The following is a 70550-nucleotide window of genomic DNA, read 5'->3' as shown; positions in this document are numbered from 1 at the left end:
GCTCTGCAGAGGCACACCTCGCTGCCTGTGGCCACCTCAGCAGGTGCTAGGTGACTTGGAGTGACTTCTACTCTCTCACTTGCAGTAGCTCAGACAGCTTTGAATGAATCACAGGATTTCAAGAATTAGCAACAAACCTCATCACATGGGCAACCCACAGCACAGGAGCTGTCAGAACAATGTGGTGACTAAAGAAGCTGATGTGATCCCTGGATGTAGAATACCTTCCGTAGGAGTAGAGAGATGATGTTACAGCAACATTAAGGGAATAGTGTGTCTTGTCCTGGTGCCCACGCTTGAGAAAAATTATGTTGACAATTTAGGCTTCACAAAAGAGTAATAAGAGTTACATGATATCTAAGCAAAGCTGATTTATGGCAAAAGACTTACAATCAGTCTCTTTATTTTATTGAAAAGGAGACGAAGAGGAAACCTGGTGATGAACAGCAGGTTGTGCAGGTTCTTACCTACAAGGGGCTCTGTCATCCTACAGACAAAAAATATAGCCACATCCTATGGCAGGTGAAAGCTAGAAATAACGTAGAGAGAGTAGTTCAGGGTAAAGATCAATTAACTTCATCACAGTATTGTGCTTGGATCGTATTCTGGCTTAACAGCCCCAGGAGCCCTTTTAATTATGATGGCAAAGGTGTCAGGAAATGTGTGCATGAATAATTGAGATGATATGCTGTGTAAATAGGGCCAAATGAAACTTACCTCACAGAACTTGAAAGTGCTGACTGGGACATCTGCACTTGAATAGCTCTTCAGGGAGGATTGTGCAAATCAAGGACTCTTTTGCTGCTATGGGCAGTTCAAGAGACACTGCTTATGGCCTTCTGAAAAGCATGACTGTCTTCTATTCCTTCCTGTGCCATCTCTGCCATGTTAGCCCGTAAAGCAGTAAGGCATTCATGCTAAAATTCCTCCTCAGTGGATTCAGGGGTCATTCGTGTATTCAGGGAAAAATACTCTTGTGCTTCTCTCCCATCAAAATAAATGAGTTTTCAGGCTGTCAAAAGAAATACAGAGTTCAGGCTTTTTGAATGCAGTAAGTAGCCTACAGATTGTGTCTAGGTGAAAAGCCAGTGGGGATCTTTCTTTCATTTCTTTGACTTCACACCAGTTTATTTCATGTTGTCTATTTAGATGCTAAGTGCTGTAAAGTGCAAATTTGTCATTTCTATGGATGTAGTGTTTAGCACAGCTGAAGCCTGTCTTGATTGGGAGTTCTAGATGCAACCTGAATGCAGATAATAGAACTTTATAACAAGACTTGAATTAATGCTTAGTCTCCCATGCTGTATAGTTTGACATCAGTGCTGCTTTATTACTGTGAACATTTACGGAAGTTACAGTCTTTCCAAGAGGACTCATCAAATGGCATGGTAGAAGGATTTTTTGCTTTGTCTCATAGAAGATATTTCCCGAAGTGGACTGTTTCTTTTCCATGATTATGTGCTCAAAGAAGAGCAGAAGAAATCAGCATTTGCTAATCAACAACTAATCTGAATGTAGGTAAGGACTGAAATGAAAATTTAAAACAAAAACAACTTTTAGCTTATATGGGCACTCACCAGGTCCTTGAGTGCCTGTCCCCAGCTCTCTGTACATAGCTCTAGTTGCTATCAGGTCCTGGTTGAAATTCAAATCAGTTTCAGCACTGTCACTGTTTCTTCTAATTGACTGTGTCCATCCACTTACCTGGTGGGAGGGACAGAGGAGTAAAGCAGGCAGGAAAGACCAAATGTTTTCCAACACATGCTAGGCTATTCAGAAAAATGTTAGGGATGCAGGGGCCTGAAATTGGACAAGCATTGGGATGCCCAGTGTCCTGCCATGGAGCTCTCTGTCAGGAGACAGAGACCTCTTCTTTTGTTAGTGTTAAAAGCATCAGGACCAGAGAGCAGTTGAAAACCACAGTTCAGCTGGCCATCAGTGCTGTGCAGCAGCAGAAGCACGTGGAAAAATTCTGGCTGACTCATCCCTAATTCATCTGGCATCCCAAGGAACGTGCACACTTGGGCAGGATCCCTGGCACTCCTGCAAGGGAGAGGCCTGGTACGTTGGCATGACATGGGCAGCCACCAACCCTCTTTCAGCCAGGTAACCCCACAGTCCCCATGAGAGGGGCTGGTCTCCCTCCTGCAGCACAGGGCTGGGAGTGGAGCCCTGGGAGACCTGTGCTTCATGAGGATGCTACTGTGGGGAAAGGTCAGTGAGGGAGCTGGCCCCACACCCTGGGATAAACGTGCAATGATTTGAGGAATCCATCCCAGCCAGTTCACTACTCGGACCTGCACAGCTGTGTGTGTGTGTGTGTGTGTGATGTAAACCCTGCTTTGAGAGACTCTGCTCTTGGCATACAACCTCCTGCCAGGCTGGGTTTCCAAGTGCTTCTGGCAAAGGGCTGGCCAGGTGTTATTAAACCTTAATGATCTGTTCACACAGAACCCAAAAGGTAGGCAGCTGCAACCCAGGGCAAAGTAGTTTTTAAACCTGACCTTCAGCTTGGTAGTGTCTAAGCAACATATTCCATATTGAGGGATTTCAGTCACATGATGAGGTTATTTTGAAAGTATGACTGGCCTGAAGAGACAAGTAGAAAGTCTTGAGGGCTGTTTGAAAGAAAAACAGAAGAAACAAGGTGAATATCAGAGACTGTGATTTGCAGTTGTGTGCAAACTCAGAGAAGTTTGCAAGACAACCTTATAGAAAAGAATGATGATAAGTATGAGGAAAAACTGAAAGACATGAGAGACAAATGAAAGTAGTTGTTAATTACTTTAGCTCCATCCATGCATTCCTTCTACTGCCAGGGGCTGAAGAAGGTAACTCCTCCAGGAGTGACTGCTTCCACTAATTTTCTGAAGGGATGAATGAAGTTGAGAGTACTCAAAATACCAGAGCTACAAAATAAGTTTGTGAGAAATCTTTCAAACATTAGTCCTGGGATCGTGTGGTCATCCACACAGCCTGGGGAGAGCAAAGAGCTGAAGTGCATGTGTACACAGCAGTTCCCAGTACAAGGGCCTCGGGATGTCAGCTGGGTTGTGATGCCCCAAGGCACCCATAGATCAAGAGGACTGCATGCCATAATTCTTGCCACAGTGCTTAACTTCCAGCTGAATGCTCTATCGGCGAGAGCATGGAAAAACTTCCTGAAACAGGATTCAGAAGTCACCAGCTAGTACACACACACATCAGTTACATTCAGAGTCTGAAAATGTATATCGATTTTACTTCCAGAAACTGCATAATTTCAGGCAATTATCTTTCCAGGGCTTTAGCCATTTTTGCCACTCTTGATAATAAAAAAAAAAAATTAAAAAAAAAAAAAAAAAAGACATGAATAGAGACATAATTTAGAAAATGTGGCATGTTCTAATAATAAAAACTTGGCCTGGCCAAAGCAAAGTTCCTTTACTACATGATGCTTAATCTCACACATGCTTCCATGGTTATTTTCTTGTCTTGAATCTAGTTACTTCACAGTATTTCAGTTTGTTATATATATTTTCATCTTGTGTTCTGCCACTGTTCCTGAGAGCGCTCTTCGTTGCACAATTGTCTGTATTATTTATTTTGAGGCAGCTTCTAGGATAAAGAATTCATCCTGGGATTTATTCACAGTTTTGACATTGGCCAGCTGGGTGACTTCTGGCCAAGTCACTGCACCTCTTCACCACTGTTTTTCCCAGCAGGAAGTGTAGGGTAATAACCCTTTCTGAAATCACATGGAGTTCTACAGATGAAGTGCTGTATAGTTTACAGTCCCTGTTTACAATGATTTCACTGATGTAGCAGACTTATGTACAGAATTTCCCTTTGTTTTGTTTTGGTTTTAGCAGATAAAAACTTGAAAACCAGCACCTGTCAAAGTGCTTATGAACCTATGACAGAACTGGCAGAAACAGACGATCGCTGAATGTTTCTTTTCCTCAGCCTGTTTAAAAAAAGGCACGACAGTAATAGAGACAAGCTTTTAAATTAGATGTTTGTGACCTATTTGGAACATGTACAATTAATGCAGACTTTGCTCATTGTTTTGAATGTTTTTCTTAAGGTTTCCTCTGCAGGAACAAATACAACATTTCTTATACTTGTAACTATGTGAACCCTTGGCCTAGCCAGGCAGGGATGCTGCTGGAATTGCAGCAGCCCCAGGACACGGCAGGGAAGAGCTGCCTGAATTTGAAAGCCTCACTGTGACACTTACTTTCTGGTCCAGCCTGAGAGTTCTCTTAACTCTGTGTGGAGTTAAGGAGAGAAGATCTGTCAAATTAGGAAAGTTTCCTGTAGTGTTTCTGCCTCTTCAAAAAAGTGCCCAACAGCCAGATTAAATTTGTCTTCCAGTGACTTTCACAGCCTCAGATAGAGGAGTCTCTAAAGAGATGCAAGTGCAACAGCCAAGTAATTTGGCTAGAGATGCATCAGTTAATTTAAAAAGATGTTTCCTCTTTCACTCTTTTGCATAATCTCTTTAAAAAAAAGTAAATTAGTACTAAATACATTTTCTTACAGAGCATCAACTACCTTTATAACATACACAGTCATGATCCCGTAATAGCCTTGCACAGTAATCAGAGTATCTTATCTCTGGAGTTCACTTTTGGAGTTCAACTATGTATCAAAAAAATCCCCCCAAAGGGGGATATTAGTCAGATTACTACTGGCCTGCCTTTTCTTGGTTATCTCATCTTTATTTCCTCATTTACACACGGCATAGTTCAAACACTGTGCGCCCCTTCATAGCAAAGCTCTCCATTCCTGCTTGGAGACAGAGCCCTGGCTTTGATACCTGATATGTTACACACCAATGTGAAGCTTGATTTACCAGTGAGAATCCAAGGGAGTTCAAAATCCTATTAGTACAAGTGAGACTGGATGATCAGGGACTAGGACTGCTGTTTTGGAGCTGCTGGTCGGAGATTTTTACAGTATTAGAGTCGATTATTTGTCTATCATCTGAGCCCTAGTAAACAAAGGCAAAACTGTGCAGTACTATTTTGATGTTTATTTTAAGTGTATCATCTTGCAGTGCCAAAGTAAAGTCAGGCATCTGTTGATTCTGTAACTAAAGTACTGTTGGTTAAATTGTCCTCCTTACTACTTCATAATTGTGGGAGGAAAACATGTTAGTGGAAGAGAATTGTGCACCACAACAATGAATGTAAGTGTCATCTAAGACACAGGACATGAGAGAGAAGAATCAAACTGGAGTCAGCTGAGGACACCTCTTCTACCAGGCACTCGAGTTCCTCTAGGAGGATGTTATCCAACCCTTGAAACCTGCTTGGGATAATTCTTTCAGTAGAGCTACACCTACAGTGTATGCGGGGTGCAGACATTTTACCACAGTCAAACTGTATCCAGAGTGGTTACACTTTGTTGTGTTCTTGGCAGCACTGAAGGAGAATGATTTAGTGAATTTCTTTCATGTATGTGTTTGTAAGAGGCACAGTACTGGATGTTCGACATCACTAAGGAGCCAAAATAAATATACTGTGGTAATGACATTCAGGATGTGGAAGAGAATGTTCTATCACTTAATGACAAGTAAATAAATAGAATAGCAATTCTGGCCTTGTTAACTTGACAATGCTGTTAACTTCAACACAGTAGTAGACACCTGGCTCCTTCTTACCATGCTTTTAAAGTTCTATGCTAAGCACTGGACCTGTACAGTCCTTTCTTCTCAGTTAAAAATTAAAGTTTGTTCTTATAGGCTCAGAAACTATACAGAATTTTGATAAAATACATGGCTAATTCTAGTGGTACAAAGCCCTTACTACTCTTCCCACCTTCCCCTGATTTTAGGGCCCATATTAAAAGGAAGGAGTTATCTTCCAGGTAGTGTTGATGCCCATCTTCAGGACAGTCCTTTAAAAGATGTTGCTGGATATGTAATCATCAGCATTCATTTCTTCGGAAATGCAGAGAACCCTCGGTTTCCAGAGCCAGAAAGCACAAGCTCAGATAACCATCACTTGGCACTTCTCCCTGGCCAATTTTTCACTGCTGCTTTCACACACATTTGTCACTGGTGGTTCATTAACAAGGAATGGCCAGTTTCTTGTTACAGCAGGGGGGTGCCCTAAACTTTTCCTGCCCTGCTCCAACAATGTTTGCTGGGTTTGTTTTCCAGTTCACATTAATCCCACCTGAGCCAATACCAATCTGTCAGCACACACCTGACCAAGGAACATTTAAAAGATTTGTGTGGCTGCATTTACATTCTCTGTAAGTAGACATGGTTATAATACTTCCTTTTCCTGCATTTTTCACTGTGATTCAACATTCCTGTACACAAGACTGTGCCACTTTATGGATTCTGCTTCCATTCAAGTTGACAGAGAACTTGTATTAAAAGTTTGATAGAGAAGTTTCTGCCTTCTCTGCTACTAATAGTGTTGCTGCTTTATATAACTTCATGATTCCCATACAGTGGATAAATTATAACAGACAAATAAGCATCTCTGCCCACAAGGAACTTTTACTTCTGCATAAAAAGAGCTTAAAAGATAGGCAGAAGGAAAGCTCAATGCAGAAAACAGACTGAGGTTTGGAGGGCAGAGAGAAAATGCTGCAAAGAAGCAGCAAGTCTACAAAAGGTCAAATCTTATTCTAGAGATGAGGCACAATCAACAGAACTAGGGCCAGCATTAATGTCTCATAATACATACAGAAATTCCTGGATGAGCAGTGAAAATGGAGATGTCAGGAACAGAGAAGAAAAGGCTATTTTTTTAATAAAGTGTTTAATTTTCCAAGTGTATTTCCTCTTGCCCAAGCTTTGCCTCACCTCTTCCTGTGAGCCAATGATGACATGTCACTGAGTCACATCTCACTTCAGCTGCATTGCATCTTCAGCAGCTTTTGTCCCCACCTCTTCAGCATTTTTGCCAGTGCTACCTCCTGTTCTCCTTGCCCAGACACAAAGTTCAGGCAGGGTGGAGGGAGAGCAAGCTTGCCCGTACCCACTGCCACTCTTTCTGCTGGGCCACCTGTGTGCCAGGCTGGGCAACACACACAGCTTGGCTTTGTGGTGATCAGGGTGGCACCGAACAGCTCCTATGGGACCCACAGGGGCCAGGTAAGGACCCTTGTGCTGAATTGCATCAAATAAAGGGTTTCATGCTGCAGGCAGAGGATTTGGAGAGTAAAAGCATGGTTTAAATAACATGCTGTCTCTAGAAGCCAAATATGTACTACAAGAAATCACTAAGAACAAACACCTCCCCCTCTCCCCCAAGTTATACTATTTAAAAGGGCATAGATTAAAATTTACCATACAGTGAGTTTAACGTAAATATCTCACGCCTGTAAAAATATTGTAAGACATTATAAAGGTTTCAAAGTCAAGCATCCATAATAATTAGAAACATGATTATTGGATGAAGCTTTGCAGCTTTAATTCTTTCTGAGTGCACTTGCATCCTGATAGTCTTAATTTGTATGATCACATATAACTTCTTTAAGAACACAGAATGCTTGATTAAGCTGGAACTGGTTCATATGTTTTTGTCACATGTGCTGGAATGGGAGGGATGTCCCTAGGCACCTTTCTTTCTCCATTAAATGCTGACACAGCTGAAGTGAGAAGTTAGGTGAGAAGCTCAACGTACCGGTCAGTGAAGTGATTCATGCTTCTGGTACAGACACAGAGCACTCTTACTGGGAGTACTACATTTGTTCCCAGTAAATTTCACCACCAGATGGTCCATGACTGGTGCAAGCCTTGCACAGAGAAAAACTGCAGTGCTTGAAGGTTCCTGGTATACTCCCACAGTGTGTCACTCACTGGCTAAGAGGTCTGGGTGGCCCAGAAACCTTATGTCAATCAAAAACTGAAACACATCTCTTTATGCACTAGTTTGTACCTTTCTGCAGTATGGCAACAACTTTTGAAAATGTATTTTCAGGTTCTTCATTTTAGCATGGACCCTAAGGTTGTTGCAAACAAGAGAAATCTAACTTAATTAACCAAAGAGTATGATTTTCATATGGGATTTGCCTTGCTCTCACTGATGAGCTGGTTCTCCAATACAGCTTCATGCTATTGGTTAGTGTTGGAGGGGCTGGCTTCCACAGCATCGGGCCTCCTTCAGATTGCACCTTTGGAAGGGTGAGCTCAGAGCAGGGCATGAATGCTATAGGTCATATGAATTTAAAATGGCACTCCAGTAAGCTCTCAAGTTGCCACAACTGTGCTGTCATCGAGCCCAGCAGCTGAGTGCAAGGCACTATACAAAAGGAGGTCTTTGCATTCACAGAGTTTGCTCAAAGTTGCTTGGCACATCAACAAGGTAACATATTCACTAGAAGAAGTAAGGACTCTCTAACACAAGGGCACAATATATTCACTAGAAGAAATAAGGAGTCCCTAACAAGCAAGTTTATCCTAGAACAGACCATTAAAATTAAGTAAGGCACTTGTTTATCAAAAAGTTCCTTTAATTACCAAGAAGAAGCCAAATGTGACAAATCCATGACAACACTGAATTGTTATTTTACTGCAAACTTTATGTTTTAGAATAAATTCCTCTACCATGAGACCTGGGAGTACAGAGAGTATTTGCCTATTAGCAAGCATTATTATGCATTAATTACCTTAAGAAACAGAACAGTGAAACTGAAGTTAGCAATACACCATGGAGAGCTTTCTGAGATGGAAAGGATTCACACTCCATGCTTTTCCTCAGCCTTTCTCAAAATATACCAAATATATTAAATGTGAGGGGACCTATATATACAGATTACTGTTTGTTTCTCTACAAAGCTGGAACAGCAAGAACACTGTCAGGTCAAATTAAGGGTTGCTGATTTTTATTATTTAATTGCAAATCCTTCAGCACTTTTTTTTTGGGGGGGGTCAAAGTCAAGAGACTGCAGTAAGAATCCTATCTTTTATATTTTTTAAGGAAGTTTTAAATTTTTTTGTACCACAAAGCTTGTAAATATGAAAATAAAGTATCCTAAAAACTCATAAAACAGATGGCAAATAACCAACCACCTACCTATCTTCTCTAAATGTCTTATTTTTAAGAAAATGGGCTTTTAAGCCAACTTCATTTGTGGGTGGGCATTGACTCATGAGTTTTGAACCCTCACTGTGGCAATGTAAATCTGGATCAAAACTTAAAGTCTATGTTTCAAAAAATAACAGTTGAAAAAAATTTTAAAGCAACAGAAGTGCTTGTATTCCATTTAATTTTCATACAATCCAAATTAAATATGTATTTTCAAATTCCTCAAGCATTGCTGCTAGTCAAAACACAAAAGAAACCTGTTAGTGTCTCAGTCACAGGAGATTTAATGAAGAGTTTAAGCAAGTGCCTGTCAGGAATGCTCATGGCATAGCAGGTCTGGCCATGGAGGGGAGGGGAGGTCAGATCATCCCTCAGTTTTTCTCAGCTTTCTGATTCCTAGAAAGGAATTATTAGTGAGACACTTCAAAGGGCATGCAGCTGTGACAAATCAGTGACAATACTGTGGTTTTTATATACTGAAGATCTTTATGTCATATTCTATAATATTCTCACAAAGATAAGTTCATAAGGTAAGATAAAAGAAGCTGTCAAGTAGATAAGATTCAGTCATTTTCAAGCTGATTAAACAATACTGTTGATGACAGAGGTTAGCATAGGTCTGGCTTGGCAAACAACAATAATTGCTGATCATCATAATAATAATAATATGTACAAGAACAGGAAGCTACTCTTCCTCCAAGCTTCTGAGCATACACACTGCAATCATGACAGCATACATAATGGCAAGTTAATCTTAAAAACAATCACCTGCAAAATCATGACCTTGTTTGAAATATTTTAATTGCTCTGTCATCCAAGTATTCTCCAAGGTTACTGTGACTGAACAAAGTCAGAAGAATACTTTGCATTTTGTCAGACAGTGTGCTTCATAGACATGTTTTTATACTTCTGAAATAAAAGGATCCTACAGGCTTCTTGTATATTTAACGTATTCCATAAATCATAACATAGTGATTGGACACATACAATAAAATGCTACAATCTAAAAAGGGCAGCAGGTTTTCAGTATTTCAGATTTCAGCAGATATTCAGGATTCAATGCTAACTTGTTTCCCTGGAGCAGATGTGAAAGAAACAAACCACGGATTGGTAGGAGTGGGAGCAGCTACAGTAGCTGAAGATTATTAGAACACTGTGCTTTCACCTGACAATTTCACATCACTAAAGTCCATTTAAAATCTACTTTTGCCACTGAATTAACATGTGGAGCATTTGAATTTGTGTGTGTGACGGATGTAGAGAGGAAGAAGATAGTTTCTCATATGTAAGCATCTCTTTTACTGAAGAGCCAAGTGAGCTAAAGAAAAAAGCAAGACAAAACTCTATCTGTGTGCAATTCCTGAAGCCTTACTCATCTCGCTTCCTGATTCTTCTTTTTGGCCTCCTTTCCCTTAGGGCCCTCCCACCTCTATAAACACCATAACAATAATTATCACGTCAGTGGAGACTTAAACATTCTTGACATCCTAACATCTAACAAGAACAGGACATTTCACAAAGGCCTAGCCTGGCTTTCAAGAAGTGGGTCAGCTTGACACATCCCATGTGTTTCTGAAAGCCTGCAGTCTTTGAGCTTGCTCATCTATGGTAATGGGCACCCTACCAATGCACGGGCTGGAAACAAAACACTGCCTGGTTTGCCATGGGAGCTTTAAATTGTTTACCGAAAGCACATAACTCTTAAATTTCCATCCTAAACATCACAGAGAGGATGTCTTATGGTGCCTGGTCTCACAGCAGTTTCCAAACTCGGCAGTTTTGGGACGCACCTGCCCCGCATTAGCTAAAAGGGTGCTGGAATTCCTCCAGCTGCACGCAGGAGTCAGGCTGCTGATGTGCCCAGCCAGGGTAAGACAAAAGGGAGCGCAGTGTTTCCATCCATTAGTCCAAGAAGGCTGCGTGGTGAGCTCTTCTCTTCTTTCATTTCATCTCCTCCTGTCCTTCAGCCTCACTTCACTTGGTTACATACCACAACAGGATTTTCTAGTCCTGGCTGATCTGGCCAAACAAACTCTTCTCGCATAGAAATTCTGGCCACTGTGGGGTTTTTTTCAGTCACCCTTCAAGAGTTTTTTTTTATCCTTCAACATTTAAATCATGCCAACTTGCTTCCACCCTCAGCAGAAATTCATGATGACTCAGAAATGGATCTTGTCCTGCTAGCTGAGAATCACTTCTCTAATAGTGCTATGGTTTGATATCTGTTTTCACAAAGGGAATAAACCAATGTGTCTCATCATATTTTCTGTCCTGCCCCCACATAAATTTGTGTTGTGAATAAAACACATTCTATTCAGCTTGGAGGGCATTTTATTTTTGTGCACATTTTGACATTTTAGTTAGAATACGATGCTTGTACAGCAGCCCAGGCAGAGGAGACTATAAAATCTTCTATTTATGATCTATTCCAATGAACAGATTTTCAGTTCTCCTTAAACTGACTTTTAATATTAAGTAAAAACCCCACAACTCTATGCACCAGAAAACGATCCAAAGTAATTGTTCTACAGCGTGGAAAGACGATATGGTAAAGATCTGTGAGTAGTTACTTTGGAAGAAAAGCATGAAGTTAGCTATGAATAAACTCTCTAAACTCATCAACAAAATGAAAAGAAAAAAAAAATTGGACTGCAGAGATTAAATTTGGTGAGATTTTGTATAAAGAGTGAATCATACTACTATAAAACTTGGTGTGCCTGTAGATCACAGTGTTCATGTACAGACCAGAAAAGTAAGAACAGAATAAAGAGAACAAGCCTGATCCCGTTATGTATACATGCTGATGTTCGAGTACCAAAACTAAATGAATATAGATATATATTTGTATCTCTCCCCATATATTGTGTATATATATATAAATACTACAACTGGAGCACTGGCAAACAAGTGAGATTTCTAATTGCTCTTGCTCTAAGATAGCACAGGCATGGTTGAGTCATACAATAAAATTATTTCTATTAGAGGATTGCTCAGCTTTATCAAAGCAGGAGCACCGTGTCATGGGTGGGCAGCAATATAGTAATACTGCAAATTGCAACTGGATTACCATTTGATTCAACGAAGTTAATAGGTGATGATGGCCTATAATTCATATGTGATTCATTTTGGCAAGTTTTCCATTTGTCGGTTCATCAAGCCTATTCTATGCATAAGCAATTAAATCAGCAGGGGAAAAAACAGTCCAAAGAGAAAAGGTCTCAGCAAAAAAATCCTCCAGGTGATTTGAAGAAATCTATCCTTTATACAGTTGAAATATCATTGCCTACTTCTTAGTGGTTTTCTTTTCTTGCTAGGACCAGTAATTCAGCTCAGTAGGCACAATAACAAATAACACACTGTTGATTTCCAAGCAGCTTCTAGAAGCAGGGAAAATTAATTCCAAAACAGTTACAAAGAAACTACGCACTGGAAAAACTTAACTGGGAGGAATACTAAACAAAGAACAGCAAACAGTTACCATCACTACAAACGAGAGATATTAAATTTCGGAGAAGTGGCTGGAAATGTGTCAGGCTGGCAGCCGCAGCACACGCACTGAATTCATGTGCAACTAGGAGGCTTGGTCCTACAGCAGGGACAAAGGACACATACAGAAATAGACTCCCAAGGAGAATCCTGCCTCTGTTTTTTGATGACAGCCAGAATGCTATCAGCATCACTGGCACAGATGGCCATAGCCCACTTACTCATTCTTAATGAAAACACAGAGAGCAGCCAACACAGGATCCAGGAGCTAAATTAACCTCTGCAACATCGAGGCTGTGCACAAAGCTCTGCTGTGAGAAGAAGATGCACTTGTGCCATCGGGACAACTTTATCCTTACTGGTGCTGCCTGAAGGGTGTTAGTCAGGGGTTACTCTCCCCTCTCCTCTGGCTCTGGATTCCCTAAGGAGAGCGACTGGTGTACTGATAGTGAACTGATGCCCACGCAGCATGCCTGCCTGGAGGATATGGCTCCTGGACTGCTGGAGTGATCACCTGCACCCACTTTAAAACCCATGTTCAACACACTGACTCACTGTTGATAGGCTCAACAAGAGGCCAAACAAATACCCTCAGTGCCTGGAATGCTTGGATTGCATTTTCTTTGGTTGAAATGGTCACTTAAAGTAAACATAAATGAAAACCAAGCATACAGAAGAGAATGTTTGCATTTAAATGTCGAAATTAGGCCTAAAAAGGGGGGGGCATTGCTTTCCACAAAGCTAAATAATCTCTAGTTGATCCATCTACTGAAATAGTTTGAAAGTGTCAAAAAAAACCCCACCCCAAAAAAACCAAAGAGATTTTGGCGGACTAGTTAATGTTTTACAGTGTTTCAAAAGGCCTTTGATCAAATCTCTAAGCCAGAGAGGACTCAAGCAGCTCAACTCAACTCAACTCAAGTAATCACTGGGCAAAAAGAAAAGTACAATCATGGCTCAAAAACTGGAGATGGAAAACAAAGAGCAGAATTGAGCTGTGAGTTTCTGCGATGGCGGAAGGTTAATGCCAGCCAGCTTCAGCGCTCTGCAGCAAGTCTCATATTGCTGCTGTATTTACCACTGATCTAGAAAGAGGGCTGTATTGTGAGATTGCAACATTTGCAGCTGTCATAATTATTTCAGCTAAGCAAGACAAGAGGAGACTGTGATGATGAGGAAGTGCTAACGAAACAGAATGCACCATGTAATGGTGAATTAAGTTCAATACTGAAAACACAAAACAACACACATTGGGGAGGAACATGAGTACTGCTTCTAAATCTGACAAATTCCCATTCATTTATACTAAACCGGAAAGTCGAAACTGGGCATTTATATAAATATCTATGTGTTATCTCTAATCCTCAGAAAACTGTAGTCAGAAAACAAGTTAGTAGAACACAGGAGGAATAAATAACATACTGGTTAACACCAAGTATTAGGATACCTCTACAAAACCTCTATCTTTAGTCTATCCTTACTCAGAAAAAAAATTATGTGAATATGTTTGTCTAGGGGCATATTTTGGAGAAAAGACTTTTATAAAAAGGAGTTTTGTTACACTTGGATTATTTTTCCTTGGAAGGTGGCAAAAGATGTGATAAAAGCAACCAGAGTAGCGAAGTAGGGAATAATGTCAAGAAGTAAATGCAGAAACACCTGCTTTCCTGTCTTACTGTTCAAGAAACAGGAACTTGATGGTGGCAGTCTCAAATGGGTGACATGAAGCATTTTGGCACAAATGCTAAAGTGAGACATTACTGAGGAAGTAGATATGGCAGAAAATTTATTGACAATCACAAAAGAGTTAAGACACATCTACACTTACGAACATGACAAATGTATCTCCTAATGTCGTATTTTTTTTAAAAATGTAAACAACTAAGCTTCATGGTTTACAACAACCTCTAGATATCAGAGAGCAAACTTATATATAGCGGGAAATAGCCTACCAGTGCCAGGGTAATAGACCCTCAGGCATGGTTCAGCATGTGTTTCAACATCCATCCTAGGCACTTCTACTCTGGTACAGTTTGCAGCTCCTCCTGATAGGGTATTTTTAGATAACTGCATTTTATCCAGCCATAAACGCTATTAGACATCACGAAACAGCCACATGTGACAGGATATTTTGGTAACTATAGGTGAGAAATGTTTAGCTTCATACAAGCCTTTGTGAGTGTCACACCTGCATTACCTCACACGCCATTTCACACAGATGAAGCATAATTAACCTCCTCTATTTCCTGCTTCTGTGCCTATACTCCAATATGCTGGCAGCTGGAAATGGCGTTGCGAAGTGATCCAACATTTCAGGTTCATAGAATCACAGAATTGTTAGGGTTGGAAGAGATCATCCAGTCCAACTTTCTTGCCAAGGCAGGGCCACCTAGAGCAGATGACACAGGAGCATGTGTGTTTGGAATGCCTCCAGAGAGGGAGACTCCCAAATTTCCCCAGGCAGCCTGTTCCAGTGCTCTGACACCCTCAGTGTAAAGTTCTTCCTCATGTTCAGATGAAACTTCTGTTTTAGTTTATAGCCATTGCTCCTCGTCTTGTTGCTGGGCACCACTGAAAAGAATCTGGCACCATGCTCTTGACACCCACCTTTGAGATATTTACATGCATTAATGAGATCCCCTCTCACTCTTCTCCAGACTAAACAGGCCCAGCTCCCTCAGCTTCTTCTCATAAGAGAGATGCTCCAGACCCCTCATCATCTTTGTGACCTCTGCTGAACCTTATCCAGAAGCTTCTTGTTTTTCTTGTACTGAGGAGCCCACAACTGGACACAGGTTTTAGACTTGCCAGTGACATTCTCTCCTTTTTCTGATGTTTTCCAAGGCAAGCCTGCCAATCTGTAAACCATTTCTCTTCCACTGCTGCCATGTGAATATATTAGTGTGGGCAACCACTGAATAACCAATGGCATTAAGCACAAATAAAACCACCCTGCCACACACAAACCAAAGAAGGAAAACAGGCTCCGAAGAAAACCCCCTCAGAAAAACTGCACTGCTCCTCCTGTCCTCCTGAGCTGAGGCATTCCCAAGCTTTCCGACCTCTGGGAAATGCTCTCAGTGGCATTTCCCTTTACTAACCGTCGTGCTGGACACAAGGTATGGGCAGCAGACCTGCATCGTGCCTGTCAGGAGCACAGCCTCCCTGGCACCACACACCAGCCTGTCTCCATCTACTTTCCCCATCCACCATCCCCAATCGTCCCCAATGGCGGCAGAACCCACTGTGATGCCTCCTTCTCCTTCAACTTAATGTTATGACCTACACCTGAAGGCAGGGTGACTGAGGTTCTTGTTAATAGATCACTCGGGGTCATCTGTGAGTGAAATGACACTGAATAACTGGTGTTTACATATATATATTTGTACGTACATACATATATGTGTGTAGTTTACATTCTTTTACAAGAATGGTAATTTGATCTGCCACTGCTCGTGGGTCATGCCAACTGTTATGAGCCCAGGTCATACTGGGAGGAAAGGGGTCAGCATTATGGCTGTTTAATCTCCTCAGGAGAGGACAATCCCTGTTGGACTCTGGATAGTCACCCCATTTGGTCATTAACCCACTGAGGGTTAATGTCTTTCTCCCCATTACCCCTCTGAGGGTCAGCTTGACTTTGTCCCAGAGAACACCTTTCAAGAGGTCCAGGTTACAAGAAAACTTTTCAGCAGGTCTGATGTGCCCAGGTCAACACCGAGAGGAGAATTATCATTACAGTCTCATGACTGAAATGTCAGTGACAGGAGTCGAGGAAACGGCATGAAGCTGAGTCAGAGGAGTTTTAAGGTAGAGATGAGGAAAAGGTTCTTCCCCCAGAGGGTGGCCGGGCACTTGAACAGGCTCCCCAGGAAAGTGGTCACAGCACCAAGCCCGACAGAGTTCAAGAAACATTTGGACAAAACTCTCCAGCAGCATAATCTGATGCCATGATGCATAATCTGATGCCATTTCATAGTGAGGTGGCAGTCACCATGTGACTGGCCCTCGCCGACAACACCCTTCAGTAACCCACTGAGGGTCAGTGTCCCTTTCCCCACTACCCTCGGGGGGTCGGTCAGACTTCCTGCTGGAGAAAAGCTTGCGACAGTTCGGGTCACGCAGAGCGCCCTGCAACAGCTTTAGACTGTACCGATCACTCCAGCACCAGATCCAAGGGAACTTGCCGGCGTCGCCAGTTTAATTCCCCTGCAATCCCCCCTCTCCCACCTCGCGCCCCTCCCTCCGCGCCTCGCGCCCGCCGAGGGGCGGAGGCCCCGCCCCGTCGCGCGCGCGGGGAGGAGGCGGGGCCGGGCCGCGGGCTCAGCTGACTCGGGGGCGCGCGGCGGCGGGGGCGCGCCGGGGGCCGGACGGACCGTGCGCGCGCCGGGCGCGCCCCCGACCGGAGGAGGGGCTGGGGGCCGAGCCAGCCCCGCCGCCGCGGCGCCCGCTCCCCGCCCGCCTCCCGCTTCCGCCCGGCGCCGCCGCCGCCGTTCTCCCCGCCTCGCCCCCGGCCCCGCCGCGCCCCGCGACGCCCCTCGCTCCCATCGGGCACCTCCACCGGCCGCCGTCATCGCCAGCCCTCCCCCACCCCGCCCCCCGTTTTCTTCCGAGACGCTCCGGTTGTGGGGGTGACCCGCGCTCCGCACGGCCCCGGGCCTGCCCGCCGCTCCGCTCCCGGGCCCGTCCGGTGACAGTCGCGACCGCCGCGGGAGGTGGCGGCGGAGGAGCAGGAGGAGGCCGGAGCCGGGATGTCCGGGCAACAGCAGCAGCAACAACAGCCGCCGCCGCCGCAGCTCCCCTTGGCGGCCGCCGTTCCCCCGCCGGTGCCGGGGATCCCCGCCGCCGCCGCCAGCCCCGGCCCCGCTCCGGCCGCCGCGCTCCTGCTCCACCCGCCGCCGCCGCCTCCGGCCACCGCGGCGCCGCCGCCACCCGCCACCGCCACGGCCGGCAGCAGCGGGCCCGCGGCCGCGGGGGGCGGCGGTGCGGGCGCCGCGCTGGGCCTGCCGGCGGGGAGCGGCACCAGCGCCCCGGCGCCGTTCCCGCTCGGAGACCCGGCCCTGAACGAGCAGGAGAAGGAGCTGAAGCGGCGGCTGAAGAGGCTCTACCCAGCCGTGGACGAGCAGGAGACGCCGCTGCCTCGCTCCTGGAGCCCGAAGGACAAATTCAGTTACATCGGCCTCTCGCAGAACAACCTGCGGGTGCACTACAAAGGTGAGGAGGGGCGGCCCGGACCGCCGCGACACCCCTTGTCCCCCCCCGGGGCCGGGGGCTGCCCGACCCCTCCGTCGGGAGTGGGCACAGGAGTAACAATAACAGGAAATAACACACGCTCCTCTCCCTCCTTCTTCCCTGTTTTCCGATCCCCTAAATTCCCCCCGCAGCGTGGAGATAAGGGGCTTGTTTTTCCTTATTTCAGGTTTATTTTTCTCTCCTTTCCCCTCCCCCCCGTTTCTGTCGCTGTGCGGGGAAGGGGGGGGGACACAAGGGGCCGCCCCCGCCTCCTTATGCTTCTGGAGTGGGCATTATGTAAACTCTGAGACTTCCTCCGTGGATTCAGGTATCGCCAGAACGTTTGGGTTGGAGGCAGGAGAATAAAGGACGCCTGGCGTGACGTGTCCTGTTTATGGTAATGAGCGAGAAAAAGAAGTGGCTGTTGGTTTTTTTCCCCCTCTCGAGAAGAGCAAGGGTTAAATGGAGTTAAGAGCAGCAAGCGTTAAGCCATTGAACACGGAAATGACGGGAGGGGAAAGCACTGAGAAAAACACGGTTTATTTTTAAACTGTGAACAAAATGACTTTAAAGTCACTGGTAATAGTCTTGCCTAACTATTGCACAGTGATTTGAGGGAAGGAACGACAATAGAACTTATATTAATAAAGGTCACTATAACTTTCTGCCTAGACGTTTCACAGTTAAAGTTACAGATTTTCAAAAAAAAGGTAAAAAACAGAGTATGCTTTTGTATTAAAAAACCCCATCAGTGAGAGGCATTAGCAGAAAAACTTGTGTTGATTGTTAAGAAATGTCACAAAACCTGGAAACATAAGCGTACACTCTGACCTGAAAAAACACAGACACATCTGGTGTTCTAGGCCCAAAGTCCTAAAGTAGAAGTGTTGTGGATTCAAAGCCACTTCTGAGTTGGCTGTGAAGAACTGGATCTTTTGTCAGTCTGTAGTCAAATGAACGTAGTGGGAGGGGAGAAAAACAACCGTGCAATTACCCTTTCTCAGAGTTTGCAGTGGAGAAATTCAAGGGAAATCTTGACAAACATGTTACTGTTTAATCGGAGGAGGAAAACGGCAACACAAACACATGGCAGGATTTGGCTGCCACGAAAGGATTAAATGTACTCTAGAAGACTTTTTTTTTAATAGAGAGGTTTTACTATTATACACAAAATACTCTGTTAAAAATGCTAAGTTTAATGCACTGTATAAAAATGATAAAGGAGCTTTATGACTATAGAGGGGGTTTCTGGGAGGCACCAAGTGATTTAAGGATGTGTAATTTAATACTGAACTCTGAATTTCCTGGCTTTTGTTCAGTGTTTTGTGACCTTGTATTTTTAGAAACATTCTGTATTTTCTGGTGCTTAGTGGCAGTGGGTTGTTTGGTTTTGGTTTTGTTTTTTTTCCTTCTAGGATGATCATAGCTTAGTGGCTATCACGTCCTTCTGCTGGTTTGTTTTGCTTTGGCCAGCTTCTTTTCCTCATGAGCTAGAATTTAGAGGTCGAACCGCTCTGATCTCTCAGTGTTATTGCAGAAGTATATTTTCAAGCTTTCCTTGTGCTTTTTTCCTCACTTAACTCCTTTGCCATGGTGTTAAAAAAAAAGAAAATCATTACCTCAAAGAAATTACAGAAGTCATAAAGCACAGTTAGTAGGTTATAACCTTTACTCTAGCTCTTAAATAATGGTAAGTGCTGAAGGTTGGAGAGTTCCTAGGTTAGCCCAGAGGACTCTGGAAAGGAGAGGTGCCAATATAACATGTCTGTGCTTTTCTTTTTCCTAAGTGCAGATGGGAATAAATGGCTTCTTAAGTGTCCCCTCTTTTCTTCTGGGTAATTTAATGAAGGTGGCTGTTAGGGCAACTCCATGTTTATGTTACCAGCCTGGCACCTGGAGTTGCTAACTTGGCTAAGCAGTGAATGGTATCAGCATTTCTCCAGGAGAACCAGGGGGAAAGCATGCTAAACATCCCCTGCCTTTTTTGCCTCCTGGATCCTTCAGCCCTAAGAATACAATAAAAAGGAAGAAAATGAGGAGCTTCCATGAGAATAAGGGAAGACAGCAAGTAAGAATGTGCTTAAGGACTGTGGAGTAGTGTTTCTGCAAATCAGTTCTCAAAAGAAAGTGCTCACAGTATCTTCTTTTGTAATATTGGCACTTCAGTGCTTCTGAAGTTACCTAAGTAGTAGTGGAAAAATGGTGGATGTTTTTGTTGAAAGCAAATATGAATCATATATTGAGCAGGGATAAGGTACTGTTGTATTCTTGACCAAAATACTCAAGGAAAAAGATAGGGCTGTCCAAAGAAGCCAGTAACCTAAAGCAACTCTTACTATTTTCTATTACTGTGCCATGTACACTTATATTTTCTCTTCTGCCTCTATAGATTTCTTTCTGCCTCTATAGATTTCTGGCTTTAGAACTGTTTTTCTTGAATAATTTGCTCCTGTTCTGTGACTGATAGGAGGCAGAAAGTGTTAACAGCAGTGCTTTGCCTTCACCTTGGATGTGTTGGGGATACTGAAAAAATGTGTGGAGAGGAACAATAAGAGCAAAAGCTTTCAAAGTTATTTTTCATGTAGATAGCTTCATAATTTTAATGTTCTGATGTGTTGTCAGCAGTGATACTTTTGTTTCATTGGTTTGTGAGAGGAATGATGGTCCTCTCCATGCAGTTTCTGAAGATTCCTTTCATTTTCCTGCTTACCAGTGGACAACTTGTGTGGAAACATGAACTGCAGTAGATGTCTGTTTCTATGCACTGGAGCTGTGATGTTTTGTGTACTGCATTTCTGGGCCTGAAGATTTTTGCAAGCATCCTACAGAGTGCTTAAAAATGAAAACTGCCACAAAACCAGGCATTGATCAAGTGGTGGAGGTTAAAAAAAAAAAGAATATAGTCTAGCATCAGGATAAAAGCTCTTTAGATTTTGTTAAGGTCAACAAAACCCAAGAGTCAGTGCTTTTTTGTGTTCTCTCTCAGAATCGTAGTGTTACTTGGAAGATTTACACAGGGAGGTGTTTCTGTTTAGCAGAATAGGTAGCTTTGCCAAAATCTAGGTATGAAATACATACAGTGGCATCAGTGATACTGTAAATATATGAAAGATCATACCTAGAGTATTTTTATTTTTCACATGGACAGACATACATTTTTGTGTTGCTGCCAGTTAGCTGTGCAAGCTGACAGAAAGCTAACACAGTCTTACTGCCTGTTGTTTGTGGTGTACCTTTGTATGGGAGACATTGAAAAACAGTATCAGGAAAAAAATTGATGTCATTTCACTTAATTATAATATTTACAGCTCTGAGCTGTAGGTAAGTGGTAAAGAAAGCATAAATGCATGCTGCGTGTAAAGCAGTTAGTACACAAAATTACATAGCTAGGAAGGCAAGACATCTTTAAAAATATTCCTACGTATTTCTAAAATATTCAGAATTAACACATGGATCCTGTTGAAAAACAGGGTTTTCATAAATGCTGTGTGTAATATGAAAGGTCCACTAGACAGACAAGTTATGTTTCCAGCAGATAGTGATCTATACTGTGTAGTATGAGGAGATAAAAACGCAGACGCAGTGTGGATTTGTAACCATGGAAGAAACTATATAAAGAGTTAGGTAAACAGACCAAATCACTTGTGCTAAAATAATGGAAACTCCTATAGAAACTTCATTTAAATTAGTCTTGTGACAATTGTCCAAAAAAGCTGAAGAAAGTTATGCAATTTTGAGTAAACTGCCATTGCATGAACTTTTTCTAATGTATCACAGGCCAGGAAATCTTAGCCAGACATTTATTTACAGTGCAGTTGCCTTTGAACTATCTGTAGTGCCAAACAAAAAAACCAAAAATAAACTGTTTTTCAGTGCAAACTATGTGTTCCACTTTCTGTTGGAAAATGAAGAGGATGCTATACTAATAGTTCGGTGTTGTCACTCAGTGGTACAGGGGTGGTGTCAATTTTTTCTGGCAGAAAACACTCGGGTACATTCAGCACATTTTGCCTGTTTTGGACACCCTTGTAGCTCTGAGATGTCTTGCTTTTTTTAAACTGGGGAAAAAGTTACAGTAAAATTAGTAATTTGTGTATTTTGGGTTTTTTTTCTTAGAATTACAGAATCACTTAGTTTGGAAAAGAGCTCTAGGAACACTGAGTCTAACCACAAACTAAGTACTGTTGAGTCCACCACTAAACTGTGTCCCCAAGTGCCACATCTACAGGTTTTGTAAATACCTCCAGGGATGGTGACTCAACCACTTACCTGGGCAGCCTGTTCCATTCTTGTCTCAGTGAAACTTTCCTAATGAATTCAACAGAAGATTAGGCTTTGATTATTTTATTTTTGGCAGTGTGAGCAAGTCATTGAACCGCCTGTTGGAAATAACTGCAGTTCGGCTTATGTAAACTTCATTTAAGGATTTAAACTGGATAAACACGCTTCCTTTTGTCTAGGTAGGTGCTCCCATAGATGTCTCTTGGACTATTTGGGGTATATGCATTATACACTTAGATTTAGGTTCAAAGATTATCTTCTTTGAAAGCACAGATGGCTTCCCTGAACATGTTTTTATCTGAATTAGCTTTTTTTCAAGTAGATGGAATTTAAATTTAGATTAATTTCACTGTAATTTTGTTAAAGAAGTGATGATACTACTTTTACTAAAAATCATCAGTGTGAATGCTTAAAAAATGAAATAAAGCATGGTCAGCTCACGGTTGTCAAGCGCTTCAAATGAAAGCCCAAGTGAAAACAGTTCTGGTAATTGAACTTCTCTATGGTTTACAGTGTAAAGTTCAAGCTTCATAGACCTGTTTTCCCTTCTCTGCCCCAGTGCATCTGTTTTCAGAGTTCTCTTTCTAATGCTGAAAATCTTTAGTGTTAAATAAGACATACTTCAAAAGTGTTCTTTTAAATACTCAACCTATAGCTTGTGACTATGGAAAGGGTCTGTTTTGACAAAACATTGGGCAGTATTTGTGTGATCTACTTCGGGTGTTTGGAACCTCCGATTCAGAAGTTCAGAGTTGGGTGTCGAAGTTCTTTTTTATTCAGGAGCAAGGAAGTGAGAATTCAGGTTACCAAAGAATGTGGCAGTAGTATAAGACATCAAGCTAATAGGCCACTCAGCTCAAGAGTCCCATTGGTGGCAGTGGTCATGAGTGCCTATGAAAAAATCTAAAAACATGTTGGGCATAAATGGTGTATGTGTGTTTCCCCTCTTGGTTTCCAGCAGAGGGACATTCTGAACTCAAGGCAGCGTCTCAGTTAACTTCGGTTCTAGAAGCTTGCGCAGTGTCCTCTTAAACACTAACATCTATAGTATCCTTTGGTAAGAAATTTTGCAGTTCAGCTAACCGTTCCGTTAAGAGCCACCTTCTTGTGTCAAAGAGGGCTGATGAACTAGGATCTCTTGAGTCCAGACATAATTCAGTGTAGCTTGGTAGTACTGAAAGACTCAACTGCCACATTAAGACAGTGTAGAGGTATTTGGAATATTGGAAAGTAGTTAACTGCTTGATGATGAATCTTCTCTTAGACATATTAATTGTATGTAAGTACAAATAAAAGTAGTATGCTCAACTAGTAAAATTGATTCATAGGAGATTATGTTAAAAGGACAGCAGTTCTAAATTTAGTGTGTCTTCTGTTTTAATGGGATGAAAGTAGTTTTGGGCACTGACTTCCCCAAGTGTGTTGCTTCACCACATGAAGTGTTTGGCAATACTGGTAAGGTATCCTGTTACTTCTGCCCCTATGTTGACCTCTTATTTGCAGTGTGACAGCTGTGTGTGGCTGTGTTGTGAACTGGATCAGGGAACTGATCTGCTGCTTAAAAAAATCTGGTAGGTTTCTTAAAGCCCGATCAGCTAATCAATCTAGTTCCTGGTATGTCCTTGCAAATAAATGCCTGACTGGGGAGGAGGTGGGAGAAGGGGAGTTTCAAGAGGAGGTGCTAAGAGTACCTTAAATAGGTATTGTTTCCAAACACATAGATTGTGATTTCTCAAAGCTAAGTCTGCTGGGTAATAGATTTACATTTTCAATAATATTTGGCTGGTTCCTACTGCTTTAGTCTTTTATATGTGGAAGACTTTCCCAAATAAGGAGAATGACTCAGGCTGAAACTACACAGATTGTCAAGTGCATGGAGTAACCAAGGGAACTTCTTTGCAGTCTATTTTAAAGTAAAAACCTAAAGACATTTGAAAAGAAAGTATTTTTCCTTCCCCCCACCTTCCCCCAGCACATTGTTTAATCAGACCTTTTTGAATTAAAGAGATGTCTTAGGAGTTCAATGTTCTGCCCTTTTAGCTGAAGGATTTCTACGTACTTAGGCATAATAATCTGTAATAGCTAAATAGTGATCTACCAGCATTTGAAAACCAAGCAAACCCATGGAAGCTCTAACTAAGATTATGTACTTAGTTATTACACTGGTTGTCACAGCCTGAGGAAATAACTTTAAAGTAGTGAACAATAAAACAAACATATTGTGTATGGAGGAGTAAATTACTATTTTTTCCTCATGTGATATATCAGAAATCAACATGTAGAAAGTAGGCAATAAGCTTAACTTTGTCAAACCTGAGGCGATCAAAGGATCTCTCTACAAAATAATTAGTAGTACTAGTGACATACTGAAGCGAGCAATGGATTTGTACCCAGAAAAGGAAGGTGGTTGGCCACTTGCCTTTAGGTAGTAGCACACTGGGGTGAACTACTGACATCGGAAAAAACTTGGTAGGTTAAACCTAATGTCAGTGGGTGAAGAAGTTGTGTGCTAGTGAAGTTTTGATTGCCGGTGTGGCCATGGTGAGAGTTCTCCCTGGCTGAGCATGTGCCATTTGTTAGGAGCTGGTGGGTGCTGGCTCTGCAGGCTGATAAGCACTGACAGTTCTATGAGCATTTGCACGAGGGAGCGCTGTGCTCAGAAGTTCTGTACAGGTCAGTCCCTGACCCTCTGCCCTTAGAGGTTTTGTACTGTGGGCCAGCTGGGCATGATCTTTCTGCCTGCCTACACTGTTATTCTCCTGCAGTTTCTTCTTTGCTGTGTGACCTGACTTGCTACACCTGAGAGACATGGTTAATCTGAGCCTGAGCAGTAATGCTGGTGTTAATGCCCCTGGAAGGAGTGTGTTTGGATGTGGGATTTTTGCATATGCAGATCAGTTGCTATGCAGGTGCAGTAGGCCTCGCTGTCTGGACTAGAAATGACAGCTGGAGTGCTGCAGCACAAGTGATTGGTACAGCACACTCAAAATTGGCAGTTTTTCCATCATGCTACAGATCCACATGAAGAGTAGGCATGGGATCTGCGTGAATTTTTCTTACGGCAGTGACAGCCTGTTCCTGGTTGCCATCTTACTGAATTATTTTACCTCTTGCCAGGATCCAATATACTTTCCATCTTGTTCTTTAAATTTTTTTAAACTGTGTCCAATGGCCCCATACATGACCATCACACAGAAGTTGAGGAATTTGGGTGTATCTGGGAGACACTGTGCTTGCTTGAGCAGGTTGTTGCTAAAAGAAGTTATCTGGTCAAAAGCCTGTTTCCAGGTTGCCTTTGGAAAGGGCTGTGAAGAGGATGACACATTCAGAAGGTTAGTCTTAGTGGAGTGCAAGCAGCTCTTGGGTTGAGGTTGAAAATCCTGAGAGTAGACAGGAGCTGACATTGGGCGTTACTGTGGCAGAGCTAATGTATAGTGAGCCTAGTAGGAAAAAGGAGTAGGAGCTGCATGAGCTCAGTTGCAGGGTGTAAGGCTTAATGCTGTCCTGAAACAACATTCTGAACATGGAAATTAATTATGAGTAGTATGTTCTGTATAATGACTGATGTTTATTCTGGAGGATGTTAGAAATGAAGTGTCTTCAGTAACTTGTAGATTCAGAAGTACTAAGCATTAGATTAAACTCTCTTATGTCATGTTTCAGTCTATAAAAATAAGTAAGCCCTGTGGGTTTGAGAAATCATACAGTTCTTTCAAACACAGGTGGCCTTTTGTCAGTCGTGTTACTTAGAGTGGTGAAACTTTTTCCTGGTTTCCCTTCAAATAGTTGTAGGACCTTTTTGGAATAGTATATCCAGAACCTCTTATAGCATGCTTAGTTGCAATGGAGATGCTTGCAGTGCAAATGTAATGTTGAAAGAAAATACTCCAGCATAAAAATCAGGTTGATTAGAATAGTATATACTGTTTGCTTGTTGCATAAGCCTTTTGTTTTGAGTAGTTGGCGTGCATACCTTTGAGTCACCCTCTGCAATTAACTAAAATAAGTTTTTTGTCTGTTTTGAATGCTCTTGTTTTTCAGGTCATGGAAAAACTCCGAAAGACGCTGCTTCTGTTCGAGCTACACATCCTATACCTGCAGCCTGTGGCATCTACTATTTTGAAGTTAAGATTGTCAGTAAGGGAAGAGATGGGTAAGCAGAGTCCATTATTAATTAATTATTTATTGAAATAGTGCCTCACATCATCTTTCAGTCAACAGATGTCTTTGGTATCAGAACTTATTTTCATATTTTACCACTTTATATAGCTTGATTCCTTATTCTTGAGAAATTGCGCTCTTGTAGTTGATTCTTTTAAGAGAGTTGATTGAGGTATTTATTGTCTACAAATCAGTGTACACAATAAATACCAAAACATCATCTCATTTTTTTCTTGACAGAAAAGTTAGGGTTTGAATGACCAGTTTGACTCTGCTGTTACCTTTAAAGATGTTGGGTTTTGGCTATATGGATTAACAGGCTTCCATGTAATTTTTAGGGCATGTAGCAAACCAACATACTTCCTCAGTGTAATTTTTTCATGGATGTCATATCAATTTTGAAACAGAAAGTTATTCTTAAGGCTACTTGTTGATGAACAGTAATAAGGATAAAGGGGAATATTCTGAGTAGGTGCCTGGGAATTTGTCCCCTTACGGAAAGAACGAGAATTGATGAGTAAGAAGCTGCTGCTTCCCCTAATCCATCTGAATTATGAATCTGTTGAAGCGCAAGTGATACATGCTTTTAAGACTGCTGAGGCAGATAGAATCTCACCTGGGAAAGTCTTGAAGTGCTAATGGGATCTTTGCTAGAGCATTTTAATTCCTTTCCATCCTGCGCTGCTTTTGGTAGAAGATGTGTGTTAATTCTGATACACTGTAGGACTGCTTTCTAATGTGCTGTAGTATGTTGGTTCTACTTCAAGGTCCTAGTCAAGACTGACTGTTCCTGTTCTAGGTACTGTACAAGCATGTTGCAGGTGCTTATGGCCTGTTGTGAAAATAAATCTTGAGAGAAAAAAAAACTATGGATGAAATTCAGTACATTTGTCTTTTCTTTGTCTGGCTGCAGTTTGTTTCTTTCATTTTCCCAGCATCCTGTAAGCCTTCTGTAAGTCAGAAACAGTATTCAAACTTCTTTGTTTTCCTTATAGTATCGCATAGTGTTATTTTGAAAGAACAGCTTCTCAGTACTGCTGCAGCTTTGTAGGGGCATATATGAGTTTGTTGTTATTTCTGTTCTCAAAAGTTATCCCTGGGAGGAGAGTTCTTTGCTATGAAAAACTTAACATCTGTAGCTACTTTTGTCACACTGTGAAGACCTAATTATTTCTAAATTGCAAGGGTAGAAATTAGTTTTTCAAGTAACGTTCTGCTACTGATTTTAGGAACATCTTTATTTTTTTTTTGGGGGGGGGGGTGTTTCTTGTTTTTTTGTTTTTGTTTTTTATTTTAGGAATATTTTCTAAAAATTACCTTGCTGCTGTGGGTTAAGGAGAGGGTCGTATTGTGACTTGCTAGTGGTGTGTCTCCTTGAAGTAGGTTTCTGCCTACTTAGTTTGGAAGCTAGCTTTTTTGAAGTGATGGTTTTCAAAAAGTGCCACATGGGTGGGTGTGTCATTTTACATAGCTCCTCTAACACTTCACCTTAGATACTTTGTGTTGGATTTTAGTATTTTTTAATTCAGTAGACCACTTAAGGCAATCCTGCAAAAGTGGGAAAACATCAGTGAGTAAAGTTTTTCCAAGGTTTTGTGTTTAAATGGTTATTTGTGAGATGTACGTAGCTAGGACTTGTGAAGTTGCCTGCTGAATTTGCTTAAAAAATAGAGGTGTACTTTTTTCAGTTAATACTGCCTCATCCTTGCTTCGGCCTTGTGAGCTTTATTTAATGTGACTTTATGAAACATTAGCTGCATAATGAGCTGAGATGTTAATTTTTTTCATTATGTAAGATAGTATGGTATCTGTACACACAGCCAAAGCCAAATGTAGTTTGGCTGATAAAGACCAGGAGTCAACATGTGGAACCTCACTGGATGTTAAATGTGTATCTCTAGACCCTGTTTTCAGGATGATGCAGGATGAATCTCTTAAAGTTCACTGTTACCTTGCATTCAAACTAATAAATTTTTTCATAATAAGTAAACTGGGGAATTTAATGCAGAGAAATAGGACTATAGAAACTAGTTTGTGTCTATTTGGATTTATTAGTTCTTTTTCACCACCTGTTGTGTTTCACCTGGCTTGCTCCAGGTACATTTTTACCTTTTTTTTTTTTCCTTCTTGTCATCTGGTAATGGCAACAGAGTTCAGGAATACTGTGTCTGTAGAAGACCAGCATGTAATTAATAGGGTCAGTTAGCTAAAATGCCTTACTTGCAAAATCAGTGTTCTCAAGGTCTAAGCCTAGTTGTGGAAGTAGTACAGCTGAATTTTGTTGTAGTGTTTAAAATAAATCCTAGACTACCCAAGGCAACTCAGATACCTATCTGTAGGCTGAAGTACAGCTTCCAACTTTCATAAATGCCAATGGATAATTTAGTGGCGTTTGTTTGGATTTCCCTTTGGTAGTAGCCTTTACTACTTCTATTTATTTTTTTTTTTAAATAAACTCAGCTTAAAGTATTTGGTCCATGTACTATATTGTGCATATATACGTACATATATAGTACATATATACATACATATATAGTATGTCTAACAGCATTCTTACTTGTGTGTTGTACTTAGCATGACTTGCCTGAAATCATCAAAAATCCTTTACTAAAAACCTACTCTAGGAGATTCATTTTTCATGCTACTGTAGCACTTAAAGGTGCTACTCCTGGAATCTGATCTTGCATATCTGAAAGTAGCAGGGCAAAAATTATTCTTCTCTGAAGAAGCACAGCTGGTTTTTTTTGTTTAGGGCATGGATATAGCATGGCTTCTTGTGGCTGTCTGAGTACAGCATTGGTTTTGTCACTCTAATGACCTAGGTCATTAAATTCTTTAATATATCTAGCTGGGTAACTGGCTTGAGTAGAAATTTGAAAGTGTGTAATATGTTAATTTTGCAGAAGTTCATGACAAAGTTTGAGGGCATTATGAACACACTGAAGAAAGTGTGAAAAAAACGATGTTTACTACGAAGGAAGAACTGGATATGGAAATTGGTGTTGCAGAGCAGATGAAGAGCAAAGTTGCTTTTTGATACCTCCATATGGTGTGATAGGGTCAATAACTGATGGTACTGGATGAGAAAAAGGGAAGTGAGAATTAAGTTCAGTAAAAGTAGTAAGGTCAAAATACCATTCAAACAAAAACTGTCTTGGTGTTTGTAGTGTGTTTGGCACAAGGAGTCCTAACGTGCTGCTACAGTACAGACACGTGAAATAATTACCCTTTTTTTTTAAATTCTTGCTAAAAGTTCTAGCCAGTTGTCATATTGCCTTGTAAATATTTCCTGTTCTTTATTTCTTCAGTTTTCTTTCTTAGTTTCCTGTTGTCTTTCATAGTCGAAGAGCCTCTATTTATTTATATTCTCCTTTTATACTCTCTTTTGCTTTGCTTTGTTTGGTTCATGTGGAACATTGTGGATGGTGATGTGAGCGATTGGAGCCAGTTAACAGTAGAAGAGTAATGGGTGTAAGTATAGGAAACAGAACCAAGGTTAGAAAGCATGGTAGGAAGGGGACTATTAACTAATAGTAAGTTATATCTGCATCTCTACTGAAATGTCCAGTTAACCTAAAAATAAATTAAAAAACTGACCATGAGAAGAAGCAGTCTCTAAACACTCATTGAGTTCATGTCCCTTCTCCCAGTTTGTGGCTGTGTCAGCTTCATGGTAAACCTGATTGGATAATTCATTTTCTAAAAGTTGACCTCCAGAGTGAGTTTTCATCCAGGTTTGTTCCCCACTATGGCTGTTTGTATTGCTTCATAAATGGCTATAACAACAGAAGAGTAGGAAACCTGGAGCAGAAAGCAGAATCTGGACCAAGGGGACTGGGAATGCTACTTTTGGTCGTGGTACGAGCTTATACCCATTAATTTTAGTTTAAAAAGCTGTTTGGGTTTTTAAATCTTTCACCAGGAGACACCTGTTTCTTTCCCAGGGAAAATGAACTTGTGGGAAGAATACTTTCGTCCTCAGTGTCTTGAATTTCTGTCTGTTCTTTTTCATTGATTTGTAAATACAATTAATAAGAATGGGCAAATGATAGTAATGCCACATACTTCTAGACAGTCGTCAGTGCTTTTAGAACAGCTGAGGAAGGTGTATGCTTAAAAACAAAATCACAGAAACACAGAATGATTTGGGTTGGAAGGGACCTTAAAGATCATCCAGTTCCAACCCCACCACCAAGGGCAGGGACACCTTCCACTAGACCATGTTGCTCAACACTCCCTCCAACCTGGCCTGGAATGCTTCCTTTTTTTTTTTTTTTTTTTTTTAAAAGAAGAATGAAAACAAGGATTGGTAGTGGTAAGCCATCTAGGAGAAACAGTGAAAACTAAGTTTAGAAAGGCTGTATTCTTTTAGCAGATAGCACTAAGCTTACACTTCTTCGAGCAGGGTTGTTTAGTCTGTGCTGTGGTGGTACTGATGCAGATCTTCATGCCCAGGCTTTATAGTACATGTGTGAGTTTTGCTAAGTGTTCTGCACTAAAATGAAATGTTAGTACAGCAATTCATGCAGGTAATCAGTATGTTTTTGGTAAAGCAGTGTTAATAAGGCTTTAGACACTTGTTATACTATGGCTGTTTTTTAACACTGGGTATACAATCGGTCATCTGTTGTTTTGGCAATATCTTGTAGAACATGTTGTGTATGTGATGAAGTAGGTGGTGAAATAAAAAAGGAAAAACTATCCAAAACAAAAATACCATGAGAATTAAGTCTGAGTTTTCATGACACCTGTGCCTGTGGTGGAGCCTGAACTGTTTTAGAGTGTTTGAGTGGTGTTTGTGAGATATAAATGCTTTGTTGTCTTCTAGAGGATGTATGTGTAGTTCTTCAAACACAAACTATACTTTTTTATTACAAGTTGTTTGTGTTGCAGTAAGTTAGCTTTTCCTTCAGCATCCAGTATACCCATTTTCTTGTTCAACAAAAGCATAAACCAATAAACAAAATATATAACATAGTTGCTGGTTGGTGTGTATTTGTTTTGTACATTACTAATGTACTGTAAAAACTTTATTCAGTCCTAAGACCTATTTTTATAGTTTTAATATGTCTTTGGCAGCTATTTGTTACAAGAACAGGCATTTGTTAAAACAACATGCAAAACTTCACTCAGTCTCTATTTACATATAAGTAGGCCTTGCAGCATTATTAGCAGAGTACTTGTGTATAGAGTAGAATCTGATAAGGTCTGAAGTATCCTTCTTTCATTAGTGTCTTCATTTGAATTGTAGCAGCTGCAAGAAGAGATCAGGTCATGAATCAGCAAGTGTATCTTTTCTTAAACTATAGCAGTAATTAATTTTTTACCTGAGTGTATGATACCAGACGCTGACAGAAAGAAACATTAACTAAATGTGTAATACAATTGTTTGAGGTTTGTGTTTAACTGGTCAGAAGTATTGGAACTGTGACAAAAGTTTTATTTCTGTGTTGGTGCAAGCTAGAAATTAAAATTGTAATTTAAAAATCTATTTCTCACAATATTTAATTTCTTGGTCTCAGCTTCTTGCAAAATCTTTTACTTCTTTCTTCTGAAGTTCATTCACATAAATATAGTGTATAGATGATAACTTTACAGTAGCCCGCATTTACATTATATTATTTTCTTTGCAACTATTCTTTTCTGACACTGTGGTCCCCAGAAAGGCTCTAGTGCTTGGGGACAAGTGTCACAAGATGAAATGGTGCAACCTCAAAGTGGGAGTGAGGTCAGTAAATGAGAATCTTTCTAGGAACATTAGAGGAATCACAAGCAAAATGTTACAGGAGTAACAGTTTCAAGCAGTATGCAAAATGACTGCCTGATTTATTTTTGGTCTTTTCCTCTCTTTGCAGAACTGCATTAATCTGAAACCTGGGTTTATCATGTTCAAAGTACTGTTTCCTTGGAAATACTCTATAAAATTAAACTTGTTTTCAATTTGAAATGAAAGACTCAAAGTGTCTATGGCATATTTTGAAACATTTAAATAGATTAACATCTCATTTCTTATTGTGATTGTGAAGACAATAAGGATCTTGAATTGGCACGTTTCTACAAAATTTTAATGCAGAGTAACTATATTAAAGATAAATGTAGGTACCTTTTTACTGTGCCTTATTTCTGGCCTCCTAGTGTCAGCGAAGACAGTGTAGAAAACTATAGGAGAACGTTATTCAAACTTTGTCATTGCAGGTCAGTTGCCATATAGAAATTCATTGAGTCTTCAAGTTCCTACAGATGATACAGTTTTTTCTATTTGTCCTTTTTCCAAGATACAAACATAATGATAAACTATACCTGTCACATAGCTTAAATTTTTTTTTCAGTGTTAATTCTACTTTTCTTAAAAGTCAATGCATTCAAAACAGTAGGGTGTTTTCAGTTGCCTTATTTATGGCTATACACACCTGGTAGTGCTTTGTCTTAGGTTCCCTACAGATATTATGGTAACTTAGGTTTTAACACTGTATGGTTGAAGTTGCTTTCTTTAAATGTATAGCATGTAGGGAGTAAGACACCATGTTGATTACTTGCTTTCTGCAGCACCAAAAGAGGTTTTTTTGAAGCATCATGCAGCAGTTCCTCAGGTTATAATGTCTTCAGTGGCATGTGTAGGCACAATGGAAGTCAGAAGGAATCTGACTTTTTGCAGATAGCAGGTGAAATTTCTGTAGTAGGGAGGCTACTAAATAATATGTCAATATCTGCTAAATTATTTTAGTTGTCTTTATAATTACAGTATGGAATTTCTGGTGTTTTGTTTCTTTTTTTTTTTTTACTAGAGAAGTGGTTATTTAGTACTTAAATTTATCTTTAGCCTTTTGGAGGTATCCGTGATTTGGTATAGTTTTTGAGATTCTGTATTCCTTTTTATGGAATGAGCAGGATAGGAGATAATTAACCTGAGTTCCAATTTTTATCAACTTTTTATTGAAAGATCTTCTATATACCTTCAACATAGTGGCTAAAAGATCTAATGGAACAGTTATAAGTAAAAATCAGAGTTGTGTCTCTTTCTCGGTTTTTAATTTCTCCATCTTCTAGCATCTGCAGTTCTGTGCCATCTCTTACTGCTGTTTTTTCCTGCTGTTTGGCTCTGGCTGTTTTTATTTCTCACAATTAGTCTATTCAAGCATCCAAGTAGAAACTTTAGGCTCCAGCAAAAATGTAAACTTAGCTCTTTGACTAGAAAAATTCTTGAGGAGACAATACTTATTGTGAGCTTTCTCCTTCTTAAACATTTCTCTGCAAAGAAGCCTAGGCTTTTTAGTATGGGATACAGGGAAGAAGTTGGTATTATAGTGCCTTTATTTTTTGAAATTTTCTCTTTTGCTTTTTGGTAAAAAAATTGGTAAAAAGTTTTTAAATTCTGTAGTTTTGTGGTATTCCTCAAGTTTCTATATGTCTTGTGAAATGTAAACTAGAAAATGTGCTGAGATACTTAAATTGTAACCTATATCTTAATTGAACTGGAATGGAACAAGAATAAATACCATTTGAAATGAGGAAACTTTGCAAAATGCACTTGCTTTCTTGGTCCTTAATACCAATTTGGCTGGACTTTAAATTGTTTTCCAGCTATAGTTTCTTATTTCAGTCTCGCATGGGTTGATTTCATGCCTTCCATGAGTGATTGTTGGTTATTTTGTGAGCTCCTGTACGAGTTGAGCATATTAATGAGGTGATGAGTAGCAGCCAGTGGGACTGAAATTGCTCAGAAAGAGGGGCTGCTTAATGCAACAGGCCCCAGGCCACTTTGTTCCATTTGCCTAGATAAATGATCCTCCCTCTGCAGCAGCAAGGGATGTGTGTGGGTACGGAGCTGAGGTGGAGGACAGTCCTCAGGTACTGAGGGAGGCAGCATCAGAACCACACCATTGTTTACCCTCTCTGGTCTCTCAATCCACTCTGTGTCAGGTCCATTTTTGGAGGGTGCAACAGGATGGACTGAGGGTGCTGCTTTGTGGTGCTGACACCCCTGCTTCCCGAGGACAGAGCTCTTCTGGCCTGACATAGCTACAGACAGGAAGAACAGGCCCACTTAGACTCTCTCCTAGACCAAATCTATTAATATGACAGGACAGCAAGAAGTGCATCATGAAACTGACTTAGAATACTCTGGGCCTGCATTGCACCTGGGCTGCTTGTTGTGCTGCCCATAAATTTTGTCGTAAACTAAGGGAGGAAAACTTAAATACATAGCTCTGCCACCCTTCTGATCCTGAGGTGCATGAAATGTGAACTTTCAGCAGTAAGCAGGAGGACAGTTTACATACTTCCTCCCACTGAAGCAAGTCTTTTTGCAGACCCTGACTCTTGACCTAAACAAGGGTTAAGTGTCTTAAAAATACAAACAAAAAGGTTGATTTGAGTCTGTGAAGGTTACAGGTGTGAGGAAAAGGTAAGAAAGTTACATGTTGGAGTTTGGCATAAATACAACTCCTGTTAATAAATTTTAGAGCATTTAAAGCCTGTCTGTCTTAGTACAGTTTTACCCCTCAGTTTAGTGCACTAATCTAGTTGAACATGAGATCAGCTATCTATCAACTATAAAAAATAATAAATTAGCTTAATTGATGGGCCTTTAATTTCACTCGGTTCAAACCGTAAGTTGTAGATATTCCTTTTGCCTTGTGAAAGATATCTATAGTAAATTTATTAATTATTTGGAATGTTAGTAATCTAACTTTAGTTTCTATTAGTAGCAATTATCCTTCACGAATTGGTGTTAACATTTTGAGTAGGTTTAAGTGAATCCCAGGGAAAAATACCTGTTGTTGAATATCCATATTCTTACTGAGATGGTGTCAGTGCCTAGTGCTTTCTAGCCATTGCCAGTGGGTAAAGATTCCTAGTTCCCAGCTGTATTAAGTAGAGTGTGTCTGTTTTTACAGCTGTTACTGAGTTAAAGAGGAGGCTTGGAAGTTAGGATATCTGAGGAAGAAGACAGTGGTGATATGAAAATGTTGCCTAGACAATTATTTTCTATCTAACATTTTACATTTTTGTGTAACCTTAGTCTTGTTACTCTAAAAATACTGCATCAAAACCTTGACTGGGATGAAGAGTTTTTAATATGACTTGCATTCAAAGGCTTTTTGCAGTCAGTGGAGTTCAGATTATCTAAAATGGTTTTTAAAAGTAAACATCCTTTATTTAATGAACAAGAGATTTTCAGTCTTTACATTAGTATCCTTCGTGTGTCACACCCCGGACTATGCTAATAACAAATCTGCTTTTATTATTTAAGACAAAATCAAGGGGTTTCCTCTTGTTGCTTTGATGTATAATTGTTTCGTTGAATCTGCTGCTGCAGTGGTGCCTAATTTTGCTGCAGCGAAGACTAATCCTTTTGTTTGTTGCCCTTTGCTTTAGCTCTTCAGTATTTTTAAATGTAAAATCTGCTATATATGGTTCTGAGGCTCCATTTCATACTGGTATGTTTGAGGGAGAGGAAGATGGTATTATCATACATTAGAAATTATCAGAGGAGGGATTTGTAAGAATGAAGTATAGAAGCAGGTAAGATAACTGTTGGAAGTGATCATAGAAAAAGCAGAAAGCCCTGTTACACAATTAAGCGTAGCACTTCTGAGATGTCCTGCTCAGTTTCATTCTATGTCAAAAGCATTTTAAATAGCAGATGAACCTACACTTCCAAGTGGAATAGTTGCTTAAAAATTGCATTTTATTAGATGGAAATACAAAGGTCATGTTTGTTGACTTAAGCTATTTTCAGATTGCCACAGGTGAATATTTTATTTTCATACAGTTTATTTTTTCATAGCAAATTCATGTTAGCTAATGTTAACTAGTGTCAAAATATTTTGAATGATTTGATAACTAAGAAATGTAGGTTTGAGTGATTTTTGGATGCTTGTTTTAGTTGATGGGAGGGTTGCTTTATTTTGGGCAAGGGACAACGGTGAAAGCCTAGCTTTTAATTTTGCTGTTTCTCTTTTTGTATTCCTGTTGTCTTGGTAATGACATTAGTTTTGCTTAAGAAACAAGCAAAATTGATTTTGCTGACTTCTAATAGTGTTCTTGGGTGTGAGGAAATTCTTCATTTCACCTTTCCAGTATTTGCTATTAAATTGTTAGTAATTGTACTGGACACTGACTTCATTAAAACCACCTTTTGTAAAGCTGGCTTTTGGACTTTATTTCGGGTTACTGGTTGGTATAGTACAAATATTTCCCTCTCCTTAGTTTGCCATCAGATTACCAACAGCTGAGTGCCATTGCTGGTAAATTTCTCAAGTTAACATTCTGCTCTACAATCCAGGCCTTTAATGTTTCAGTGTGATCTTTTCATAAGTGCTGTTCAAGGATGCCTTTTGCTGCTAAAATAATGCAGTGTTGCATGTATTTTATAAAATTACTCGTTCCAGTTTGTCTGCAAAACATCATTAGGTATGTTGAAGATGATGAAATTGGTATGTGTGTGGCCGTACCCCTACTTTCAAAATAAGATGTGACCTTTGGCTTTCTTTGTTCATGCTTTAAACATTATAGCTACATTATTCTCCATTGATAACCCAGGATGCCAAAAAGAGAAGTTGTCCTTACCTCCTGCAGAGACAGGATCTGTCCATATTAAACCATATATGCTGGGAATTCCTTTTCAGCTTCCTTGTTCTTATGCCACTATTAAGTGGCCTCTCAGCAGCTTAATTGGTATATGATTAATCAGCATAGCGTTTCTTGGCAATGTTCCACATACATATGTATTTTTGTAAGAGATAGATACATTTCTTTTGTTCTTTCATTTTTAGTTACATGGGAATTGGGCTTTCTGCACAGGGTGTGAACATGAACAGACTACCAGGTAAGTTTCAGTTACTTACATTGATTTTAAAATACGATTCACCTTCAGTAAGCAAGAGAGTGTAGCATGACACCTCTGTGTTGTATCTGTTACTGGAGTTACGTAACACTTGCAGCTGAAAAGTTTAACTTTTACTGTACGTTTGTGCCTGTACTACATCCATCAGCTCTTACTGTTATTTATAACATCATGCAGCTACTTTTTAGAAAACAAATACATTTTAAAATTTTCATAATGGTTCCTGATAAAAATGAAGCTGTAGATTCCTGTGCTCTGTAAACTGGATTTCAATGAGCTACTATGATAAAAACTTCTGTCAAACGTGGAAAGAACTCTCCTTCTGTCACTTTCTGTACCTTTACCTTTCCAACCTTAATAGTAAGAGTGTGTAGCCTAGTTTTACGTGTTGGCTGTTCCATTGACCTGCATGATCAGGGACGCTGTCTAGTTTACAATTGTCTGATTGTAGTATCTCTGAATAGTACTTAAGGAAGTTTTGTGTGTGTATACATAAAATACTGGGTTTTTAACAGATTTTTAAATGTGTAAAAATTATCCACCCAAAACAAACCAGTTGGCTTCCTTGAAATTACCGAAGTAGAAAACTCTGTTGAATTGACCTTTGAGTATCTGCATTCTCTTACTTTTGAATTTTAACTTTCTTAACCAAATGCTCTGGTAGAGATTCATATGATGACTGCAAGTTCCTGTTATACTGTGAGCCCACCTCAGGCTGATGAATTGTTAGTGGGTGGCATTAAGTTTATTTTGAATATGATTTAGGATGCTGTAATTGTCAAAGATACTACTAATCAATGTAACTGCAATAATTTGGGGTAGTCTTTAATTTACTGAGAGATGCTTAATGTGGTACTAGCCGAAGCTACTGATGATAAAGATTAAGGGTCTAAATGTGGAAAATACTTTCAAATTAACCTACTAGGCAGCAGCTTGACAGAAGAGGTTCAGTATTGAATTGCAGAGTGTGTAGATAGGTATTTATAAATGAGCACAGACCAAAATTGCTTGCTGTGAATTTCATTGAGTAGTGTAACAGTATGAAGCTTCTTTAAGATTCTACAGCTTCTTCACCTGCAAAATCAGCACCATATTTGCATGTATAATGATTTCCTCTTGGCTGTGATTTTCACCTGTATTGCTAATTTTTTTTTCCTTTTATTTAAAATTTATTTTCTGTTTTTGGGGCAGCATAGCTAGTGACACTTTAGTCTGGAGATTCTGTTATTATGCAGAGGCTGCTTGCTGCTGAATAGTCATTGAGAATAATCAGGAGTAGAAATATGTTTCCCCAGAGATGCATGTTTGGTTTTTAGCCAGGAAGAATCTGATTATGACATATGGTAGCAATAGTTTTGCAAAATGAAAGGGAGAACAGGAGAATCTTCACTGCTTTACTGGGACATGTCAGATCTGTATATAGCTTTTCGAATTTCAGCATTGTAGCTGATTATATTTTTGGTGTTGGTAATTTTGTATGTTTGCTTAAAGAGAAAAATGTGTTTCCTGAATTTGCATTACCTGTTATATACTACAAATGGAATTACTTATTCAGCCATTTTGATGAAAGAAGTTGTCATTTTAAGAATTATACAGGTTTCCTAGATAAGAAATATTAGAAAGCAGAAAGCTGAGCATAGTAATTAACTGTATTAACCTGGTTAGAATATACCAACTTAGTGCAGTCTTTAATTTATTTCATAATAAAGGAAATGAATAAGTTGCAAATGCTTTTGTTCTCTAGGTTGGGATAAACATTCATATGGTTACCATGGAGACGATGGACATTCATTCTGTTCCTCTGGAACGGGACAACCTTATGGCCCAACGTTTACTACGGGCGATGTCATTGGTTGTTGTGTCAACCTTATCAATAACACCTGCTTCTACACCAAGAATGGACACAGCCTGGGTATGGAGAAATGCTGCCTTTCACGACAGCATTATGTCTTTTAGTCTGTTGTAAATAGGAGACCCTCTTCACATCGGAAGCAAAGGGCTTGAATAGTTCTTTTGATAGTTTGATAGTCTATGAAGTAATTAAAGAACTAGGAAAAATAACTTCTGTGCCATTTGCACCAACATTCCTTGTGAATTTGGGAGGATTCATCCTATAGCATCTCCTTCCACAGGATCTGCATTAATGAACTCCGCTACTAATTCCACAAATAATGCTTGAAGTAATAGCTAATAAGAGAACTGAAGATAAGGAGAATGGGTATAGCTAAAATTTATTGCTGCCCTAGGGGAACACCCAGCCTTGACTAAAACCTTACATTGGATGCATATTACTTTGAACATATGTTGGAGAAGAGTATCTTTTGGATTCCCAGTCTGGAGTCATTCGTAGTTGGGCTAAAGCCATAAATTATACAAGTTGAGCTAAAATTAAGTCCAATAAACTCATACAGTAAATTGTAGTATTATGCAACATTGCGAGACAATTTCTGAATTTGGAGATGTCAGGAGTGGGTGGAGTTAAAATTTTTTATGGAATATCTATTTTAGTTACTTAATGCAATTTAATGAGCAAAGATACATAGTGTAAAGAAAGAAGAAAAAAATTACGTCCTGCATTAATGAAGGAGTGGGAGCTTGGGAAGAAATCTTGGAATTGTGCTGAGGGGAGCAGGAACTTTGAAGGGATAAAGCTCAAAGAAGAGTAAGTTTTTTGTGATGGGTAGAAGTGCGATAAGGAAAGGAGAGGGTAGCATGAAATGAAGTAAGATATTGAGATAGGTGTTCTCAAAGTTGCTGTTCTGTTTTCTTACATTGGCAAACACAAAGGAGGTTTGGCAAAATGGGGAAGGATGTTGTTTAAATTCTTTTCCTAGTCTCCCTGAACAAGACTGACAGTTTGTTTGCTCAGGCCCTGAGCAAACACATCTGACTTTGGAGTTTTCCTGCCTCTGGTCGCAGCAAGAGTTAGGAGTCTCCTGAGGTCAATTCCAAGTAATCACTTCTGTGATTCTATTCTATGATGATTTAATGTTCCTTCTAAATTGAATGAGTCTGTATATCTGGACTCAATACCTTGAGACCTAGGGCAGTGAGACTCTTGAACCATGCACTGTGTAGTTGTTTCTTTTGGCATCCTGTTGCAGGATAGATCCAAGTGGAAGATACTGGCTTGTGTTTGCCCTAATCTTTAACTGGGTTAAAGCTGAGAAAAGCAATCTTATCTTATTCCCTTTTTGAAACATTCACAATGTCCCTGCAGGTAAGTTGGATCATTTGATCAGCTAAAGAGACACGAGTGTTCTCACTACTCTTATGGTCACATGAAAGCAGCAAAGAGCTACGAAGGCAAGAGCAGAACCCTCCTTTTCAGAGGAAAACTTAAAGCAGTCTGGATTAGGCCAGCTGTGAAACAACAGTGCAAATGATTAAAATCTTGTTTTAGAGGAGACCAAATGGCATAGGTGAGGAGAGGCTAAAGAAATGTCATCTGTCATAGACTGAGTCTGACAAACACTTTATGAATTTCAGAAGGAAACTTGACAGCTGTCCTGCTGTCATGGGCTTTGCTAGCTTGAGTTTCTGACAGAGGAAAATTGATTCTGTGTTCAGTGGAAAAAGAACTCAGAAATTTTGTCTGTCTCACTGAGTTGTTGCTGCTGCTAGTTGTCCAGCATTCCTGTATATTCATGATTTGGAGGACATTTATGTTTCTTCCCTGGGCCATATACATGGTCTAGAATATAGGAAGTCTCTGTCTTAGCCTGGGATTTGATGCTGCAAAAAGGGCTAAGCAATTCTCAAGCGAGTTTGAAATCCTGGGTTGAGAAAAAGCCAAAACCAACCCTCCTAAAACCCCCAGTACCTACATATCACGTAGTTATCATTTATTTGTTATGCCTACAGCCTCCATTTTGGAAAAGAGCAAGTTGGATGTCAAAATTGCCAAATAGAAAAATTTTATAGCTCAGAAAAAGTTAGGGTAAGAGCAGGGAATAAATAAAATGATAGCTTTGGGATATGATGGGAGAAAACAAAGGAAACAGATTCACTCAGTATGTCATCCTTCTGTCTCAAAAGACGTGGGTAAGGAATCCAGATGCTCTTGAGGTTTGAAATCCTGGTGAAAAATGGAGATGGAAAACAGGGATGGAATTTAGGACTAAAGGTTAAAAGCTTCGTTTTCATCTTAAATTTGAGAAGGTGGTGATACAAAATAAATTGAAGTTTGAAGGGATAAGTGGATTTTAATAATTCTGCATTAAAAAAAAATGCTTGCAACAATAAAGGAAATTCTGAACTACTGTTTATTATTTGGCTGTCAGAATCATCAGAAACGTCAGATTACTGATGTTTATTTTTCAACTGAAAGCTCTCCTATCCCCTGAAATTGCCCAAAGTTCCTGAAGTGTATAGAGGTCATATTTTTCTCTAATCCTGAGACAGCAAAATCATTCCCTTGGTTTTACGGGTAGATGGATGCTTGTAATTATGTAACAAGATATTAAGCTGTTCTGTTTGAAAACCAAAGCATGTTGGCGTGGATTAGAGTGAAACATTTGCAGGCTGGTTTGGAGTATTATAGACATGTGCTGCTTGTGTAAAGATTGTGAGTATTTACAAAGAAAAGTAATAGCAAACACCATTAAATCTTGATGTTGCAGCATTGTGACATGCAAGTGAAAAAGTGTTTTCAGATATCCTTACTTTTCTTTTTAAATTTAATATGTAGCTAGAACTTTCATACTTTTTAATCTGCATATCTGTATGGTTTGCTAAATCTTATGACCTATTTTGAAAAAATTAAGGGCAATTTTAAGTATTTTTGAATGACAATTACTTTTTGCCAAATACTGCAGTTTATTATTTAAAAACATGAATTGTGCTTAAGCATCGTGGATTTCACCATACTTATCTCATTTCTGAGATTGATTGGGTGAGTTTTCTGAACATACAATGATACATTTAAGAAAATGAGGCTAGAATTCAGACACATGGAAATTAATCTTAATTTTCTCTTTATTACAGGCATCGCTTTCACAGATTTACCGGTAAGAGAAGTGCATTTTCAGAGTTTCCCTTTGTGTCATAAACAGATGTTTCAGATCAAACTAGCATTTTCCTTATGCTTGTTGGAATTACAGCGATAATCTTTGTAGCCAATTTAATATCAGATATTCTCATCGTCATTTCAGTGGTGATTTGTTAATTGAAGGAGAAAGTGTTTTGGTTTTACACCAATCCTTACAAGAGGTTTTCCTTTTCAGGTTTTTAACAGGCAGTTCTAGTGAAAGTTTCAGCAGAAAGTAATACATGCAAATAGTTATTACATACTTGGCACATTCAAGCCTTACATACAATGTCAGAGCTGTATTAAACACCAACATGGTAGATGACTGCTTGAGACATGGTCGCTGTAACTCGTTCTTGATGCCTGACTTTCACAATCTTTGCTTCATAAAATCAAATGTATCAAATTACTTTTTTTTTTTAAAGCTGCACGTATCTGAAGTCTTGCAGCTTTTGAGTCAATTAAACTGTGCTTTCCTTAAAACTGGCATCTGTTCCCTATACTGCTGATACAGGCGTGATACTGCGCTCCAGTTCATTTCTGATTTAATCTGTTTAAAGTGTGGTGTGTGATGCACATCCATCTGGCCAGCCACTCCCTTTCTGTGGCCTTAAGAGGCAAGGACAGATATTAAGGAAAAATGAAGTCAGTAACCCAAGGAGTCTCTTAGTCCTACCACAGGGTTGAGTGTTTTGTGTAGGAAACCACTGGCCATGTCCTGGATTTTTGGGATGCTAGCAGGGCTCCTTGCTAGCACACGGTGCCAGCTCAGGAAAATTGAACTATAATCTGAAGTGTGAAGCTAAACCCCTTGTTAGAATCAATGGTTTTCATCTCATTAAAAGATTTGAGACTTGCGGTTTATTGATTATTTTAGACTAGATAACAGTATGAGCATGTTTCTTTGGAAAAGCAAACAGTGTATATGTGAAAATAGAGGCAAGATTGGCTTGGGCATGGTTTGAGCAACCAGAGTATTTTTCATTTCACTGGCTTTGCTGGGCTTCAGAGTTCCTACTGACCTGCATGTTGATAACTTCTTACTGATAGCTTTAATTTATTTAGCATATGGTTCTGTAGATGAACATACCATTTTACCATACCACTATTGTCTGCAGTGTAATTATGATGTAGGCATATTTATTAAATAAATGTTAAAAAAATTTTTATACTAGCTCCCCCCACCCCCCAAATGACCCCAGCAACAAAACCCCATTCATGCAACTGATTGCCTTGCCATGGCTGAGGTGTTCATTGCACTTAAGAAAATTACTTTTATCCCAACAGGCAGATTTTACCTTTCTCATGTTTGGCATATTTCAAATTTGCATGGAGAAAACAAAGAAAATAAAACTGAGACAACAATAAGTGCTATAATGTATTTTCCTAGATACAAGTCCAGGAATTCATGAGAACTTCAATGCACTGTTACAGTTCTTGTTAGGCACCATACTTGGATTTTGAGGATATTGAGTTTTCTGTCCTGTCAGTTCTTACCACTAAAAGTCAGTGACATTTTAAGTATTTCACCCCAAAAGGAAAATGGCCCACTTTGTAAGTTTAGTTTCTGTTCTGTTTTTAAAAGAAAAAACCAGGCCTTTAAAAACCATCGAAAATTGTTACTTAGTATTTTGTGAAATTGAACTCAAATGTTGTAATGTTTAGCACAGTTTAAAAAGTGTATTTTCTGACTAGAACGTCAGTAAGATTTTCTTCTTTCAAACTAAGAAAACATTTTCACCACTGGGAATAAAATTAGTCAGTCATTGCATTGTTGTATTGGCAGAAGCTGCTTTTACTGCTGGAGCACACTACTAGAAGCAGTGGGGATATTACTAGAGATTTAAAAATCCCCACAACAGTGGGGATTTTAGGATAAGTGTCAAAAACTAATTAAAATATTTTTTGCAGCCAAACTTGTACCCTACAGTAGGGCTTCAAACACCAGGAGAGGTTGTGGATGCTAATTTTGGACAACACCCATTTGTATTTGATATTGAAGACTATATGAGAGAGTGGAGAACCAAAATTCAAGCACAGATTGACAGATTTCCAATAGGAGATCGGGAAGGAGAGTGGCAAACAATGATTCAGAAGTAAGACTTGTAATATTAATTTTTTTAAAAGTTGTTAATTGCATGTTTTCAGAGATCTTTAAAACATTCTTTCTATTGTCTCACGCAAAAAGTGATAGATACTATTAAAAAATAGTACAAGTAATTTTGTTACCAGGTTTGATAACTGTGCAAATGGGAACATGAATGCATTTTGTGGCAGAGTTGTCTGTGTCATTAATAATTTGGACTTTATAATGATGAGTGTAAGACTTCTGTTCTGATTTGATATGGACTGGGGAGTTTTTAGGAAAGTTGCCGTGGTTGTAATGGGCAGTTTGAATACTCTGGGCTCTGGAAATTTCCCTTTGTGTTCTCAGCCTTCAACGTGCCAGGTTAAGTTGTGTCCCATTAGTGTTTCTTGGAAAAATGGTGGTTGTGACTTTGCATTTTTTATTTTTTCCGTGAAAACAAAACTTTACTGTGCAGCAAATTCACTTCAGTGTGTGTAATGAGAAAAAAAACCCCAACTTAATTAGCAGTTGATACTTGAACTGACCCTGCCTTTGGGTGATGAATAATTGTTACTAAAATTCATCACAATAAAGTTACACGTTTATTATTTTTTTAATGGTTATTTTGTACAGTGTTTTAAAGAATATTCTGGTTCTTAGCTGAATTACTTTTGTCTGACTTGTACAGAAATCTCTGCATTTCAAGTACAATTTTTCAATTCAGTCACCTCTTTTTAGCAAATGGTTTTTTGCATTCAGGAGTTCTTGGTTTCTTACCTGTATTTAATGAGTATTTCTGAGTTTTGTTATTGTTTATTTTTAGAATGGTATCATCTTACTTAGTTCACCATGGATACTGTGCAACAGCAGAGGCATTCGCCAGATCCACAGACCAGACTGTGCTAGAAGAATTAGCTTCCATTAAGAACAGACAAAGTAAGGCCGGAAAGCACATTGCATCCCTTTTTTCCTCCCTTAAACAAATATTACATGAAGCCTTCTCTTGAGCAGCACTGTAGAATTTGCTTGCAGCACTACTCTATAGCACAGTTCTTTGCTGTCATCTAATGTTACACATGTATGAGCAGCTGGGTACAAAAAAATCTGTGCAGTAATACTTTGTAACTTGTTTGATGTAGCAGATGTGCTAAATGACCTGTTGTCTTTTCTCTTGAACGGAAAGTTGTGATACGTCTGAAACAAATGTGTGTAATGTCTCTAACTCAGTGTTTGTGAGAGCTAATGGTCAGTCACAAACAAGAATATAAAACTTAGTCTTGACAAACATTTATATTTTTATCTGAACTGTGAAAAGGGATTGAGTTTAGAGAATATTTTATAAGTTAAATGAAACTTGAGTTTTCCTGCTTACAGATGTGATGGGGAAGAGGACATGGAGAAGTAACAGCAGTTCAGTTCTAACTTGCCATGCATGCCAGTGCTGTTTGGCAGCCTGATTGAACAGTGCCTTCCCCCTCCATTTAAATCCCTGACCATAAGCATTTGTGTTACTGTATGACATACAACATGGGGAAACTGCTCTGGTTGTAAAACAACACATTTGTTGGGCTATTTTTCATTTGGATCAGTTTCTCTGCTGGTGGAGAGAGCTGGGAGGCTGTTTGCAACTTGAGCCAAGTTACAGCCACAGAAGCATAAACTAAAGCAGGGACAGTTGTGAAAGGTTTTACTCAACTGTAACCTGATTGGAAGTATGTGTTGTAGGTGAGAGAGACTAAATTTTTGTTTTTCTTAGTCAAAACTGAACCTGTAGGAGTGGGATGTAATTTGGATGCTCTTGAGTGACAGCAGTTTGGTATGTGCTTATTCATAAAGTTGTGAAAACGAGAAATAAATCACAGAAGAGTGTGTGCAATCTTATTCTAGCTCTAAATGCACAATCTGACTACAAAGCCGTTGGATGCTGGCAGTAAATAAAAATACTGAGTTCTCATTTAGATACATGTAGGTGGAGTGCAGTTCTTAAATTTTCCTGTTGATCATTTTAAGGAAGCATGATCTTTCTTTACACTAACTATTTTTAAGAGGAAAAAAAATCTTGTTGACTGATGGTTGCAGTGTCTTTTAATCGTTAATGTACGTGTATTAATCCATAAGCTGTCCGTTTACCTGATGTTGGTTTTGCTGAACAGAAATTCAGAAATTGGTTTTGGCAGGATGAATGGAGAACCCATTGAAACAACATAACAGCTGTATCCAAGTTTACTAGAAAAAAATCCTAATCTCTTATTTGTTTTTTGGTGAACAGGAATTCAGAAATTGGTTTTAGCAGGAAGAATGGGAGAAGCCATTGAAACAACACAACAGTTGTATCCAAGTTTACTAGAAAGAAATCCTAATCTCTTATTTGCATTAAAGTGAGTCTTCAAATTATACAGATGTGTGTTTATAGATGGCACAGTACCTTCTGAGACAAGACAGTTACTCATTTAAAGCTTTCACAAAAGTTTATACAAAGTTAAGCAGCGCTTTTTAGAAAATGTGTATATTTCACTTTTTTATGCTCTTCTTATTTGCTACATGTTTAACTAGGTTTTGTCATCAAGGTCCTGGTTTGCAGCATAATTCACATCTCCCTGTAGACTTGTTCTCTAGAACTAAGTTCTGTAGTTTTTTAAAATGAATTTTAATCCATTTGGGTGTCAAGTAAAACTTAAAATGGAAACTGATACAGTACCACATTCAAGAAGGTTAAGAATTCTGTTGGCATAAGTTAGTCTGTTCCTCCAAAGGGGTGACTGACTTTAAAGATCAGTTTAAATGACCTGTTTCATTCCATGCCACTTTACTACAAACCTCTGGCTAAAACTGTGGAAATTCCATAATCCCAAAGAGTTCTCTTGGCTTCCCAGGCACACAATAGTCACCTTCATTCTGGCAATTTTACTTGCCAACTGCACTGTTCTCCAGAATTTTGTATCACATTGCAGTGTTTGAATGTGGAAAAATGTGTTATCTCCTCTAAGAACAAAGCACTTTAATTTTATGTTCAGTTAAGTAACTTGGAATGTGTTTGAAGTCTGTCATGCTCAAGTGCTGAACAGAATTCACGTGATAGTACTCCAGACTTAGCACAGAATTCACAAAATGTGAACATTTTGATGAAAGACTTCACTCAATAGCGTCAATTGTATGTTATCTTTCTCTCAATCTGTCTTTCTAAATTTTGCCTGTTCTATTGAGGCTACTGAAGCCTAAAGCATAAAGCAGGAGTTCTGAGCTTCCTTAAAGTCCATAGTAAAACCTCCTTATCTAAAATGAAATTGACAAAGAGCAACAGCCTCTAAAGGGAAGGTTTGTATGGGAGTTTGCTTTTCAAGTTGTTTTCTAGTGCAGATGTTTAATGTTAAGAGTTACCCTTTAATGCTTAGTTTTGCAGACAGTCAAACTCTGTTCTCATTTACTTTGAGAGAAATGACAGACATGATAACATAACAACATATCTTTCTCAAGAAATAACCTTGCCCCTGCCAATAAAACAGAACAAGGAAATATGGTTTAAATCTCTAAACTTTGAGGACTTAGTGACAAAGGCTGTCCTCCAAGGATAATATTCCTGTTCTCCTCCCTCACAAATTTGTAATTGTGTATTTTTGGTGGAATGTTCCAGAGCTTATTGACGATTGGGTTACTGACATCCAGCATTTTGTTGAGTCAGACTTGCTCTGTATTTAACACTAAAATAAAATCATTGCTATCGTTGGTAATTTGAAATGTGTAAATGGTTTTATTAGCTTAACTTTTTGCCTTTTGTTTAGGGTGCGCCAGTTCATAGAGATGGTGAATGGTACAGACAGTGAAGTGCGGTGTTTGGGAGGCCACAGTCCAAAATCTCAAGATAGTTACCCTGTTAGCCCACGGTCATTCAGTAGTCCTAGCATGAGTCCCAGCCATGGAATGAATATTCACAATTTGGCAACAGGCAAAGGGAGCAGCACACACTTTACTGGTAAGTTCACGTGGAGGATCAACCACATAGGTTTGGGCATACCACACCGGTTTGGGCATACCACACCATGTGGATTTTTTTTGGTTGGGTTTTTTTTGTTGTTGTTGTTTTTGTTTTTTTAAACTTAAGATTTTATGGTGGATGCTTTGTGTAACAGTATAATTTTAATGATTAAAATGCGTGATTTCCAGTCACTGGGCAGACCAAAAGTTTCATCACATAATTTTTGCGCGTGTTTTACTTCTTGCAAAATAGATTGCTACCAGTTTCTAAGAAGTGCTTCCCTCTGGGAGATGGAAGGTTGTGACATAAATTTCTGTTGTCCTTTTGATGATAATTTATGACTTGGGCAAGATGGTTTAAATCCATTAAGTAGTGTATATGATCCATTTCCTGTGGTGTCGATGGAGAAGTCAGAATACCTGTGGTTGAGCAGGAAACACCAGAAGCTGGGTGTATGGTTGGGTAAAAGACATCCTGCTCGCAGCCACATTTGTCTGCTCAGTTGAAACATTTCTTAGAGCATTTAGATAATGGGAAATCTTCCCTGGGAAGCCATGAATGTTCAGAGCTGCCCCAAGCTTATGGGAAGGTGCCTTCCAAAGCACCCCTGCTGAGAGGAAGCTGAGCACGTTAAAATGGTAAGACTCTTAAGGTAGCAGAGACCATCAGCTTTCACTTCTGTTTAATTTCCAAATCCAAACTGGAGCTGATTGGGGGTGCTTCATTTTTTTTTTTTTTTCCTCTGGAATGGAGTGGAAAGCCAGTGTAGCCTGGCCATCGTAATTCCTGCTGCCCATGGAAGGACGACAGCAGCTTCGCATTTTTTTCTGCTGTGTCAAGAGAGTGCCATCACATGTGTCAGTGGAGAGCCACTCACATTTTCTGGTTGTTCTTCAGGTGGTTATTGGGATGTATTGTAGAAAGTACCTGTAACTCTTCTAATTTTGAAAATAGAGGCAGGTTGATGAATGTATTATTAGAATTGATGTTTGGGATTTTGTAAATGGCGGCAGCTGTTTTCTTTATAATAGGCCCTTCCTGTGACCTGTTTTATTTTAGAACATACTAGGGAGCTCTTGGTTTGATGGAACTGGCAATTACATGTTTGCTTCAAATAGTAGTTTTCCTGTTATATTTTAGAAGGGTCAGAAGAGATTTTAGCTAGGCATTGTAATTTCACAATATGGTATAATTTTATTTAGCAAAGCACAGTATTAACAATTAAAATAATTACATGGTGAAGGAGGGAGGTTGTGTGTAAGTATAGCAACATGCAAAGTATTCAGCACTGAATTCTACTGCACATTTATCACAAGAATTCCATGATCAGGAATTAGTAATGTTTGCTTCCATTCATAATGATTGCAGTGGCCTAGAAAAGATTTTGAATGCATCCGTTCTAAAAAGCTCTTCTACATTGGTGCAGTTTTCTGTGTTACCAGTGTATTAGTACAGCTAGAAAAACCTTCTCGTGTCTGTGTTCATACCTGGTAAATAATGCTTAACTTCTGTACTCCAGAAGCCTTAAAGGTTCAAATACCTGAAACATGGAGGTAAAGTACTTCAGTTTGTGTGACAAATTCAGCATACTTGTTCCTGGTCAGTAAACACTATACTTACATCATTTTTCCTACAAACTTACCTGTAAGTACTGCTTCATGGCTACAATTGTTAAAACTTTCTTTCAGGGTTTGAAAGTAGTTGCAGTAATGGAGTAATATCAAATAAAGCTCATCAGTCTTACTGTCACAGTAAACACACAACCACCAGCTTGAATGTACCAGAGCTCAACAACATAAATGTATCAAGATCACAGCAGGTTAACAGCTATTCCAGGTAAATAAACTTTAGATGCCTCTAAATTCCATTAAGGCTTGTGTTGTCCACATGTTTGCATTGCAGGGAAGAGTTTTCAGTGGGATTTGATGTGGTTGATTTTTTTTCTCTGAAGGACATTGAAACACAATGTAAGGGGCCAACAGCTTGTGATAACTCTGGTTGTTTTGACAGTTCAGGCTTAATAGACCTTTTTCCCCTTTTGGGTTAAAGAAATGAAATGGACAAAAGTAAATTACGTTGCTTATAGCTATGGTCAGTTTTGAAGTTGCATAGTGAAGGTTAATTAGCTCTTTGGCACTTAGGATTTTAATTTGAGCCACTGCCACTGATTTAAGTGTGTTGCACGTAGGTAACGAAAAGTTTTCCAGATACTGTCCATTTGTGGCAGTATCTGCAAAGTAAACACAATTGAGATGCATATGAAGTGTGCATTCTCTTTCACTGTATATACCAGGATTGTTTGCCTACTCCAGTCACTGTCACAAATGCAAGCACATTCAATTCAGTGAATGAAAATAAATCTATTAATCAGGGTTAATATGGTTATTCATAACCAGTAAATATCAGATAGCTCTAGGTTGTGTGGATGCAGCAGAACCTAATTTGATGTGAAATGCTACAGCACTGAGCTGCATTGTCCAAAATGGATTCCCAAAACTACCACATAGGGTGTGATGATGTGGTGGTGATGACCAAAACTGTTTTAGTTGGATGGTGATAATTGGGGTAAAAAGGTAAGAGTAACAATTTACTTTTTAGCTTTTCAGAGTTTCTGTTTGCATCAGCAATTGCCTCTGCCAAAAGGCCTGGCAGTGTCCAGGCAGCTTGGAGATTTTTCACGGAGCAAGGCAGTTCCTTGGCTGTGCTGTTGCCCAGTCAGAGAGGCCTTTTGGTTTCCTTCCTCAGAGGAAGCTGAGTATTTTTGGTTGCTTAGAAGCAAGATATGAAACTTCTAAATTGAATCTATTTGGTCTTGACAGAGGTTTAAGGTTGCTGTTCTCCATGACGGAATAGAACAAGCTAGGATGCAACTGTCAGCAAAGCTCAGTCCCCAAAGCTGTGCTGGCATTTTCTAAAAGCACTTCTGTGAGCTGCTGCAAGCAAAGGGTGGTGGGGAGTTGAATGCTCTGCATTTGCCACTGAGTGTCTCTTCAGTGTTCTGGTTTACTCAGCATTTGCTTTGGGGTTTTCTTTTTTTGCTTTTCCTCTGTTGTTCCACAGAGTAAATAGGAGAAGGCATTTTTTGAAGTAATTAGGTACCTAAATATGGTATTTTCAAAGTAGGATGTATATTGATTTAACTATATTTTTAATGTATAAATATTAATTATATTTTTTTTAAAAAGTGAGAGTAGTATATTTTCTCAATGCATTTTCTTCAGCTCTGTGTACATACAGTTATATAAATAAGGTAAGAACTTTTTGGTGTGTATTTAGAAAGTGTTATATTCCTTACTCCTGAATAATGGGGGACATCTTTAGTTTTTCAGTATCTGAAAATAGTATTTTACTGACTACTAATGTTGAGACAGCCTTAAAAATTTCCATGGTGCTCTGGTATCACCAGTTACTATCGAAAAAAAGTGTGGTCTAGCTCGGTAATATTTAACAGCACCTTTTCAGTAGCTGAGGAAGTATTGTGATGAAGTTGTAAAGATAACCTAAGTACTTAAATATGAGTAAAACGTGTATTTATTACTTTCTTTTCAGCAATGATGTAGACATGGAAACAGATCACTACTCCAATGGGGTTGCTGAGACTTCATCCAATGGCTTCCTAAATGGTAGTTCTAAACATGATCACGAAATGGAAGAATGTGACACAGAAATGGGTCTGCAGTGATATTTCTTACATTTTTATTAAGTGATGGCAACAAGGTTATGTTTTTACTTGCAATGCTTCCCAACTTGAAAATTAGGGTTATTAGCTCAAATCTTAATTTTTTTGTTTGTTTTGTTATTACTAGATGTAAATTTTAAAACCACCGATTTAGGTGGTCCAATATCAGTGTGAGAACAGGGGAAATGGGTAACTCATGGCTACCGAAAATAGCATCAATATCTAAGGAAGTACCTTTGAGAAGAAACACCCTGTTGGGTAGCAGCCTGTGTTTGAGTTGGCAGATTGCCTCTTCCCATTCATGGTTCTCATGGCATCTTTGTGCTTCACAGTAAGCATAGAAATTCTAAATCTCTTATATTGAAGAATGCAAAGTGCTAATACTTAATGCTTGAGAGCTGTATTTGGGAAATGTAAAAAATGAAAAATTAGGTTTTTTCCCATGTTTTCCACCAAAAAACCCACCAATTTATATAGTTGGGGGCTAAAAATTAACTGTTTTACTTAATTTGCTTTACACTCTGTCATAGCTGTTGGTGTTGGTAACAAATGAGTATTTAAATCCCCTCTGCTTGCCCTTTGTGCAGCTGCAGAATTGCTATTCAAACAATTGATTTAAGCAGATGTCAGTTAATGTGTAGTTTAAATGAAATGTGAAACTGGAGACCTTCAGAATGCAGCAGTGCGTGCAGAGGTCTGTGAGCGCTTCCCAGTTCCGGGGCATGTGCTGCTGCTGCTGCTGATGCCACAGCTTTGCTGGGAAATACAGGTAACTGTTGAACAGCAAATGTCATTCTCTTAACAGCCCTGCAAGGAGGAATGCAAGTTGCTATTTTCCCTGCATTACGCTCTGAAACTGAGACCTTATTTCTGTGACAGAAAACCCAAAACTGTTCCTCGCTCTCTTGCAGCCTCTTCTGCAGAGACTTGCTATGACAGACATGCAGCAGCTGCACAGGGCACAGAGGTGTTTGTGGTTTTTTAATGTAGTTGTCTGCTGCCTCTGGAAAGGGATGTCCTAGATTAGGCTGAGCTAGGGACAAGTACCACTACCTGAAGATTTGTGGGTGCTTCATCTACACTGTTTACACTCCCCAGTTTCAGTCTGGTGGTTTTTCACTTCTTGAAATACTTATATATTCTCCTTAGTACTGTGTATGTAAGGTTAAGTAGGCAGGTATTTTCCAGAGGTGATACACTTATATCTAAGGGGAAAAAAAAGTGGCCAGTTAAAATTCCTTTTTTGAAATAGTGGTCAAAATACATCACTAAATAGCAGTGTTAAAGTCAGAAACAAGAGTGGATTTGTAATTGAACAGTCTATCAAAATGCTCATTTTAATACTTGATTCCATTGATGAAAAAAGACAAGAAATGGATAAATGCCTTTTTTTAATGTGGTGCTTTAGGTGTAAATTTTAAAAGGCAGAATTTTCAAAGAAGCCAAGTGTTTTATTATTCATAAGCTGCATCAATCTCTTTTAAAATCACCAGTATTGGGGAGTATTGTAGGAAACAGTGAAGAAATCAGTTGTAGTGTTCTGCTTGATTACAAAAGGAGCCTGAAATATCCAAATTATTAACGTGTTCTGCAAGAAATATGAACAGTCTAAATGATTGTCTTGTAGCAGAATCCATCATGGCTGTTCAGGAAGTTCAGCATTTTTTACCCTCTATTAGCAGTTCCCGATTCCACGCATCCTTAGAAATGCAGTGCCGAAGCATTAAAAAAGAACTGTATGGACTTTCATTGTTATTTTTTAAACTCCCTTAAAATTTTAGGGTAAAATCTGGTTTATCTTCTAGTTAGTTTAAAATTCCCCCTTGCAAGATGAACAGCACGTGCTGACAGCCTTTGCCGTTAGTGAACTGGGTCTCTTAAATGTTTACAAGGAGCACTTCGGCAGTGCTTGGTTCAGGAGTATGTGGGGCCAAGGTCTCTGGCCTGACCTGCTCTGTCTCTGGGCAGGCAGCTGTGTTTGAGTGAAACCAGTGCAGAGTCCCTAGATCCATAGGTTGTTACCCTCGGCTCTGTCAGTGGTGATGATGACGCTATCGTTTCTTTAGAAGTAGATTCAAGTCAGTTAAGACGCCAGCTATGTGGTGGCAGCCAAGCAGCCATTGAAAGGATGATCCATTTTGGAAGAGAATTGCAAGCAATGAGTGAGCAGCTAAGAAGAGAATGTGGCAAAAACACAGTGAACAAGAAAATGCTCAAGGTATGTTTAACCTTCTTGTAAAGGTGAATAACTGTGCTGCCCAGAAGGAACGTCCCACAGCATGCTGCGCTGGAATACTGTTCTGCTTTAACTTCTGCCATTTTTTGTGTGTCTCAGAGCAGTATTCTGGTCAGCTGTGGTGTAGCACTGTCTTCTTTCTTGTCTGTGTAGCACATGCACAAGGAAGATAATTTAGTGCTGTTACACAATTAAACACAGAAATTAATTTAGCACTTCCCTTTCTCTCATTTCTGACCACATAACTTGGCCTCTTGAATTGAAGTGCTGTTTTTGTCTCTAATGATAAATGAACCGCAAGGGGATTGGTAGAGATGCCCAAAATGTGCTGTCATTAGTATTCTGCATGTTAATTAGTTTGCCTTGATTTGAGACTGCTTTGGAAAAGAATTCCCTGGCCAAAGACTGCATGTAGTTTTCAGTCTGTTTTCTCTTACCCCTTCACTTAGTAAAATAATGCTACCTTTTGCCTTGCTCTTGGGAAAAAGCACTAAATGGAACAAGTCCTGTCACAATTTCTGTTTCTCTTTTTTGTATCAATGGACACTGACAGTCACCTTTGTGATTCTGAATCAAAATAGTTGAATAAAATGGTCCTTCTTTCCACTAGTAGCTTATAGCTGTGAGATATAATGAAAGCCATCTTCCCACAGGATGCATTCAGTTTACTTGCATATTCCGATCCCTGGAGCAGCCCTGTTGGGAATCAGCTTGACCCGATACAAAGAGAACCAGTGTGCTCTGTACTGAATAGTGCAATATTAGGTAAGTGCAGCCTGCTGGCTGCTCAGGGTGCTCGGGGTGCCTCTGCCTTGTCCCACACAGGTGGCCCGGCTGCTCCTCTGTAAGGAAGGATAGCAGTGTAGGGTACATTCTTCTGGGAAGAAAGGGATTGTTTTGGGGGGTACATAAAATAACAGGTACTTTTCTGCTGTTACATTCAGAACAAAAATGGGCCTGTTCAATAACGGTGCTGTGCACAGTCACTTTGTTGCTTCTGCTTTGTGTCTTGCTCTTAGAGCAAACTTCGCAAATGAATGATTTAAGTAGGCTTAAATGTCAAGTTTTCAGTGCATTATTGTGAAATGATTCAGGTTTTTTATCTGCCACTGTGATTCTTTTTCAGAGACTCACAATCTGCCAAAGCAACCCCCGCTTGCCCTAGCCATGGGACAGGCGTCACAATGTCTAGGATTGATGGCCCGGTCAGGAATTGGATCCTGTGCGTTCGCCACAGTGGAAGACTACCTACATTAGCTATGCATTTTGAAGGTCTGAAAGGTGTTGTGGCATATTCAACATGGAAAGTAGACCAGCTCTGCTGACTGGAATTTGGAATTTTAATTATGTACTAAGGACAAGTCTGTCGCTTTATGTTGCTTCCTAGTTTACAGCATGATGCAAATGATTTCTAACTTAGTGTTAGGAGAAAATTTCCATCTTTAAACCTCTTAGACAACTAAGAGTTGAAAATATCACTGGTAACGTCAGACATCCAAATTGACAAGTACCAATCCTTTGAACGATTGTCCAAAACAAACCAAAAATCCTGCTACCTTGTGGTGGGACGGAAGAATAGAAAACATGGATGTATTAGCATGTGGGTGATGTAAACGTCAAGCAGGATGACTTGCCAACCTCCACCCCCATTGTTACATAGTTCAATCAGTGTAATTTGCAAAATGCAAATGGTTTGGATATATAGTGTTGATGGGAAGAAATGATATTTTTTAATGTGTACTGTAAAACTTGAATTACTCAGGAGCTGAGTGAATATGTTTGTTGCTACTTACAATCCCAACCTGTTGATCTTAGTAGTTTTTTGTTTTAACATGGTCTTTTCAACTTTGTTTCCTTGTTTAACTACAGACAGCTTCTGTTGTGTAGGCTCACCAGTTTAACTGTTGTATTATAACAGTATTACATGTCAACACAGTGTGGTTATGACCTATTTATATAAAAACCAAATATTTAGTCAATTTACAGTCTTAATTTAATCTTTGTACACCTTGCATTTTTAAAAGTGCTTAAATAGTACTATATTGCAATAAAATGTAGTGATATCATAATTAACCAGCCATTAAAAACTTACATCTACATCCACAGTAGCATGGACTTGGATGCTACATTTTCTTGTTCTAGAGTTCCATCCTAGAGCAGCAGCCCTTGCAGCAAGCAGAGTGGCTCATCCCTCAAGTTGGGGTTGCCACTTGCCTGCAGGAACTGGGCTGGTGGAAGTGAAAGGTTTGCCATGTTCTTGCCACACAGTGAGTCTAGCTAACAGTGCAGGAAGCTTACTCAGGACTCCCTGCAGATGGGGAAAAAGCCCTACTGCTTGACAAGTAATGATAAGGCTGGAGGAAAAGTGTCCTGCTGTGGGAGCCGATTTAATGATTCTGCTGTTAGGGCACAGCCTTTCCTTAGAGATGCAAGTCACTGAAGCAGCAGGAAGAACTGCCTGTTGTAAGGAATGCAGCATCCACAACAGTAGGTAAAACATTGCTCATCTTTATTCTCTGCACGGGCATTGCCTCATGGAGGCAGCTCAGCAAGCCTGGTCCTAGCACCAGCTGTTCTACAACACTGGCCTGGCTGCTCTGTAGCTTCCCCAAGAACTTCACGGAGGGGAGAGAACAGGGAAGTCTGATCAGGTACAGCTTGGTACCTTCTGATGGCTGGAGCTCAAAGCAAAGTGACAGTGAAGGGGAGAAAAGACACCTCCGTTGTGTAGAGATCAACTGTCAGTAAAAGTCCTTGGCAGCATCTTCTGAAAAAGCTGGATTCAGACTCCATTTTTAATCTGTGTTGCCAGCCAACGTTTCTTAAACCTTGCTGCTTTTTCCTTTTTATCTTGCCCTTAAAAAAAAAAAACAGCTGTTAAGTTACCATTTTTCTTAGCCCATGTGCTGGAGAAGCAGCTTGACTGCTGCAGCATTTTGGAACAGAACCACCACCTCAAACACTGATAAACTTCCTAAGGTATTTTGTATGCCCCAGGTCCATTCCACTGGCCAGGAGTACCAGCTTGCACCAGGCCCCTTCAGGTGGGGGGCACAGTGGTACTTTGAGTGATAGAGTGCAGATGGAAAGCAGCCCTGCTTGCTAAGGATCAGTAACTTTTGCCTCTGGTCTTCAGAAGCCTCACAGACTGTTGTGGGTGTGAGACTGTCCCCATCCATTATGGAAATTAGGAGAAATGGGTGCTGTTTCCCTGTGCTCACATAGATGTTTTGGGATCTTGGTATCCCTGCTTTTAAGTCTGAGCTCAGAGACTGGAGGCTGAAACAACAGCTACTGAAGTATTTATTTCACTGAGCAGCCCCAGCTCTAGGACAACAGCTGTTTCTTAACATACCAAAAACAAAGTCTTTTTTTTTTCAGCTTGTGTCTCATACACTGTCTCTGGGGCTGTGCTCATGACACCACTGAGGCTGCAGTTCCCTGCTGCCCTTCCCTTACCTGTGTACGTGCTTGGAGTGAAGAGGATCATGAGCCACGATGCTCTAGCATGGAAACGATGCTTTTATTCAAGGGTACTTTTAACCACATACCCATAAAATAGTACCTACTCCGACTTTCTGTACTCACCCCAAGACTTGTCCACAAACTGAACTGCGGCTTTTTTCACTGGATCTTTCTTGTTTGCAAGGGAAAAAAATTCATTTGCTGAAATGGAGACAAGTGTTAATCTTGGAGTTTAAGCCAGACAAGACTCGATACAGACCCACCCAGGAAGAAGTGCTTACCCTGTACACGGTTGGTGTGTGGCCCATAGAGCTGAGCATTTAAAAAGTCTCTGGCAAGCTGCTGGTGGAGGCCTGTTGCACTGTGGTCTTTTAAGCACACAGCCATGTAGTTTCCTTTTGTCCTAGTCAAAGAGAGATGTACATCCCTGTAGTGTGGTTACAGAACCCAGAACAACACACACTGCTGTCAAGCTTTGCTGCTTGAGCACAGCAGCACCCAGTGCTGGTTTCTGATACTCAGATGAGCTCTGTGGCAGCATTAAAAAAATAAAAAACTGGATCAATACTCTCAAGCTGTTGTCATATGCCTTTGTGTGCCCCAAGTAGTTTCCTGGGAGTCTGGAGCTCATCCTACCAGAAGCTAGGGCAATTCCTCTCTAGGGCCATCAGACACAAAGCAATAAAGAGGAGAGAGAAAAATAGATTTAAATGCAGGAATTCAGGGCTCAACCACCCCACCTGTACCAGCACACAACACAATGTGTACTGCTGTGCTTACGACTGCCCAGTTATCTCATAGCAGTTATACATACAGCATATATAAAAATTATTTCTGTTATGTATTTTATATATATATGCACACATACATAAGTATGCTAAACCAGAAGACATTAAAGGTGCTTTTAGCACATAAATACGCTTTCAATCAGAGGAAGGACAGGCGGAACATGAAGTGCAGAAGAGGGTACAGCCATGCAGTGACAGAACAGCTGCTGTAATGCCCCTTCCCACACAAGGCAAAATCATCTCCTCCTACCTGGCACCCTTGTTCCTCTTGCCTTTCTTCTCCTGCACTTCAGCTTGGCCTTGCCCTTGGGCCTGGCCGTGTGCCAGCTGTGCAGCCCCATCTTCAAGTTCTTCACCTAGAGTAACTTGCAAACAGAATTTCCCAAACAGTACAAATCAAAACCAGTCAGTGAAACAGGAACAGGACTTAAGCAGCATTTTTCAGAAGCACTGACTAGGAAGAACAGCTGTAAGAGGGAGGGGAAGAAAAACGTTCAGAGGAGCAACCCAAAGTATTGCTACCCAGGTTTTCTCTTCCTTGGCATCAACAAAATGGGATTGATCATGCGACAAAAATTCAATGCAACACAACAGCTATGGGTAACCCATAGAGGGAAATCCAGCTCTGGCTTTAGTCTTGCTTCATTCTCAGCTCATCTTTTTGTTAAGCCAATACAATAGATCTTTTTTAAATAAAAACAAGAAAAAGTAGCAGTTACACCATCCAGCAGCATGTGAGGTTTGGATGAGAGAACTGTTTAAATAAAAGATTTTTTTTGTGAAGTACTTCGAAGTACAGATGAAGCAAGAACAGCAGTCATAAACACTCTAGACGCTTGATTTTGTAATTCTGAGTTTGAAAATACTTAATATTTTACAGATGCTATTAAACTGTAGTTTGATACATAAAGTATTGAGGCAATTTAACAACTCTACCCAAGAATAGCATGTATAACTTAAACAAGGGCTAAATACTAATCCACCTTTGCTAATCCTTGCTTTTTCTGCTATAGCACCTGCCCATGATTTCCTTGAACACTTCAGGCTATTTAACTGAAATCACACACAGCAAATGACTTCTGTAAAAGGCGCAAGAATTAGATCAAACGTGACTTTAGATTTTTCCTCAGATATTTCTTATCCTTGGAAAAAGACAGTCTGGCCAGTCTGTTCATGTTTAAGACTTGGAAAAGGTCTCTTTACCAGAGCTCCCATTGCAGCTCTGGCACAGGAATGAACTCCTAAAATACCAGATGTGCACGTCGTTAGCAAAGCAAGCTGTAGCATACCTGGGTCATCTTCCGCAGCATGCTCTGCGGGCCTGGGGAGCAAAGAGAACGCAACGGGTTACTCTTCAATTCCCACTCCCTTCGTTTACTCAGAGCCATGAAAGCCCCTGTTTCCAGCCCGGCCTCCCAGGCCAGGACCCGAAGGGTCCCCACGGGTGGTAGATGCGGAGACGGGATCCCAACACCCACTGCCGCCTCCGCTGGCCCCTCACCGTGCGGACGCATCCTGCAGCTCCTGCAGCACCGCCTCGGGCAGCAGCCTGCGCTTCTGCGGAGGAGAGGGGAGTCAGGCGGGCACGGACGCCGCCGGCACACACGCCCCGTGCCCGCCCGCAGCCCGGCGCGGGTAGCGCGATACCTTCTGCTCCGCGAACAGCTCCTGGTGCCGCCGCCGCTTCTCCTTCAGCAGCTCCCGGTGCCTGCGGGGAGGCGGGAGCCACTGTCAGCATTCCATGGGGCGAGAGGGGGGATTAGGAGCGGGTGAAGAGGGTGAGCGAGGGCTTGGAAGAGCAAAGGAGGTGGTGAGAGAGGGCCACGGTGGTGGGATAAGGGAGAAGGGACAGGAAGGGTGACTGGGATTTAGAGGAGTGAAGGGGGGGTAAAAGGGGTTAAGGGCAGGATAAGGGGGCAGAAGGGGCCTGGGAGGCGTAAGAAGTGTGGTGGGGTAAGAAGGGAGATAAGGGAGGGCGAAAGGAAGTAACAAGGGGAAATAAGCAGGGATAAGGGAGGGAAGGGGGGGGTAAGAGGAGGCAAGAGGCGTGAACGGGGGTAAAAAGGCAGGTAAGAAGAGGGTAAGAGGGGTGGAGGGGAGATTAGAGAGGTAAGCGAGGGGATAAGGGGGACAAGAGTGGGACTAAGAGGAGGGAAGCGCTGGTGTGAGACCCGCGGTTCAGGAGCAGGAGGCCCCGGCGTGTCCGCACCTCCGGGCCGCCTCCCCCACGAGCTGCCGCTCGGCCTCGGCCGCCTCCCTCGCCACGCCGAAGGGCACCTCCTCCGGGGCCTCGTCCGCCTCGTCCTCCGAGGAGGGGGCCGGGCTGGGGAGCGCGGCGGGAGCCCTGCGCTTGCCCGCGGCCGCCGTCTTCGCCTTCTGTCGCCGCGCCATGGCCGCGGGCCCTGCGCCGCCCGCCCGCCCCGGAACCGCTCCCGCCTTCCGCCGGGGAATGCCGAGCGCCGGGACACCCCCACCCTTGCGTGTCTCGCCCCGCCCCGCCCCGCGGGATGCGCGCACAGACACAGGACATCGGGGGTGGCCCCCGCCACCGCCCCTTTATTGCCATGGGGACGAGTCCCGCCGCCGCCTCCGGCCCGCCCGCCCCGCGCTGGGCCCTGTCGGGCCGCTCCCGGCGATCCGGAGGCGATCCCGGGGCTCAGGAGATGATCTCCGTCTCGTGTCGCGCCAGCGCCGGCGGCAGCGTGGTCCCGCAGGGGCCCGGGAAGTGGAACCTGGAAGGAAGCAGCAGGTTTAGGGCGCGGGCAGCCACCGGCGCATCCCGCTGCTTGCTGCTTTGTTACCTGGCGAGTCTGGCAGGGGGACGGGAGGGAGGGAGGGAAGAAAGAAAAGGAGGAGAGAGGGGTTTCGGCCTGGTGGGGCGTAGGGACAGACTTCAGCCTCACCCTTAAAACAGTACGGTTTGTGTCTTCAGTGAAACTTAGTTCCACCATGGAAGAAGAATCATCTTTTCTTACTTATTAACAGAAACTTAATATTTCTGAAGTGCTGGGGAGAAAACTAGACCGTATTTGTCTAACCGCAGCGTTTCAGCAGTTGGACGCAAAAGGCAGGATGGAGGGCACTGACGTCTGGTTCCTGAGCAGCGTTACCTGAACCTGTTCGTGGCAGGAGTGGGCTCCATGTTGAACTCCGCGACTGGGACTCCTCTGGCAGAGACCTGCGGGGCAAACATGGCCGCGGGATACACCACGGACGAGGTCCCGACCTGCAGCAAGGGACAAAAGTCGCAAGTGTAGCAGGACAGTGCCTAAACAGAGCAAACCAACCCAGCCCCAAGGTGAGGGCCCTTCTCACAAGAGAGAAATGCAGGTGCACTAAAGCCTGGGAGATCCCTAGAGAAACAAAACCAAATCAGTAGCTATTTAACATAGCATAGCAATCAGGAATTGTTTTGCTGATGCAGCCCAAAAAAAAACCAGTTTGTAACTGTAGATGAAAAAAAATCCCAGAAACAAAAGGGCACACTTTGTCTTCAGGAAAAACAAAAACCCAACGAAACGTTCCTTCTATTACTTGAGATCATTCTATAAAGGGAACGCAATATTCTGAGCAAGTGTTTTGGTTAGGGATCTGGAACCTACATGGCATGTAAACCACCTCTCAAAAAGCAGTATATAACTTTTTTTTAAACTAAGTATCAAAATAATTGTATTTTTCACTGTTTGAGAAATTAGAACCATAGAATGGTTTGGGTTGCAAAGGACTTTAAAGATCATCTCCTTCCAACCCCTCTGCCACAAGCAGGAACACTTCCCACTAGACCAAGTTGCTCAGAGCCCCATCCAACCTGGCCTTAGACACTGCCAGGGATGGGGCATCCAAAGCTTCTCTGGGCAACCTGTTCCAGTGCCTCACCACCCTCACGGTAAAGAACTTTTTCCTATATGTGATCTAAACTCAGTCTCTTTCAGTTTAAAGCCATCACCCCTTGTTCCTGATGAAGAGTCCCTCTGGCTTCCTTGCAGGCCTCGTTAGGTACTGGAAGGCTGCTCTAAGGTCTCCCAACAGCCTTCCCTTCTCCAGGGTGAACAGCCCCAACTCTCTCAGGCTCTCTTCATAGGGGAGGTGTTCCAGTCCTCTTACCAACTTCATGACCCTCCTCTGGACTTGCTCCAACAGTTCCATGACACTCTTATGTTGGGGGCACCAGAACTGTACACAGTATTCCAGGTGGGATCTTGCAGGAGCAGAGTAGAGGGGGAGTGAAATTCAACAACTAAACAACATTGTCCAACCCCTAACACCTGTGCACCTGTTAACTTCTGAGCAGTCTGTGTACATTTTCAAACTGCAAGGTCTTTTAATGTTTTACACTGGATGCCAGAGAGTTCCTCTGGGGCTTTTAGTTCCCCCAGGGAAGCACAGATACATCTGCGTTACCCAGGAGGTGCCACCTCCTTAGCGTGGCCTCCCTGCCGGCTGAGAGGACAGGTAAGGAAAGCGCCACTCACTACCAAGCAGAGGTCACAAATATCCAGCTCCTTCTCCACCGCTGTGAGCACGCCGGGATCCAGGGCCTCACCAAACCACACGACGTGGGGACGCAGGAGCCCATTGCAGCCGTCCTCCTCACACCTGTTCAAACACCACAAAGGGACAGCGTCACGCTGCTGACGGAGGCGCTTCAGGTGGCAGAATGGCAACACAGGTTTCATTCCCGCTTGGGCATGGCTTACCTGCCCTCACTCTTTCTCCCTTCTCCTTCATAGCCCTCCCCACACCTTCCTCTACCACATGCTGGACAGAAGGCAGCTCATTCCATGCTACACATGTGCTGGAAGTACACATGTGCCGCCTGGCCACATGGAAGGGGTTGCTGAACAGTTGTTCAGCACAGATACTTAACTGTGTCTTCCCCTTACTGAGCTCCTGAAATGCATGAAAATTAAAACCTCGGTCTCCATCAGCTTTTACAAAGTGGCTAATAGGGTTTTAAGGATGAAATGAACCAAAAGACAGAAGCATCGTGTTAGCCTCTTTCCCTTAGGAGCCAGATGAAAAATGTGGTGGTTTTTTGCATCTGCAGCTAGCCAAGGCAAAGCTTCGGGCAGGGTAAAAAAGCACCGTGCACTTTCAGTGCCTGACGGACCCCAGCACAGTATCCCAGAGTAACAGTGAGTGGCACCTGCAAAGTAACAAAACATTTACTGCTGCAGCACTCACTTTCTTGCTGCAATTCTCCTACTACTTCACTTACTACAAACCCCATGAATTTAGGCACGTTTCATCTTGGTGCTGAAGTACACAAATGTGCAATGCCTTTAGCACCATGGTAACTTCTCCTACACACTCCTTGTCTGATGTCCCTGTAACTTTAGACTCAGTTTTCCGGGGCAAAGTCTCACACATTTCTCTCCTGTGGAATGTCCTTCCAAAATGACATGCACAGTAACATGAAGCTCCGAGATGCACAAAGCATGAAGAGGTAACAGTCCAAACAAAGTCGTTCATACGTACTGAGGAAGGTCTTCAACTGGAATTGCAGCGTCTTCTGTGTCAGGATCTGGAGCTCTGAAGTTACAAAATGGAAATACATATCCAGCTCTACAAAATGCACTTTATATATTAATAAAAACTTAGCATTCTCTAAAAATGTTAGTATTCTCTAACACACACCCTCCAATCAAGGAATCTGCAACTTGAGCCAACTTCAACACCTACTACAATCCTGAAATACCACACGCAAGGCAGGCAGGAATTTGTCCAGAATTATCCTGGAGCTGAGCGACAGTAATAAGCTGTCCAAGACTGTCAAAGGCACAACAATTATTTATGCAACTATCTAAAGCTCTGGTGAAATGCAAAGGGAAAAAAATCCCTAAAAATCTGTTTGCATATGCCTGGTTCATCCCCCTGCCCACTTCCTTTTTTTAGTGGTGAAAGAAAGAGGATGGATTACCCCTTCCCAGCCAACGCGGGGCAGATCGGGCTCTTGTAATTGGCAGCTACATTTCCACAGCTGGTGCACCGAGTTTTAAATAAACTACCTGGAACACACAAAGAGGAAACATCGGGGATGAGGTGATGGCTCTGAGGTGTGGCTGTGCAGGCAAGTGGTTGTGTTTATCCTGGGCAGCCTTCATTTACAGACCTTGAAGGCTGCACTTTGTGGGTAACTCACTACAGGAACATAACAGCAAAGACAGTCCCACAGTGTCACCTTGTTCTGCCTAAGGGCATGAGTAATACACAGTCCTGTAATATACCCTGGAGGAAAATCATAAAGTATCACTGAGGGAGATGATTTCTGTTTATTGCTTTTCCTCTTACAAAAAAATTAAATATGCTGGTTAACACCATTTTGTATCATGCGAAACTCCCCACTCCCAAGAGTTCTGTAGCATTACTAACGTGCTATCAAGATCTGCAATATTACCAACAGTATAAAATTGTATCCATTTTGCACAGAATACAGATAACCAAAATGAAACTGTTGCCAAGGCTTCATCATTGGGTCCACAACTGCAAAACAGTTTGTGCAGGTTTCCTGTGTCCAAATCACAAAAGTAGCAGTGGGAAATACCATTTAAACCTTTAGTGATACTTGAGTTAAAAAGCACCACAGTGCTTGAGGGTCTTTGTCCTGGAAGACTTCCACCCTGCGGCAGGGCCTGAGGAGTGGAGAAATGTGTCAGGCACCTCCGAGGATGGAGAAAAGTTTCCCCACCCTCTTTCTCTCCACACCAGTACATTTCCTCAGATCCAAAAGCCCCGCTGACCTCCAGGTGCCTTGTTCTCCTCTGGCACTTTGTGGAGTGAGGAATGCCTCTGACTACAGGGAAGAGAGGGGGAGGGCCACTGGGTGCAGGAAAGAAAGGTAAGGGAATTTCAATTGCTCCCAGTCCCTTTGTCCTCCTGTAGCCAAGGACTGCAGAGGTGGGGACAGGACAGAATGGGGCAGAGGGAAGCACCAGGGGTCAGGCCAGGCTTGCCAATACACCCTTTATTGGTGGCAGTCTGACACCACCACTACCACAATGAAGTCCTTAGGGTTTCTCTTCCCCTTTTCTAAGTGAAATCAGCCAGGTGTCACAGCCACATGAATTCGAGTGGATCTGCAGAAAACTGTGCAAGTGAGGAGGGAGAACCAGTTCCTGTGTACTGTCGGAATCCATTAAAAACAGGAAGATGAGATTCTGTGATTCTAAAGATGAAGAATAAAGAGAGGCTACAAAGTACCTGAAACAACTTCTGAAAGAGAACAGGGTGTTATTGCAAATAACTTTATGGAAGTTATTATAGTTTTAAAGACAAAGTTCTTTTCTCTCTCTACTTATCCTGCTTTCCCTTCTTCCCACTCCCCACCCCAGGTTTCCTGGCCTGTGGCAGAGAGGTGAGCCAGCTCTTACCGTGAATTTCTAAGAGATGCTTGGTGCCTGCCTTCCTGTGCAGCTCATCGATGTTCTGCGTGATGACCACCACGCTCCTTCCTTGCTTGCTCAGACGCTTCTCGCACTCCGCAATGGCGATGTGTGCGGGATTGGGATGTTTACTCAGCATCACTTCCCGCCGGTAGTGGTAGAATTCCCACACACGGGAAGGGTTTCGTGCAAAAGCCCCCGGAGTAGCCAGCTCCTGCAAAACACTTAACAGGTCATCCTACAACAAAAGAAGAATCCCCTCCCCAGATGAAGCCTGCTGGATCTCTGCCATGTACACTGCTGCCAGCATCACAAAGTTATCGAAAGCAGATTATTTATAACCACATGCAGTTAATAAGAATATTGCTCCACAGCCCTTACAAGGGCGACAAGTCAAAATGTCAGATCAAAAGAGGAAATAACTTACAGCAGTAGTGTGGTGCGTGGCTTTACTCTACACTCCAACCATATTCTGTGCTGCCCTGCCAAACTATTAGGAACTTAGCACAAAGCAAGATGAGATATTCCAATACACACAATTTTCTGGCACCCATAACTCTGTTTTCCACAGCAGCCATAAAACTCAGCATCAAGTCAATGTATTTCCTTCGCTAGCAATTTCTGTTCTGCCTTAAGTGTAACACAAGCCAAATTACACCCACTGTCAAAACCAAAGTCTAATGTCTTGCCTTTGGTGTGCAGGTAAAATTGAAGCCACTTTTCACAGTAACTCTGATTTTGCCTTATCTGTCTCAAAAACAAGGAGCGGCTCAGTCCAGTGCCTCAATGCACAATTCTGCTGACACAGAAACACTGAATACAAGTTTCTGATGCAGCAGGACCAGGCATTTATACACACACGTTTTATTTGAACTGATGGGCACTGAAAGAAAAAAACCTCATCTTTAGATCCAAACCAGCTTAAAAAAACTCATCTCTCTGACCCTTTTTTAACTTCATCAAATCTTTCAGGAATGCTGTAATTAGAAACCACAAAGAAAGCAGGTGTGATTGCAGAATTTGGGGTAGCAGGTACTGACACCGTAACAGCTGCTTGGAACACCTGCAGCCCCAGGAAGAATGAGACTCACAAGGCCCCTGTACAGCTCACACTGTTTGTGATTTCAGCTGCACTCCCAGGGTCTGCTCCCACCTCCTCTCCCATCCCAGTGGCTCTCAGTGCTCACAAGATCATTCCAGCAAGAGAGACAGAGCTTGTGGGAGAGTTAAAGAACCTGCCTCCAAATAAAACAAGTCCTAAAGCCTTTTTACAGGGTGTTATGAGACACAAAGATTAAAAGAAAACAACCAGCCTCTATCATCAGTTCTTCGTTATTTTGAAAAAAGGCTCTTCAGAGTTTAAAACAGGAAAGGCCCCACAAGGTAGGAAAACAGTGACGGTGTCAAAAGATGAGCAAACAGCTGAACTGCAGGAAAACAAGGATGGTAGAAAGACCCAGAGGTGCCTGCAAGAATGCTGTTTTTCCCAAGCAACTGATGAACAGAAGGACAGAAGCAGATCCCCAAGTGGATGAGGAAGAGCTGCAGAGGCAGCTGTGGAGAGAGCTTTGTCCCTGCTGCACTGCCATGGGAGAATTTCCACCCTCTTCCCCCAGCTGTTCCTGACCCTCCACACTCACCTAAGTGATGGACAGAGAGGCACAGGCCACCAGTACCTACCTGGGCTTGCCACTTTCTCCAGAAGCCTCCAGCCCCTCTGAAGGTGGGGACGCCGCTCTCGGCACTGACCCCAGCTCCGGTGATGATGGCGATGTGCTTGGCTTTGGCAAACACCTCTCGGAAATCAGCCATGTCTGTGCCAGGGCAGGAGAACAAGGAGCTGTTCAGGCACTCACACTGTGACCTAAGAGGCCACACGTACACATCCAGAAACGGCTTCTACACACAACTCCCATGACTTTAATTTCAGAACACCAATTGGTTCCTGAGCTTCTCTATGTTGGAATTTAAAGGGCAATTCTTGGAGATCCTCAAAATATGTGTATGAGCAAGCTCAGTAGGGTAACCTGTGCTCAGCATGATTATAGTCAATATTTGAAAGGCAGAGCATTTAACTAAAACCCCACACTAGATACTACCCCAATAACAACTGTTGGCACCACCACCCAGGAACAGGTTGCTTCCTAATTGTGAGGTAAGATCCTGAGATGAAAAAATATATGTTTGTTTTGTTGTTGTTTTTGGGTTTTTTTCCACAAAGTATCACCTTCAAAATTATGGTAATTTGGGAAAACATATTTTCTTTTGAGGCATTTTGCCCGTTTTCTAGCTTTGCAACTGTATTTTATATTTTTTAATGTGTTATTCCCTCCATTTTTCGCTGCATGGTAAAGTAGTTTGGGAAAAAGATGGGAAATTTCCTTTGCCTTTTTATGTGAGTCAAAACAAGATTAAAAAGGAACAGGTTAGCTGCAGAGAGACAAAAAAACATCTCTTGCGGTTTACCTCAGATATGAATTTTAAAGTAACACAGGTTAGAATCACAAAATGGCTGAGGTGAGAAGGGACCTCTGGAGATTGTCTTGTTCAAACCTCCTCCCCCCCCACCCCCCCATTTAGGAGGGTCATCCAGAGCAGACTGCCCTGGAAAATGTCCTGTGGGGTGGGTTTTGATGTCTCCATGGATAGAGGCTCCATAAGCTTCCTGCACAACTCAATCCATTGCCTGACCACCCTCACAGCAGACAAACACCATGGGGTGGTTTTATGCATTGAGAAGATGCCCTGGAGTCTTCATTGCTACAAGGGCTCATCGCTGGCTTAAGGTAAACCTGGTGCCCAGCGGATCCCCAGGGACATTCCTGCCCAGCGGATGGATCCCCAGCTGCTCACCCCATCCTGTCCTAGGGCCTAGGGCTATTTCTCCCCTGGGGCAGGACCCTCTGGAGTATCAACCATTCCTCCTGGCTTTGTATTATCTGGAAACTTGCCAAGGATATGCTCTGGTGCATCATCCAGATCATTAACGAAGGTGTTAAACAATACTGGCGTCAGTACAGACTCCTACAGTACCCCACTAGTGAGCAGCTTCCAGCTGAACTTTGAGCTGCTCACCACAACCCTAATCCTCGCAATTTACTAGGTGGTCTTTAAAATAAAAAGCAAAACAACTCCCCCCCACACACAAATAAAGCCCACCCAAAGGCAGGTAAATTCCTGTAAGGAGAAACAGTCACTGGAGAAGTCCCAAGACCCCTAGCACAGAGCCATAGGATTGGGCAGAGAACGCTGCTATTCTGATACCCCACCTGCTGTTGCAAACCAAACCTCACAAGCCCTGAACGTGTAAAGCTCAGGCCAAAAGCCCTCCCAGCCTGGTCTCTGGCAGCAGCCAAACACTGATACTCAAGGCAGCAGAAAAAGCAAATTTGCCTCGGCTACCCGACTATTGGGGGGTTGGTGTTGTACCCGTGTGCAGTTTTCAAGTTAAGACACACTCTCAAAACAAAAAACAAAACCAAAATACCCCCCCAAACAAGCAGAAAGAGGACAGCTACAACTGCTAGTCTGAACAGGGCTCCTGGGGTTACCCAGCTCCTGAGCTGTTAGAAGTGCTGGAGGCCCATTCTTGTACAAAGAAACAAGGAATTAGTTTTATTACTCATTAGGATTATGAAAGGGAAATGCAATTAACAATTGCATACTTCTGTGCATAAATTATAAACATTAGAAACACGTTTCTGTTGCAGCCATGCTGACTGCAACTAGGCAAGTGTTTTTGGAACTATACAGAACACAGACATGGAAAGGTAATTTTACTAGCCGGGGGACAAAAAAGGGAACTCCACAGTGTTTTAAATGTTTTGACTTAAGCCATGGATTTCATCTAGCACACGAAACCTTCTAGCACTTAAAATCCACCTTAAAAACCTGTCCGGGGTGCTAAAGCAAACAAACACACGTCTTACTTGAACTAGGACGAGCCATTTCCAAGCAAAACTTCTGTTTCTTTGAAGACGAGGCCTTAAGTCCACAATGCGCTTGGGAAACCAACCTTCTAGCGGTAACTTGAAAGAAACACATCAGGATCCCTCGGAAGTGTTTCACCTGGGGAGAAATAAACCAAACATCAGCGGCCCAGCGAGGGTGCGTATTTCTGCCAGCTTCCTGTGAGGGGCTCTCCTCAGAGAACCAGGTGCAGGTGTTCGCCACGGCTTCCTGCACCTGCAGAACAGGGAATCACCCCCACCCCGAGACCCTCGGCCCGGCATCACCGCTTTTGTTCAGAACCGGGGACAATCAGCCCTGCTCCAAAAGCACCGAGCCATTTCGTCCGACACTCAACTTACGCGACGCTTCCGAATCGCGCTGCTAACCCGAGGCACCTCCCAGGACCCGGCTGCCCGCCGGCATTTTAAGAAGAAGGGGCAAAACCAAGCGACTGAGCCACGGCCCTCAGCGAGCCTACGTGCGGGGGGACAGCGCGGGCGGGCGGAGCCCCGACGAGGGGGAGGTGGCGGAGGCGGTGGCCACCGCCTCCGCCACCTCCCCCTCGTCGGGGCTCCGCCCGCCCGCGCGGTTGCCTGGCCCTCACGCAAACCTCGGGGCCGCGAGTTCGCGGCCCGCCCGCCGCCACTCACCCCGTGCGGCCTCGCACGTCCCGCCCCGCGATGCCGGCAAGGGCCGGGCCTCGGCGCCGCCCCGCCCTCCCGCGGAGAAGGGGCCGCGGTGTTAAGGCGGGGTGGATGCGTGGAGGAGCTGGAGTGATACGCAAATAGGTCAGGAAAGCTGGATGGCTTTGCAGCGTCATCCCTCTCCGCGGTCCAACCTCAAGGCGTTCGCAGTTTACGCGTTCACGGGTGAAAACTGCGCTGGTCTTGGACAGCACACGATTTCCACTTTTTTTTATTATTTTTTTTTTAACGAGA

General features: G+C 41.6%; 3 protein-coding genes across 6 annotated transcripts; 1 reads left to right on the top strand and 2 right to left on the bottom strand.

The window, feature by feature from the left end:
* Positions 1–16915: 16915 nt before the first annotated feature.
* Positions 16916–57708, top strand: RANBP9 (RAN binding protein 9). Of its 4 annotated transcripts, XM_082290957.1 has the most exons (15): positions 16917–17732; positions 26073–26184; positions 36971–37023; positions 38786–38953; positions 42028–42050; positions 43982–44166; positions 44962–45074; positions 46408–46516; positions 47918–48108; positions 49800–49947; positions 51661–51782; positions 53857–54008; positions 54680–54791; positions 55153–55298; positions 57408–57708. In XM_082290957.1, exons 1-14 carry the CDS (start codon positions 17270–17272, stop codon positions 55281–55283), a joined length of 2082 nt encoding a protein of 693 aa, XP_082147083.1. In that variant the 5' UTR covers positions 16917–17269; the 3' UTR covers positions 55284–55298; positions 57408–57708. The 4 variants fall into 4 exon arrangements, with proteins under 4 accessions (XP_082147084.1, XP_082147085.1, XP_082147083.1 ...); XM_082290958.1 differs by lacking the exon at positions 57408–57708 and having other exon boundaries at positions 16916–17732; positions 51661–51734; positions 55153–56134; XM_082290956.1 differs by lacking the exon at positions 57408–57708 and having other exon boundaries at positions 55153–56134.
* NOL7 (nucleolar protein 7) lies at positions 56514–60716 on the bottom strand. Its single transcript, XM_082290997.1, has 8 exons — positions 60489–60716; positions 59927–59987; positions 59781–59836; positions 59569–59600; positions 58530–58644; positions 57773–57894; positions 57615–57692; positions 56514–56882 (listed from the first exon to the last, which is right to left on the bottom strand). Exons 1-8 carry the CDS (start codon positions 60668–60670, stop codon positions 56809–56811), a joined length of 720 nt encoding a protein of 239 aa, XP_082147123.1. The 5' UTR covers positions 60671–60716; the 3' UTR covers positions 56514–56808.
* A 92-nt stretch (positions 60717–60808) lies between these two features.
* Positions 60809–70102, bottom strand: SIRT5 (sirtuin 5). Its single transcript, XM_082277058.1, has 9 exons — positions 69972–70102; positions 69591–69729; positions 67342–67475; positions 65650–65875; positions 64200–64287; positions 63758–63811; positions 62752–62875; positions 61390–61505; positions 60809–61011 (listed from the first exon to the last, which is right to left on the bottom strand). The coding sequence occupies exons 2-9, from the start codon at positions 69703–69705 to the stop codon at positions 60936–60938; spliced, it is 933 nt and encodes a 310-aa protein (XP_082133184.1). The 5' UTR covers positions 69706–69729; positions 69972–70102; the 3' UTR covers positions 60809–60935.
* Between the last annotated feature and the right edge of the window lie 448 nt (positions 70103–70550).

The sequence above is a fragment of the Coloeus monedula genome (assembly GCF_965178545.1).
Source record: "Coloeus monedula genome assembly, chromosome: 1".
In the NCBI taxonomy this organism is placed as follows: Eukaryota; Metazoa; Chordata; class Aves; order Passeriformes; family Corvidae; genus Coloeus; species Coloeus monedula.
Note: the sequence above shows the minus strand (reverse complement) of the source record. Positions and strands in the feature narration are given on the sequence as shown.

What these genes read in the sequence shown, in the direction of transcription:
- RANBP9 (XM_082290957.1), top strand. Translation starts at nt 17,270, where the DNA reads ATGTCCGGGCAACAGCAGCAGCAACAACAGCCGCCGCCGCCGCAGCTC. An exon ending in CCTGCGGGTGCACTACAAAG is followed by an intron (nt 17,733 to 26,072) that starts GTGAGGAGGGGC and finishes CTTGTTTTTCAG; the next exon opens with GTCATGGAAAAACTCCGAAA. An exon ending in TTCCATTAAGAACAGACAAA is followed by an intron (nt 45,075 to 46,407) that starts GTAAGGCCGGAA and finishes TTTGGTGAACAG; the next exon opens with GAATTCAGAAATTGGTTTTA.
- NOL7 (XM_082290997.1), bottom strand. Translation starts at nt 60,670, where the DNA reads ATGGCGCGGCGACAGAAGGCGAAGACGGCGGCCGCGGGCAAGCGCAGG. An exon ending in TGCTGCGGAAGATGACCCAG is followed by an intron (nt 58,645 to 59,568) that starts GTATGCTACAGC and finishes TCTGTTTGCAAG; the next exon opens with TTACTCTAGGTGAAGAACTT. An exon ending in ACACACCAACCGTGTACAGG is followed by an intron (nt 57,693 to 57,772) that starts GTAAGCACTTCT and finishes TCTCCATTTCAG; the next exon opens with CAAATGAATTTTTTTCCCTT.
- SIRT5 (XM_082277058.1), bottom strand. Translation starts at nt 69,705, where the DNA reads ATGTGTTTCTTTCAAGTTACCGCTAGAAGGTTGGTTTCCCAAGCGCAT. An exon ending in GCATCTCTTAGAAATTCACG is followed by an intron (nt 64,288 to 65,649) that starts GTAAGAGCTGGC and finishes TGTGTGTTCCAG; the next exon opens with GTAGTTTATTTAAAACTCGG. An exon ending in CCAGTTGAAGACCTTCCTCA is followed by an intron (nt 62,876 to 63,757) that starts GTACGTATGAAC and finishes GTGTTTGAACAG; the next exon opens with GTGTGAGGAGGACGGCTGCA.